Source organism: Haliotis cracherodii, unplaced genomic scaffold (assembly GCF_022045235.1).
Source record: "Haliotis cracherodii isolate W230 unplaced genomic scaffold, xgHalCrac1.p SCAF_1, whole genome shotgun sequence".
Taxonomy (NCBI): Eukaryota; Metazoa; Mollusca; class Gastropoda; order Lepetellida; family Haliotidae; genus Haliotis; species Haliotis cracherodii.
This window is the reverse complement of record NW_027266264.1, coordinates 57,626,754-57,698,842: the sequence shown is the minus strand read 5'-3', so window position 1 is coordinate 57,698,842 and position 72,089 is coordinate 57,626,754. Positions and strand designations below refer to the sequence as shown.

Genomic DNA, 72,089 nt, shown 5'->3' with positions numbered 1-72,089 from the left:
AGTTCCTGCCCTACCCGTAGCATCTGCCATTCACACAATTTGCATAAAACGTAAGTGTTTGTTTGTTTCCTGACGCTGTAATCGTGTAACTAAAATAAAGAGGCCAAGTGTCTAACGTGAACAAATTTGTTTGCTTCCAGAGAGAATAGAGTCTGATCAGATGCATGATCTAATGATAGACGAGTTTGTCGCCTCCGTGTTCACAGATTCTGTCACAAAAGTATCCCGAGAACATGGCTTCATTTCTGAGAGCTTACAAGATGAGGTGTTTGCTGATCACACCTTTGAAATCACGCGGGATTTCAGTCACCTCGAGGGTAAATGCAACTCAAGACATATATCGGATGATACTGATGATGGTATTGGAGAAGAGCAGCGCGCCGTCCGTCAGAAAATAAGTCAGATCCTGGACATGGGGATCATACAAGCTGGTCTATCTAGAAACGATGTCGATACAGATGAAGACACAGATTCCGAGCCAGATTCCGAGTCGGGAATATCAATGACAGGATCGTCCACGGCTAAATTATCAAATGCGACAGGTATAGGTAGCCTTCGTGCAAAATATGCAAATCGAGTTTCCTGTCAGAAGATCAGTGTCATCTCCAGTTTGAGTCTGTCCAACAACGAGAGGCCATCGATGGAAGAGAGGAAACTACGACGTCACGTGTCTTGGAACGATGGGGGTGACCCTGACACTCAAGGTCAGTCAGTCATAGACATCATACAAGAGGACGCCCAAACATGGTGTTTTGATTTGATAAAGCCCTCCCCAATCCCGCGTCTGTCGTCTGCCGAGATTTCAACACATTTCCTTGACAACATGATGTGACGTCATGTGACGTTGACTTATACTGGATCATTGAATCATGAACTGAAGCATTGGTAGTTCATCAAGTGGTATATGACAGGGAGTGAGTACTTATCAAAATGGACGTGTCGATATTCTTCTTGTTGTAATGGTCAGCGTAGACATGTCCTTTCCAGATGTATTTATATATACCGTTTAGTTAGTGATCATCACGCAAGCTTGTCTAACCCACTCCCCGTAACACCGAGATACTGAAAACAATCTTTAAAAAATGATTGTCCTTTAAAAATCAATATTGTGTTGTACCTTTTCAGTGAAATGACTTAATATCTATGGCCCTCTTCACCCATAATACTAGGTGGCTGATTCGTGTGAGTGAGTGAATTGATGAGTGGGTTTGAGTTCACGTCAAGCACCTTGGGATAAAACGTTGAAGTGATGAAGATCCTAGGCATTTACCCCTTTGGTGAACTCAACTGGTGTGGTGCTGACAAACCTTGAAGCCTTATCAGGGAGATTCGAACCTAAGACGGGATAGGTTTCTGGTACTCCAAAGGGACGTGTCTGTAAATCGAATTGTTTAGTTCGTGTTGTTGTTGGTTTTTGTTTGTTGTTTAACGCCGCCTTCAGCAATAATTCAGCTTCTTGTTTATGACGGCGGTCTCTAAATAATAGACCAGACTTTCAAGGGACTGACAGCATGAACATCGGTCTAAGCAACCATGTCAAAGAGCCTGACCATCTGTATCTTGAAATACGTTTTTTAAAGTAATATACACAGGGTATTATTCTGAGAGGAATGCACTTCAGACATTTTCCCGAGGCAAGGGTATTAACTGACGATAAAAGTCCAGTTTTCACCCTTGCCGAAATTTGCTGGAATTCCGGAGTTACAATTTGGCTAGTCTAACGAGTCTATGCATAGTCCAATCAAAATCGCGTAACGAACTAGAAATCCGGTTCGCAAACAACATGGGATTTCAAAGTATAGATTTCGATCGACTGCAGGGTTTGCAAAACATGTTTACCGTCAACTGGGCGTCGAGAGATATTTTGCAAATCTTTTCATGTTTCTAATCAAGGTGCTCAAGTGATCTGATGCACTTCGCGAGATAGGACCTGCTTTATTACAATATAGATCTTGATTATCTGTCAGATCGTCTTGACTGGACGCCGCCATTTTGTTTGAAGCAAACGCAAGTGATATGAGATATGGAATCTAATTGGTCAGTGGGATGGACATAGAAGGGACATAACTCGAAATAGCCATGGCAGTGGTGGCGCTACGATCGAGTCTGGAAATTGCAGCCCAGTTCGGCAAGGGTGCAAACTGGACTTTTATAGTCAGTTAACGCCCTTGCCTCTGGAAGATGACTTCAGATGAGAGGCACTATATTTTCAATTTCTTAAGTGAGGACATCAAAACATATATTCTAAAGGGTAAACGGCAAGGGGTGATGTGTGCTAGAAGGTGCAAGAAGTTAATTGTTTGTTTGTTGTTTAACGCCGCACTCATCGATATTCAAGCTATTCGTATAAGGTGGCGGTCTGTAAATAATCGAGTCTGAACCAGACAATCCAGTGATTGACATCATGATCCACTCAATTGGGATACGATGACATGTATCAACCAAGTCAACGAGCCAGACCACCCGATCCTATTTGTCCCCTCTTACGACAAGCAAAGCAAGCAGGTGAGGTGTGGGGGCTTTAACGTCGCGACCAAGATTATTGCACTTATATAGCGATGTGTATGCACATGTGTGCGTGTGGCTGCTTGTACGAGTTCGGACTGATGCCGATTAAGAGTGCTACCCACTGAGATACCATGCTGCAGTTTAACAAGTAGGAGTAAATAGTTTAAATTAAGGTTGACGTGAATTAGCAGTTAGCTCGCTTCGTGCCCTTAACTCCATTTCAATAATCAGATTATAGTGTTAATTCATAGATTGTCGTGTTGTGCTATCACATATGAATGTACATGTACTCTCTCCCAAAAAAAGAAACGCACGGGTAGATTTTTAGTAAACTGATTGGGCCTAATTTAATATCATAGATACAAATATTGAATTTTGGACCAGGATAGTCACATGTTGTCGTTGTACAAGGGCATTGAAAACTGTTGATTGTCATGTCACATAAGGCCACACGGTTGCGCTGAACTCAGTATCTCATGTGAGCACCCCGAGCAACAATCACGGCTCTGCATCTCCTCGGCACTGACACTATAAGTGTACGAATTCTGTCCTGTGGAATTCTGCGCCATTCTGCTTGTAACGCGTTGGCTAGTTGTGGGTGTGTCTGCGGCGTGTTCTGACGTTGACGTACACGTCGATCGAGTTGATCCCAGAGGTGTTCGATTGGGTTGAGATACCCAGAACCACAGCCAAGTCACATCTCGTGGTGTAGGATATAACCCCCACACCATGACACTAACACAACCGTAGTTGTCGAATTCACGTACACAATGTACTCATTCAATGCGCTCATTTCGACGACGATAAACACGTTGTCTTCCATCTTGACGGTAAAGAAGTCGTATTTCATCGCTAAAACACACTCGTCTCGAGTTTCTCAAAATCCAAGGGTGTAAAGTATGGCACCAAAGCAAGCGTCGCTGTGGATGGATCTGTTGCTAAACAGGGAGGTAACTGGTCTTCTGGGTCGGATTCCGGCCTCTCGAAGATAGCTCCTGACGTTCTTGTCCGATATCCTCCTCAAACCAGGGATGCGTCTCCGTCGCTTTGACATTGCGATGACGTTGGTGGAACAGTCGAATGTAGCGATCCTGTGCAGGGGTGGTAACTCTTGGTCGGCCGGTTCTACAGTGGAATTGAACTGTGTGTATCGATCACAAAGGAGGCAAATGGTGCTGTGATGGACGTTGGAGTGGCGTGCAACAGGAGACTGCAATTCCCCTTTTTGGATAGGTCGATCCTATGGCGATGTTCCGATCGGCAGCGCTGAGTCTCGGCCTTTTCGAACTTGAAAAATGTTGACAATTAAATCATGACAAATTATTTTTCTATGCTTGCCTTTTTATAGCCACTACAATAAGTTACGAATGCCATAATTTACAAGTGCATTTTGCGTTACTGTTTTCCTCCATGACATTTTTTTAACAAGTATGAAAACAATGCCGTTTAAGACATTGCAAATCGACAATGGCTGCGTTTTGACGCACCGTTTGTCGAATATCAGGCCACCACCATTTTCCAAAAACATATATCCAATTGATATACCGGTTTTTGGTGTAGTCAGGTCCAATGTACAAGATACTACCTGTGCGTTCCTCTCTTTTTTTTGAAGAATTTATATGAATAAAAATATAGTGTAAATGGTGTTGTGTTTTGTACAGTCAATTGCATTAAAGTACAAGTATCATGTAAAATAGTAACAGATGTTTCTTTCAGCACTATATAGCCAGTATGATGTACAATACAATGGCCGAGGAAAAAAGTGTAAAGTTAGCCTGACGCGTATTTTGTCACACCCCAAACGGATTTTAAAGGCTCTAACGAGGGGGCGTGGCTTAATTAGCACGGCCGGCTGGGCTTGCAAACTGATTGGCTATTCCCACGATCGTCGCACAAGTTGCTGGGAGACCTGTGTTGTACATATGATACTGGTATGGATTCCATGAATGTCACGAGTGTGGATAGTGGGTGCGTGTCAAGTAATCTTGTTTTAAAGTGAATTGTATAAGTTTAACATCGTTAGATATTTTCCCTTTCAATTTTAGGGGCGCGGGTTCCAAACACATCCTATATATATATATATATATATATATATATATATATATATATATATATCGATTGATGTTTGTAGACAATTAGTGATAATTAACCAGAACGGTATTTTTCTCACCTACTATCACTCGTCTCCCAACAACATGTAACTGCGGCAGATTTTTGCATAATGTATGCCAGCAGTCAGTCAGTGTAATGTAACACGTTAGCAAGTGACACGGATTTACAGAGTCAATGACATGTCGCTTCATCTTTGTTGTGCTATTTCAAGACTACAACAGGATCTTATGATTTGGAGAAAATATACTAAATAAACAAATCACTTCTAATCCATGTTTTCAAGATGGGGATGATCATGATTATTTTCGTCACAGGTTGGGGTTCATTTGTACGTCTTAGGAAATCATCAATTCATCTTCCGAGAAACGTTCACATTCCTTGATATCTCGAACACTACTGCCACTGTCAGAGTTGGCCCGATCGGCAAGTTGTGATCAGGATACTATGGAATACTGTAAGGGACATTCTCGCGAAATCTCCCGTTCTCGCATTCTCGTGTTTTGGGCGCATTTAGCTCGTTTCCATAGGTCGAGATCGCGAGAATGTCCCTTACAGAATTACATAGGATACCGCAAAAAGGAACGAAGGAACGAACGATCGATGCTTCATCATTTTATACACAGATCAGCGAATAACTTAAACAGAAAAGTCCGAAACGCGTATACCGTATTCGACGTAATAAGCTCCCCGCTCTAATAAGCGCCCTGCCCTAATTAGCGCCCACGGCGATATTTGCTAATAAATTGGCAAGTGAACAATCCCAAATAAGCACCCCTTCCGAATGATCAATGTACGCAAGACTTATTATTCGTGTATAATACGCACTCGTGTGTTATATGCACCCTTAACTATGGGCAATTAAATTCTGGGAAAATATATCTGTCGTATATAAACAGTCAGACCGTCAGCATAAACCACGAAATTTATCTTTCAACTCTGTTTTGTCCACCAAAATAATATTCTAATAAGAGCCCCCTATTTGTAATTTTGAGAGGCCGTGGGCGCTTATTACATCGAATACGGTAATAAAGTTTAACGCAATTGAAGAAATAGTATGTTTCGTCACATTGCTTTCGCACCGAACAGTGAACTCAATTTGTGATGTAAATGGCCTGGGATGTTGGAAGAAAGAGGAGTATTTTCCAATCTTTTAATTCCACTCATACTTATACCTGCTAGCGTGCAAAAGAAAGGTCCCTTCAACTTCTACACAGCAGTGTTTGACTGTATTTATTAATTAAGGAGAATGCCTTGTAACATTTTTCACTGTATTTGTCTGACATTGTTTGACACTTACGACTCAAAAGCACTTGCAAATCCCTCCCTCCCCACCGCACTTGGGCTCAGTTTGCAGGTGTTGCACAGGTCGAACTGCATGGTTTCTTCTGTAGTGTCCCATAAGGAGTCCTGCACGAACAGCCGCCCGACACAGGTCATTGTCGTCTCTGTCCACAATGACGCCCATGATATGACGAGGGTCGCCTTCACAGTGAGTGAGTTGGGTTTAACGCCGCTTTTAACAATTATATTATTTCTCGGTGTGTCAGCCGATGTAGGGGGAAAGCCCGAAGTTATGCAGGTCTCAGACGTTTACCACTTTGGTGAAACCCACGAGCACGGTATGGTGAGAAACCTAGAAATATCATCGGGGCAAACCAGGATTCGAACCCACAATTATAGGTTTCCGACATGCCCAAGGGACGCAACTCTGCACAGCGAACTGCGGCGCCTCAGACGAATGGGCCACCCGTGCCCCCTGGTCGCCTTCACAAGCGGGATGTTATATTACCACCGGGTTTGCCATGAAGTTCAACTCATTTCAATAAATTGTGTAAATTGTTTACTTATATGAGTTACTTTGGTCATCCTAAGAACAACATAGATCCAAATTAAAACGAGGAACTTAAATTAACTACTTCATTCCAGTCAATCTGTCCAAAATCCAGTCTCATTTTTCAGGCAATATGTACACTATCAGGCATCATCATTGTTGTTCTTACTTTGCCTGGCTTCACCCAATTATCTGTGTGCTACTTGTTATCCAATACCTGTTGTTAATGTCAACACAGCACTTTAGTTTCTGTGACAAATAAACGGCGTGGCAACCTAAAACCTCTCTGCAAATAAAAACTTAATTAGAAAGTCTTAACCTCGAATATGTTCTACTATCAATATTATTTCACTATACGTGCAGTCCCCAATGTGTATCATCACATCACCCCTTGGGCAGATGACTAGTGCATTTGTGGAAGAAAATATTGATGTACGCCGCATCAGCAATTTTGCATCTTTTTCCGGCGATGGTCACGGCTGAGGAAGGACCTCGATTGTATATATTTGATCATCATTTTCGAGGATCTTTCTCTGATGCGTTTACTAATGTTTGTGTTGTTGTTTGTTTGTTGTTTAACGCCGCACTCAACAACGACGGCGGTCTGTAAAAAATCGAGTCTGGACCAGACAATCCGGTGATTGACATCATGAGCATCGTTTCCACGCAACTGGGATCGATGCCATGCATCAACCAAGTCAGCGAGCCTGACCACCCGATCCCGTTAGTCGCCTCTTACGACAAGCATGGGGTTGCTGAAGACCTATTTTACCTTAGGATCTTCACGGGTCCGTTTACTAATGACCAAAGTTGGCATGGGTGACTAAATGAGTGAGTAAGTGACTTTGGTTTAACGCCACTTTTAACAGTATTCCAGCTTAATTCGGGGGAAAAGCTCGAAGTGATGCTGGTCTCAGACGTTTACCACTTTGGTTAACCCAGAGACGTATATAGAATATATATATATTCTATATACGTCTCTGGTTTAACCAAAGTGGTATATATTCTATATACGTCTCTGGTTTAACCAAAGTGGTAAACGTCTGAGACCAGCATCACTTCGAGCTTTTGTATATACGTCCGTGGTTAAACCAAGGTTTCTGGCGTGCCCAAGGGACACAACTCTGCACAGAGAATTGTCCTGGGTGACTAAGTCTTCAAGATGAGCGTGAAGACTTGCGGCTCTTAACAATAAACGGATCCAGTCGTCGTGGTTTTTTATTCAAAGTTTTGGAATGTCTGCGTCACTGGTTTTTCACCAAAGAGGTAAGAGTATCACACAACCATTCTGGTGCTTTCGCCCACATTACGCTCACATTACCCTAAGCTTAACTCACTCACTACAATAATAAGTATTTTGGAACTATCAAGAAGCCAACAAAATAGTTTTATAAATATTATGTTTATATAATCCATAAAATAGATTTTCTGTATCAATCAATTCATGTTTTATGACGAATATTGTGACGGAAGAACATCCTGTTCAAAGCATCATGTGTGAGGCAAAAATACATAGAGGATATTTCATGTGACCAGTGAAATATTCTCATGAAACGTGAAATATCCTATTTATTCTACACTTTTTGTGGAGTTTTTGACTGGAAAATTAAATTATTTCATTACAAATGTAAAGCCTTGAAACTCAAATTCTCCCAACCTGACAGTATAAAAGTATAACGAAAGTATAAAAACATTATATCAGGGTCACGAAAATTCTTTGTCATACATTTCGATATGATTACAGTAAACTACGGTTATAACGAACACGCTTATAACGAACTGACGGATATAACGAACTACTTTTTTGGTCCCGACTATTTGCTGTAGTTATGCTGTATATATGCTTATAACGAACTACGGTTAAAAAGAACTAAATAATTAGTCCCTCTGAGTTCGTTATAACCGTACTTTATTGTATATACAAAATCAAGTTTACAAAAATATTCTTTAATACTAGGAGACCGCTGAGAGAAGCGAAAGAATACAAGTAACAAAAATGGCGCTTTGCGAAACGAACAGTCTCGATTGACGAGTTAAATGAGAGAGTTACTGTTTATAACGAAACATTTTCTAAAGAAGAATAAACGGCTAGAAGTAATATTAACTCACTAAATGACCAGCTGTCATTATTTTGCCTTGTCAATATGGAACTAATGTAAAAATAACGTCAACAATTGTGTACGGGTAAATCACTGACGACAAAGGGAGACAATTAAAGGGGAAGTAACTCTTGTATGACAATAGTTCCGTCAAAGTGTTATGTTCACTGCAGTGAAATATCAAATGTTATGTTCACTGAAATGAAAATATCACTTTTCTCAACTTCAGAAAACTCAGTCTGAAGTATAAATAAACTGATGCATCTCTATACCCAGTGATATTAATGATTGTTGTTTACTCAGCAATATTCCAGCTATATGACGGCGGTCTGTGATAATCGAGTCCGGACCAGCCAATCCAGTGACTGACAGCCTGAACATCGGTCTAAGCAAGTGGGATACGATGACATGCATCAATCTTGTCAGAGAGGCTGACCACCTGATCCCGTTAGTCGCCTCTTACGACAAGCATTGGTTGCTGAAGATCTATTCTAACCCGGATCTTCACGGGGTTCAGAGAAACCTGAGAATGATGTATTTATCTGCACACCGGTTTATAAATCGATATTGATCAACATTTTAGCCATACGATATCAATTCACTTATAAGTCTGATCACGTATATTAGCATTGTTAATATATATAATTGACATCAAAACAAAACAGAAAACAAAACGTTTTGGTATGACTTTGTTGGTAAGGTAACGCAGTTATACACGAACTTGTGTTCGGGATACAAATAATAAGGCGTTTCTTGTTGTCTCCGATGCCGTAATCAACAATATTCCAACAATATCCAGCGGCCTGTAAATAATCGAGTCCGGACAAGTAAAGCCAATGGTCGATATTATGGGCAACATTAAACGCCGTCGGTACACGATGACACGCAGTCAACCAGATCACTTAGTCTTACCTGTATCCAGTTTAGCCACGACATACTGAAATCTACCTGAAAGTTATAAAGTGATTGGGATTGCAACGGGGGTGAGAAGTATCATTTTAGCCCCGTCCGCAACTCCACAATTAGCTGTCAACAGCTGTACGTTACATGCCGTTAGGCAACTGGCATAACTGGCCATATTTGCACTGCTAAACAAGGCGACCACCTCCATGGCTTGGTGAATAGAGCGTCAGTCCGCAGAGCGGAAGCTCAGTGGTTTGATCCCCAGCCTCGTCAGACCAAAATGCGCTAAATGCTGCTGCTTGTTGTTATCCTGCCTGGCGCTCGTCATTAAGGGGATAGTATGGCTGCGTTGGGTTTGGGTGACTAGTACAAGTACACGCATGTGCGCTCGACGCTATATAAATGCAGTAATCTTGAAGGCGACGTTAAACCCCACTTGACCTCTCCTCAACTGTTGAAAAAAAGGGGTCTGTCCAAAACCAGAATCTAATAGAATTTGGGCTCGTTCATATGAGCAATTCAAAAAGGAAGTTGTTCGGTTTATACAGGTGTCGGTATATTCAGTGGGTGATATTAGAAACTTTGAAACATATGATAATAGAAGCCCATTTGTATGGCCTTTTTTCCATGAGGAATATCATGCTCAAAGTGCATTATTACCCCTGTCAAAGGATCATTGTGCACTCGACAATCATTCTCAGCTCCCAAGGGACTAAACAACCCAAGCTGCCTGTGAGGCACTAGAAGAATAACAACCACATTGTCATCTCATCATACCGGGTACCCATTCACTGCTTCACATATCCAGACTTAATATTAATTGCGTTCGTGCTGGTGGTGGTGTTTGAGGTCATGTCCTGTCTCTGAGCCTTCTTGTGCACACAGTACAGTTTGTCAATCAACAGTTTGAGGATCCTCGACTTACAGACGAAGCACACGAAGATGTAGAAACCCTGAAGGCCGTTGAGGACGATCTGGAAATACCACAGAACGTTGACGTGGGCGAAGGCAGCAACGAAACAGAAGATCCAGGAGAAACCCATGATGAAAGACAGACGGACGTATATGCCCAGACGCATCTTCTCGTTCTTACAACTTTTGGAGTGCGAAGAGATTTCGGAGGCCGTCCTCTCGATGCTGATCAGCGTCAAAATGAAACAGGTTACATTGATAGCTAGGGTCAGAGCCATGGGGAGACCGAACACATAGAGAGAAGCCTTGGGATTGGCTATCCAGCACGGGTGATCAGATCCATAGCCAATGCTTATTCCCCACACATGGAAGTGATCGATCACAACACACGTGACAACCAGAATGACGGGGATTCCCCAACCAACGCATGCATACAGACAACACAGTTTGTTGTGACTCTGAATTCCAGATACAGGTGACATGCTTCTCAACGACCGAGCTAGATCTATAGACAACAAGCTCATCCATAGGAACGAAGACAGCCACATCATGTGGGCAAGGGAGGCAACTGCTACACACATCTGCCCAGTCGGTACTTTGGTTATGAGTTTGAGTCCCTGGGCAAGAAGGAGAGATGCTGACAAAGACATTACAACTTTACCGGGAACATTTCTGAGTTGAGGGAGCAAGCTGTAAACCAACAGTACCCCGACAAGAGAGGCAACGGACACTGATGACGTCACAATGGTCAGAACAACCTGGACGTTGTCGTAGTCAAAGAAAATGACCTGGTCAGTGTGACTCCTTGAGAAGTGGGAGCAGATGACAGCGCCATGTCTCGTGAGACTGAAGTTCCCCGCTGGAATCACGACTCCACTGGGAATATAACGCAGAGAGCCATTGAGGAGGCTGAACTCAGATGTATGAATGGACAACGTCCCGTTAGGACAGTGCAGGGACTGGTTGCCAAAGTCAGGAACACAGACAATGATGTCCGTCACATTGGGTACTGCTCCACTGTCCTCATAACGCATCTCAAACCCAATGTTATCTAACCTGAAGTATGTTCGATTTAACCTGGCGTAGAAAGAGCCCTGGACTGTGATCAGCTCGACATCTTGGAACATTTTTGGAACATGTTCGACAGGACAAATCTCTGTCGAGTTGCTAACATATTCATAATATTCAGAAATAGTGTGTGTCACAGATGAATTGGTTTTTTTTAAATCATTCAAGTAGAAATCAAACACTGTGACGTTATGGTGGTTAAGTTTTATGGAAATCTCTCTGAAAAGATATCCAGTTGAATTAATGAGGGTACTTACTGGAGCATTAGATTTGACAGTGGCTTGATAAATGTATGTAGCGAGTCTGTTCACACTGATATCATTTGTGACAACATCTGAATATACTCTAGATCTCATCAAATATGTAAGTTTCATGCTAAAGTTACGACCAGTTGGGTTTGTGCCACTTAGAAACTGTTCCAAATAACTCTTCAGTTTCTTCCTCACAAACGTCTTCATTAACGTCTTCTTCCCTCGTATACTGAGGGTGATGGAAAAGCTGTGAGCACCGTGAGGGTAGAGTTGTCCAGTTCCGTTCACCACCTGCTTGTCCTTGAGGAGGCAGGTCCCGTTGGCGGGCCGCATGTCCATCCCGTCACACAGGAGGGCCACACACTTGTGGGAGTAGATGTTGAACACCTCATCTTCCCGAAGACATAGCCTGGTCTCAGACCTCAACACTCGGCCACTGATGTCCAAACTCATCTCATTCTCCCCAAAATTAAACAGCATGCTGAAACTGTAGACGAAGGCTGTATTGGGATATGGTGTTGCCCCAGGAAAAGGAGTGAATCCAATACTCACAATACCCGGAAGGATCTCTCCCCATCTCCAGATGCACCTAAGGGGGACATAGTGTACAGTTGGGCCTCTGACTGCATGGGCACAGTGGGGGTTTCTGTAAAACCCATCCTGTGGGTCTTTCACGGGGTATAAGTACAACGAGCACAGAAGTTTGGAAAACTTGTTGAGAAACACGTAATTAGCTGTTTGTGACGGTTTCATCAGGGATGGTAGGGATGGGTACTCCGTGGAAGGTTCAAGATGGCCTGACAGACACGATCTTGGCTTGTCTTCAGAATTCTGCTGGAAGACTAGAGAACACGCACCTTGACTTATGTATTCCCGGACTTTTTCAAAAGACAACGTTGATATGTTGACATTTTGACATGCTGCTGTTGTATTCCAGAAGCGGACATGTCGTCGCTGTAAACCATGGCATTCAGCGCAGTGGTAGTTTGAAAACGTTATGGTTGGATTTTCTATCAGTGTGACAGGTATTTGACTGATAAAAGAGTCATTCATTTTACAGCTGATGTTTCCTTTAGCGGTTGTATGTGGGCACTGTGAGACAAGCCAATATTGAGTTTCCTTGCCGCCTGTTTTGACAGAGAGGCACTCCTTCATTATCAACATCTTCTTTTGGCGCAGTACAGCTGCCTCACTCCCAAGATGTTCCACCAGTGTGTTGACGTTAAGGGTGTTGTTAACCACTATACCGGAAATGTTGGAACCAAGGCAAGTCTCAAAGTAATCAAAGCAGCAGTCACCGTAGAGGAGGCAGCTGCTGTCACAGGAACATGGGGACTTGGCGTATGTGTTGTGGGTGTAGTTTGGATTAATCCTGGCCGGAGTAGAGCCACACTGGCCTGAGTTGTAGCATGACTCGTACTCGCACTGGGGAACGTTGGCAAAGCCTGCCATTGTGATTCTGGCTGTTCCAGTGACTTCCCCTATGTCAGCGCTCGCTGGAAAAGCAACATAACGTTCAATCAAACCATGAAAACAACATCCACATGTGCGAGGACACAAATTTTAATAAATCTGTGGGGTAGAAAACTATTTTGACAAGCACTGGGGACATATACTCAAGCAAGAGTACTTGGGGTGTCTTCTGCCCTGGAATTCCCTAGGTTAGGAAGGTTAAAGTTTATACGACAGTCATGGGGTATCGAGCCCAAAACAGCCAACTGTTTTACCACTGTGACAAATCGACACATTCAAGCCAGAACCCAATAGTGTTTAGACTGTAGAAACTCGAATGTAAACACTACACGAGACCATTTCTCCAACAGACGATGGTATGGTGTAATGTTTTCACAAGAGTCTAGATGCACTCTGGATGCATCCTAACGAACACCCTGTTGCAACAGGACTGATTTAGAGATGGGTCTGTAATGATATTGAGCTGGATCACAATGACTGCCAGAACGCCACTGTATATTGTCCATGAAAGGGTCACTGGACAATACTACCGAGACAATATAATCTCTCCAATAATTGTGTCGTTTGCGAGCCATGCTGGTTCACGTTTTGTCTTTGTCGATCGTGCACTTATCGTAACTGATTACCCCAGTCAGCAAAACATACAAAGGCTGCCATGAGTCTTGTACTTTTCCCCCTAGAGCACATCTGTGGCATGACGATAGACGTGTACGCCGACGTCAAGGGCCACGGCCACGTTAGCAAAACTCCCTCAAACTGTCATTGGGAGATTGATATTCAGACCTTGCCACCCCACATCAACGAATGTTTCACCAATCGTTGGGGCATGAACAAACGTTCCTTTTGGACACCCTTGTCGTCTTTCTTGATTGTTTGCACCCTTACAATTCACAGCTACAGTGTTAAGTTGATTATCATGTTGATAAACTTAATCCTTCCTTTTTCTTGTCCATTCATTACCATTGCTCGAATTGTATTTCTGTAATTGTCTGTTATTTTGATTATCTCATACTTTGAAGAGTATACTTATCTTAAATTGTAAACTTTCCGAAAATCGAACAGATGTAGAACATATTGTTATATTGTTGAACTGACTTCTCGTCACATTTGGCTAACCAGTGACAGAGGTACTCTTTTGACCGCAAGTATGCACGATAAGAAACTTTTACTGCAATCACGAGGTCCATGTGCTGTCCCGGAATTCCCAGTGTGTAATAAGCTCTAACCACAAACGGTGGCACGGATGGCCCAGATGTCTAAGACACCACAATTAGCTTGCAGAGTTTCGTTCCTTGTGCATGTCAAAAACCTATGATTGTTGGTTCAAATCCCGGTTTGCCGCGATCATGTTTCCAGATTTATTAGGACCATACCCGTGCTCATGGGTTTCACCAAAGGGGTAAACGTCTGAGACATGCGTCACTTCGGGTTTTTCTCCCGTGATATAAGTGGAATGCTGTAAATGAGGAGGAGTTAAACTCACTCACTTACCACAAGCACGGGGTACTTGGGACCAACTCTAGAAGATTATCCCCAAGAATCCCACGGGTAAAAAAGCTCTTATGATAAGCATGGTGTAGTAGGTGCCTGCTCTACCTTTGAACCCGCTTGGGAAGACAATCATTGGGTACTGAGAGAGATATTTCACCACAGTAACTGGGGTTAGTTTTGCTCTGGAATTATATCAGTGTAAATACATTGTCAGAGTGTGTGTAAGATTTTCAAAATGTCATATCTGACATTGAATGGTGGGTAAAATGATAAAAGCGGAATTATTAGTATTAGTATAAATAGTTGATGTTCTTTTGTTTCAGCATCTAATTCTTAATTTGTTTCGTTATTATGTACATCTCGTTTAACGCCGCACTATTCGCAATATTCCAAGCCGGGGTTTGTAAATAATCGAGTCCAGACCAGACGATCCAGTAATTAACATCATTAGCGTCGATCTGCGCAATTGGGATACGATGATATGCAACAACCAAGTCTGTGAGTCTGCCCACCCGATCCTGTTAGTCACCTCTTACGGTAGTGAGTTTGAGCATCTTAAGCATTATACAAATGTATATTGTTATAAAAGTTGACTTACCTGGTTTACCGTGATATCCAAGATATGCAATGATGAGGTGAAACAGAACAGTTCTCATGGCTGCGTGTCTATCTGTATTCTGTGGATGGCTACTGGTGTGATGTCATGAAGAATATTAGCAAGGCTGGGAAAGCGTCAGTTTAGATAAACCATGAGTGTGTTCAAAACAACTGATTCTTTTATCAACCAAACGGAAGACAATGATTTTCACAATTCGCTCCTAATGAGAATACGCCATCCTGATTTAAGTCAACATTAACCTCCATCATTGTGTTGACACAAACAGATCCTGCATTACATGGAGTTCCTTTGTCAATATGATAAGGATAAAACGGGAATTATTGTTAATGGTTTTCTAAATTAATGACAGGTGCCATGTGTCATGCAAAATAACAGCCGCGGGCGTTCCTGGCCACCAAATGCCATAGTAACGTGTGTATCGTTCTTGTTGGTGAAACTCCACAGGCCAAAAATTCTTTTTTGCTGAATGATGTGTCGAAGGATCACAATATTGTAGTGTTCACATATGTCTTGCGCATGAACCTTGAATGTTTGGTCTAGACGTACCTGGTGCATTTCATCATGTTTAGAAAGAATGGAATATGAGTTACATTGGGACTAACATTGATACGAGGCGGGGTGTTTGGTGGGTGGGAGGGGGCGTTAAGATGTTTTCTAAGATTGGTGGGTAATATTATGGTGTGGGTTGGATCAGTTACTGGTTAGTGGTTTCAAATTTTTAAAGCGTTTCCTCGCCACATTGACGACGGGTTTGTTTTGTGATTAAGTAAAGTTTGCAATTAGCGCTGTATGTAAGACCACCTCATTCAAAGCATATTTAAAAAATTAAATTTGCAGAATATTTGTTCACTTTTTATCTCTGACTAAACTTGCAACAATCGCCAGTAAATAAGGCAACGGTGTAAATCCTCCTGGGGAACCATGCAGGTAGCAGAGGTACCGTAAGTCCCCTTGGTCCCTGGTATGGTGTACTTACCTTTGTTGCTGGCGATCTATAGCCCCATTGTTATATCGTGTCGTTGCCTAATAATTTAGATATTTTTAATGTTCTACAACTAGTTTTAAGTTACTCTGAAACATTGGTAGTTATTATACTGTCCTTCGTGATCAGTTTGTATAAATGTTGTATAACTTTTACTGCAATCACGAGGTCCATGTGCTGTCCCGGAATTCCCAGTGTGTAATAAGCTCTAACCACAAGCGGTGGCACGGATGGCCCAGATGTCTAAGACGTGTTCACGTCACACGATGGCTGCCCCATTTCAATGTTGCCCGACGTGACATAAAAGTAAACTCACTCACTCACTCACTCACGTTGCATGACTAGATCTACCTTTTATTAACGCATATACTTCAGCCCATCGGTGTATATGTATGCGACATTACAGGCTTCTTGTTATAAGGTTAGCCAAAACGACCGTCATTGAGCGTATGATAACGAGTTGAAAGCCACTCGGAACAGTATCATTTCATGGCGAGCAGCTGAAAGGTGTCATTGCTGACGTCATGTGGATACTGTTAGTTTCTCGACGCGTTTCTCTCTATAGCTTATATCGACTCTGCTTTTTTCTACCTTGAGTGACTTGTGAGGTGTGCGGGATTGTATGAGCTGAATGGGCACGTGGATACCACGTGGTCGAAGGTCGAGGGGTGTTCAAGAGCGTTCAGCTCGTAAAACATATTATATCCGCGGTGATAATATTCCCACGGCGGTGTAAATAGTTTTCACCGCGGTGGAAATAATTTTCGGTATTTTCATTTTAGTTTTTGACATTTTCGTTTTTGTTTTTTGACATTTTCGTTTCACTTTTCAGCGATTCAATATCTTCTTTACACATGATTTATCACATATTTGTAAGACAAATCGTGTTAATTTGCAAAAGGTAACAATAAAAGTAAGTGAAATATCAAAATATGGAAAAACAGATGCCATGTCCCTTATGGGCCACCGTACATATATGAGGGGAGGTTTACCAAGTAACCAAGCCTTACCAGAATCCAATTAGGCGTCTCCTACTAGAAGCAATAAAGTGCTGAGGGTCAAGTCTAACCAGGGCCCAGTGGATTCCGATGTATGATTTTAGTCCCGTCGACAACTCCACCATAAAAAATAAGTATAGGTATAAGTTGAACCTGTCAGTATTTCAATATGTAAACGATGGATCCATCCTACAAGTGAGTGAGTGAGTTTGGTTTTACGCCGCTTTTAGCAATATTCCATCAATATCACGGCGGGGGACACCATAAATTGGGCTTCACACATTGTACCCATGTCGGGAATCGAACCCGGGTCTTCGGCGTGACGAGCGAATGCTTTAACCACTAGTCTACCCGACCGCCCCCTCATCCTACAAAGGAAATAGAATGTTATGCTAGTACAGAACGGTACTATGATTTTTCATAATTCTTTAATACTAATTACGTGTTGTTAATGGTGGTTGAAGTCATGCCCCTCGTCTGAGCCTTCTTGTGCACACTGTACAGCTTGTCAATCAACAGTTGGAGGATCCTCGACTTCCAGACGAAACACACGAAGATGTAGAAACACTGAAGGCCGTTGAGGACGATCTGGAAATACCACAGAACGTTGACGTTGGCGAAGGCAGCGACGAAACAGAAGATCCAGGAGAAACCCATGATGAAAGACGTATATGCCCAGACGCGTCTTCTTGTTCTTACAACTTTTGGAGTGCGAAGAGATTTCGGACGCCGTCCCCTTGATGCTGATCAGGGTCAAAATGAAACAGGTTACATTAATAGCCAGGGTCAGAACCAGGGGAAGGCCGAACACGTGGAGAGAAGCCTTGGGATTGGCTATCCAGCACACGTGATCAGATCCATAGCCAATGCTTATTCCCCACACATGGAAGTGATCGATCACAACACACGTGACAACCAGAATGACGGAGATTCCCCAACCAACGCATGCGTACAAGCAAAACACTTGTGGGAGTAGATGTTGAACACCTCATCTTCCCGAAGACATAGCCTGGTCTCAGGCCTCAACACTCGGCCACTGATGTCCAAACTCATCTCATTCGCCCCAAAGTTAAACAGCATGCTGAAACTGTAGACAGCCTAGCCAGGGACATTGCTGGCCTTTGGTGGATTTAGGTTTTGCACAATGTTATTGGTATGTCCACCCAGAGAATCTCCTTGGGGAGGGAATGTTGCATATATTTCCCCCATCAGGGTTTCTTCCCACCTCCAAATGCACCTGAGGGGTGTCTTGTGTATTACATGGCCAACGACTTTGTTGGCACAGTGGGGATTTCTGTAGAGCCACTCCTGTGGGTCTTTCACGGGTAAAAGTACAACGAGCACAGAGTTTGGGAAAAGCTGTCGAGAAACATGCGTTTAGGTGTTTGTGGCACGGATGGTAGGAATGGGTACTCCGCAGGAGGTTCAAGATGGCCTGACATATACGATCTTGGCTTGTCTTCTGAATTTAGCTGGAGGACCAGAGGACACGCGCCTTCATTTATGTGTTCCCGGACTTTTTCAAATGACAACGTTGATGTGTTGACATTTTGACATATTGCTTTTGTATACCAGAAGCGGAAATGTCGTCGCTGTAAACCATGGCATTCAGCACAGTGGTAGTTTGGAAGCGTTATGGGTGGATTTTTGGCACAGTACAGCTGCCTCACTCCCAAGATGTTCCACCAGTGTGTTGACGTTAAGGGTGTTGTTAACCACTATACCGGAAATGTTGGAACCAAGGCAAGTCTCAAAGTAATCAAAGCAGCAGTCACCGTAGAGGAGGCAGATGCTGTCACAGGAACATGGGGACATGGCGGATGTGTTGCGGGTGTAGTTTGTGGTACTGGGGACCTACTCTGTCCTAGAATCCGCACAAGCATGATGTCCTCGGGACCTACTTGTACTAGAATCCTCACAAGCATGTGGTACTTGGGACCTACTCTGTCCAAGAATCCTCACAAGCATGCGGTTCTGGTTACCTACTCTGTCCTATAATCCTCACAAGCATGATGTCCTCGGGACCTACTATGTCCCAGAATCCTCACAAGCATGATGTCCTCGGGACCTACTATGTCCCAGAATCCTCACAAGTATGATGTCCTCGGGACCTACTGTGTCCCAGAATCCTCACAAGCATGATGTCCTCGGGACCTACTATGTCCCAGAATCCTCACAAGCATGATGTCCTCGGGACCTACTATGTCCCAGAATCATCACAAGCATGATGTCCTCGGGACCTACTATGTCCCAGAATCCTCACAAGCACGATGTCCTCAGGACCTACTATGTCCCAGAATCCTCACAAGCATGATGTCCTCGGGACCTACTATGTCCCAGAATCCTCACAAGCATGATGTCCTCGGGACCTACTATGTCCCAGATTCCTCACAAGCACGATGTCCTCAGGACCTACTTGTACTAGAATCATCACAAGCATGATGTCCTCGGGACCTACTTGTACTAGAATCCTCACAAGCATGCGGTTCTGGTTACCTATTCTGTCCTAGAATCATCACAAACATGATGTACTGGGGACCTACTCTGTTCAAGAATACTCACAAGCATGCTGTTCTGATTACCTACCCTGTACTAGAATCCTCACAAACATTATGTCCTCGGGATCTACCCTGTCTTTTCACATCTGGCTGAGAGTATCTCAAGTTATCCAAAGGTGTTGGATGACTGCACGTGGAAACGTACAACCATTGTAAACAAAGGATAAAAAAAATCAAATAAAAATACATGTTGTTTTTCACGTTTTATATTTTTGCAATGAAAGTTAACCACTTGACGACACATGTATTTGTGTTTACTCGGGACCCAAGCATCCCAAGCATCCCAGCAAGGGACCGCCTCCGTGGTCTAGTGGTAGAGCGTCCGCCCGGAGAGCGGAAGGTCCGGGGTTCGATCCCCGGCCGCGTCATACCAAAAGACGTTAAAAGATGGTACTTGTTGTTACCCTGTCTGGCGCTCGGCATTAAGGGGCTAAAACAAGGACTGGTCGGCTGGGAGTCAGTATACTGTGTCTTAGAGGGGTATTCATGTTAAACTGAGGCATGGTATCTCAGTGAGCTAGCACTATAAATCGGCATCAGTCCAAACTAGTACAAGCAGCCACACAAACACACACGCGTACATGCACGTCGCTATATAAGCGCAATAATCTTGGACGCGACGTTAAACCCCATTTCACCTCACCTCACCTCACACAGCAAGGCGAAAATGTTTTACAAGCATGGGGTACTGTATGGGGACGGTTTTACTGGAATCCCTACTGGTAATGAACTGTCACTTCAAGCCCTGATAATTTGGGCTGATTCAGTTCAGTGTATGTAACTTTTCCGATAAGTCATAAAAGGTCAGAACATTTTACCATAACATTGAAGCATTCTTGATTCTGATTGGTTAAAAATAGGCATCATTTTCCGCCTTTTTCCTATTAATACCTCTTGTGTATTATTTTGTTTTTTGTTTTTGTTTAACGCCACACTCAGCAATATTCCAGCTATATGTCGGCGGTCTGTAAATAATCGAGTCTGAACCAGACAATTCGGTGACTGACATCATGAGCATGGGATAAGATGACATGCATCAACCAAATCAGCGAGTCTGACCACCCGATCCCGTTAATCAATCGCCTATTATGACAGACATAGTCACCTCTTACGGCAAGCATGGGATGCTGAAGACATATTCTAACCCGGATCTTCACGGGTCCTCTTCTATATTAATTAGGCCCTTTAACACAAATTCCGTCTGTATGAAACATGGATCTATCGACGGTCTACGCGTCGATGGCTGTGCCAGTATCCTCAGTAAATGATTGGGTAAATGTTGAACCTAACTACAGATAGGGATTGTCCTCTGGGTAATTTGTGAAGAGCACTGACATCGTGAACAACTGGTTTGTTTAACAGCCAAGGACAGCGAGAAGTAACGAAAGTTAGTCAAGTTCAGTCTTTCCGAAGTTCGGGGTGGAGAGACAGTCATGCGTAGTTTGTATAACTGTTGGGGAGATATTTACACGAACTGCCACATATGTGCAACTTCACAAAGCCTTAACTCCTGCTGTTTAATAAGTGAGTGAGTGAGTATGGTTTTATGTCGCTTTTAGAAATATTCCAACAATATCACGGCGGGGGACACCAGCAATGGGCTTTACACGTTGTACCCATGTCGGGAATCGAACCCGGGACTGACGAGCTAACGTTTTAACCACTAGGCTACCCGACCGCCTCCTGTTTAATAAAATTTGTTGTAGAAATAAATTAGTTTAGCATTTTGTCACCATTTCGACAGCCACCTGCGACCCTTGCAAAGAGAGATGTCCAGTTGATATCAAAGAAATACTTGTCGCGGAGATTTCCAATAAATGACATTTTGCGTCGTCTTCCAATAAATAACTAGACTGAGTAAAATATTTCAATGGGTGTGTGTGTGTGTGGGGGGGGGGGGGCCTACAGGGATAGTTTTAGTGTGAGGCCTTGTGCTTTTAGCCTCTAAATTTGAAAAAGGCGCACATTTTCAAATACAATAGGGCATTTGAACATTGTGCTGTATGGGCAAGTGTGGGTGTACCTCTGGTATACTTGAAATTTTCACATAAAGGGCCCATGTGAGAAAATTCCTATAAAGTGAACACTGAACCTACTGTGATATTTGATATCGTTCCACTGTAGAGACCGCTTGTTTATACATTTGAAACTTCGCGCTAAAGCGCTCGGTTCCAAATGATAATATAAAAGTTAGCAACTTAATAACTTGCCCAGTTTACCATGATATCCAAGACATGCAATGGTGAGATGAAGCAGAACGACCCTGATGGCTGCGTGTCTATCTGTGTTGTGTCGGACTTGGATTCCTAGTGTCTGACGGTTGTAGCAGATGTAGCACGGGCGTATGTGATGCAATTGATTCTTATATCGACCAGATGGCAGTCGAGTTCTCCAATCGGACATAACAGGAATTTAGTTAAAGATTTTCTAAATTGCCAGGTGCCCTGGATAGAAAACAGCCGCGACCGCCTCCGTGGAGCGTGTGCCAGTAGAGCGGAAGGACGGTGGCTCGATCCCCGGCTGCGTCATACCAAAAGACGTTCAACGATTGTACTTGTGGTAGCCCTGTTTGTCATTATGGGAATAAAATACGAATTCAGTTTACAGTGTTAGAGGCGTATCCATGTTAAACTGTGGCATGTACCTCGCTATAAAAGTCCGGACCAACAGCCATACACATGCACATTATTTTGAAGGCAAGGTTAGGTGAGGTGAAATTGGTTTCAACGTCGCGTCCAAGATTATTGCACTTATATGGCGACGTGCATGCACGTGTATGTGTGTTTTTGAAAGTAACATTCAACCCCTTTCACCTGACCTCACCTGGTGACCAGAATAACGTGTTCCTCTGTGTGTAACTTTGCTTAAGTAGTAAATCTAGTGCCACAAAATATTAGTTTGATTTGATTTTCATCCATTTTTTTTGGTTAATTTGAAGCATTGGGAATTTGCTTCTGAAAACAACCCATAACTTCATCTACTGTTCAAAGCATGTTGCATTACCTGGTCCACAGATGATTCACAAGAAGCTTGAATGTTTGACAGGACTAGGCGTACGCCGTGTACCTCATGATGCCTTATTCTTTATCAGTTGGTTTACAAAGATTTGGTCTAACATTTTAGCAATATTCCAGCAATATCATTGCAAGGGTGTTGTCAGAGTCGGAACTGAAAAATATAAAGAAACCTATAGAAATGAACGTGCAGTAGGAACAAATGGGCAACAGAATGAGTGTGGGGAGAGTTTTAAGGTGGAATGAGGGTGCTTTCTGAGGATGCCTATTCGTGATGTTTCAATCTTTTTGCTTTTGTACCTGACCAGGGTTTGTAGATTACCTGATTGTGTGTCAAACAATAGCGTCGAGTATGGCCGGTTTACCTGGTTGTATTAACATTGGTGCAGCCGAACTGTGGACAATAGTGCCCAAGGTAGCGTTGTACTCACACTTGACTGAAACCCATTTATATTTGCTATTATGATTGCACTGTTTACCAATCCACCGACCCAAAATTTTACAAATGAGGTAAAACTCAGATAAACAAGTGGTTCATATTTCGAGCAACGTCCCAAGATATGGCATCAGGGAACCAAGTCACCCAGTCTCGTGTCTGACCCGTTAATCACCACTTACAAGCAGAAACCATCAGATACCATCAGACTAGGAAGGTGTGGATCATTGCTCATGACATCACTCACTGTATTGTCTGGCCCAGACTCCATTGGTTACACATCATATTGCTGGTATATTGATGTACGTGAGGACAGAAAACAAACAAACTATGTAAGACAAAATAACAAAAGCAATTGAATGTTTTCACTTTGTTCTTTATCATGTTATATACAAGAATATTGTAATTTAAGTCAAACCTTAGATAACAAATGTCACATTTTGATTACAAGAAACTGGTAGAAAAAAATCATATCTCCAGATTGGATGTGTACTCCTTGAAGCAAAGTACCACAAACTTTTCTCTTGCAAATATGAAATACAATTTACAAACCCATTAGTGACTCAGAATTAATAACTCTAAGATGAATTGAGGAATATATTTATATCACATCATTTAGTTTTGCTATTATTACTAATTAATTGTATTGTCATGTCACAGCTGAAAATGTGAACCACATTTTCACACAAGCTCATGCTTATCATCCTTGAACATCCAGTGCACATCTCCATTCTTTCATTGTAAGTGGTGATGTGGCCATCTCAATAAGTCTTATCAGTAACTTCCCATAGAATTTCTCTCACATATCTGGGCAATTTGACTGGTTTGACAATTCCTGCATTGTGTCAATTGAATTTGATTAAAATGAATCTGAGGCCGTAAATGGAACCAAGGTATCTATCTTAGAATGGAGACATAGTATCCTGGATCATTGAGGATGATTATTATATACAGGTAATTAACACCTGATGTAAATGATAACTGTTTGGTTTGGTATTCATGTTGCCATGTTCTGAATTAAAAGGAACTGCCTAACATAAAACAAGGTCTGGCATAAGATGTTTTCAAGAGAAGGTAACCTAAAACACATTTCATTGTCTCGCCTACATGAAAAATGAACCTGATTTGTATGACCTGTCTTGAGCTTAAACAAATAATAAAACAAAAATAACAAGCAAAACGAAGATTTGAAACACATTTAGACTTGTGCGTTGATCAATGATGTAGCTGTTCACCATTAATACCATGTAAGCAATAACAGCTGACAATCTCAGACATCACCTACAGCTGAGTTGTTTCTAACCATCACTTGTACGTCACAGTAAAATCACTTCTCCATCAAAGTATCACGAAGATGTATCATTCCCTGTCACCTCAGGAGATGACATAGCCAAAGGCACCATCCTAATTACTCTGTTGTATAAGTGTCCGCTGGAGGAGTCTTTCCATACCGTAAATTTACGAGAGATACAAGTGATTATTAACCTCGACGTACCTCATAACATCTTGTCTAGGTTCAGTGCTGGCCCCTACATAAAGATTAACAGGAGTGCGTTCTAAACTCATCAAAAACTCCATAAATGTTTTACAGCAAACATGGACAGGTGAATACATTGCCTGAAGGCAATAACATGACATGCCACATTTCATATTTCACGTCGGTTTGCCAGTGATAGACTGAATCCTTGCACTTCGTTCAAACAAATGTGAACTGGCTATGCAATGCTCACAACAAATGCCTTTTTGCTTTTTAAGTTTTCAATAAAGAAATCCCGACTATCATTTTCATATCAAAACAAAATATAGTGAGTCACAAATATTCTCTGATATCAAAGGCAATATGAAACCCTGAAATGGTGTATGGGTTACGCAATAGATGCCTCTATTGTATGAACAGATCGCCAGAATTGTTTCCACTTCTCAAACATGATATCAAATATTAACACACAAGCACTATTTGTTACAACAGGACAATCATTCTGAATCTCTTCAGATATTGCGTAACTTTGAGTTACATCTTTCAGTGATGAGCTGATACAGTGATGATGTTGCTATCTTGCAGCACCACCACCTCCCTGCTGCTGCTGCCGTCCCCGCTGCAGGCCCTGCAATACACAACACTCCTCATTTCATATTCCCTCTGACAACGAAGAATCAAAGCTGCAACAGTTTGCTAATATATTGCATCCATCATGTTCATAACATTACAAGCTGAGTATTGATTGAACTCCAGGTGTTTGCAAATACTCGCAAAAAACAGAAGTAGGAATTTCCTCAAAACTAAAAAGAATTTCATGTAACACAAAATGTCCAGTCCACAATAATTGCTTCCAGAACTTGACCTTAATCAATACAACTTCTATGGATCCAACAATTACCCAAATCTCAGGACTGTATATATAAAAAAACTGCTACAGCAACTTGCAATGAACATACAACTATGCCTTAGAAATTGACAATGATATAACATGATTGACAATTTTCACAACAATGGGAATGTCGACCTTTTGACTAATCTTGAACAAAGCCTTTTAAGAGTAGGGTCCAAAACTGGAGGAGGCATATTAAGTTTAATCATCTATAAAACATCTTTTCTAGTTAATGACCTTGAGTCTTGAATGAGGGGCAAGACTTCTCAGGGCCATTTGAGAGAGGTCCATAATATCTGATGTCAATAATCTTTGAGTAAACATCTGAAACATCTCTGATGGCGATTCCAAGATAACCTAAGAGTCAACAAGCCTGTGAGGTCTTCTGCTGTGTTGAAATGTATGGATGGTCACATGGCCAATAGCGCTCTAAATACTACACCCTCATGTTGACTGGTCGCAGTCAATTGACTGCTGATCCTCAGTTGGATTTTAACCATGTGACTAAAAATCAGTGATGTTTATCATGAGCTCTCTCTGCACTTTTTGTCATTACTGTAAGTAATATCCTCGACTGACAGAATGGCTTGGTTTCACATACGTATTAGCCCACATGCAGCTATCTTTGTTCATTAATCATTGCAACTTTTGTGATTCTATTTCCAATGACAAGGACCATAGTGGCAAAGCTGAAGAGTGAGTGAGTGAGTGAGTTCGGTTTAACACTGCTTTTAACAGTATTCCAGTTATATCGCGGCGTGTCAGCTTAATGTGGGAGGAAAGCCCGAAGTGATGCAGGTCTCAGACGTTTACCACTTCGGTGAAACCCACGAGCACGGGTATGGTGCTGACAAACCTAGAAACATAATCGGGGCGAACCGGGATTCGAACCCACAATCATAGGTTTCTGGCGTTCCCAAGGGACGCAACTCTGCACAGTGAATCACGTTCTGAGATTAACTGTGACTAAAAAGTGAAATACAAATCTGTAAAACCAGTAATTAGCTGGGCATGGCTGGGCATGGCTGGGCATGGACTTGCATAACTTTACAGAAGCATATATACCTAATGTTTTGTCATATTTGGCAAAATGTCCACAAAAATCCAATGAAGTTCTGTGTATTTAGGCATGATGTTATTAAACACAATAATGTTCTTGTTCAGGTTAGAATCTCATTTGATGTGTTTCGAGATGGACTTGAGCACAAAAACACATCATGTCTGATGCTTGAAAACATGATGATGTGTTTTCATTTGTGGGTCAGTACAATACACAAATAATTACTCTTGATGAGGTCAATATGCCAAAACAGGGACCTTGTTTTCCCACACGGACCTCGTCAAAGAGCTATCATTTGGTTTGTTATACCAAATTTCACTATAAAATCTATGAAGCATTTTTACTGTCATCTATACGTTCCAAAATCTGTGAACCATGAAATGTTACCACCAGACACTGTCTTGTTTTCTAGTAGACGAGAGCGAATATTCATCACATGAAAGGTCATTACTGATCATGTGCCGAGTCAATATAAAAGGGTCAGTGTCAGTCAAATGATCTGGGGATCTACATTGACATGTATTGCTATGTCACATGGTATAGATTAACCAATGGAATTGCAAGATCCTAATGGAGATATAACAATGCACATTATTGTTTGCTGAAGCTCAGTTATCCAAGAGAATATTCCTTCTGAGTACCTGATAATATCCTGTGTGATATCCACTCATGTACCACGATATCAACATGCTACTAAGTGCCTCGTCATCGCTCACAACATCTTCAGACATCAGTGGGGGAGGAGGCGGCGGTGGAGGCATCGGGGGCACTCTCTAAAAAAGAAACCCCCCAAACAGATGTTAGTCATCATACACACGAGTGCCATGTTTTAGAGGACAAAGTTTACCCAAACAGTTAGCTTGCAAAACACAAAATTCTCCATTGCCAATTCCTGGGTTTGTATAACTATGTTTCCCTATCACCCATAAAAACACCGGACCTGTGTCTATGTCATTCAAGTAATGACATGAGTCATGTGTAACTTATCAAATGAGCCCAATTTCTTGCTTGAATTGTTTTAGAACAATCCTCAGGCCTGATACCGAAGCAATATGAAGAGTAGATAGATGCAAGGCTGTGGCATATATAGAAAATGAAATACTGCCATGAGTGTGTTGAATCTAAGTGTACATTGTTTGGAGCACTAGCTGGTTTGCCTGACACTAGAACCAGCCCCTGGCTTGACTCCTTAGGCAACAATTGTGACTACACTGCTGAGAGTCTGTATGCAGTGTTCCAGATAATGTTTCAACCATATGAGTACTGCACTGGTCATTATCAGAACTGATGAGTACCAGACAATTCTTTTCAAACCAATAAATACTGTACAGTCGTGCCTCGTTTATACGGACACTTGCGTCATTTCACAATTCGTCCGTATAAACGAATTTCCGTATAACTGAAACCAGCTTCTTACTGGAAGAGTTACTTGCTGACAGGTGTTTTTCCTTAAAGATACAAATTTCCCTTTTTTTTACCGTGCTGTCACTGCGTGTCGCTTACGTTTTACTGGTTGACAGGCCATACTTCCACAACTTTGACCACAAACGCCATGTTTATCGAAGGGGATTACATGTATGTACAATAAACAAGTTCGTCTCAAACGTAACTCAGTGTCACTTGGTTAATTGACTTCTCACGAATCAAAGGATTACCACGAGAGGAAGTGTATTGTCCGGATAAGTGAGACAATTTTGTGTGCATTTCAGTGTTTTGTGTATGAAAATGACCGTCCGGTTCCGGAAACTGAATTCCGGATATACGGGTAAATTTATATAGTAATTATTTCGTTTCGAATGAAAATCGTCCGAGAACCGAGGTTTCCGGATATGTGAAGTCCGTATAAGCGGGGCACGACTGTACTGCTAGTTAGTTGAATTGATGAGTACTGGCGTGATAAAATAGTTATACATTGCAGTTTTAGCTATACCTTCCACCTGTCCTGCCCACCAGTATATCAGTTATCTGGTCGTGTGACTATTTGTTGACTATCCCTACTTAAATCTGTTGGCCAAGGGTTGGAAGAAATTCGTCAACACACTTTCCATGGCCACTATTCAAAGAACTTGAGTTGAACATTTGGATTTTGGTACCAAACTAGCGGAAACATAACTGAGATGAGAGAATTTGCGAGTGTGTAATTATTAGCCAATCACAATGCAGGATTGGGAGGAACTGCATTTTCTGCTGACACAAAATGATGATTTACCGTATAAGCAGGCGGATATGCCTGATGTGGTAAACAGAAGTTTAACAATGTTTGGAGAAAGACAATTAATTATGAGAGCGTATAGTATTGTATGCCCACGTACTCGATATGGTTATAATTTGCAATGCCTGTTTTTCACTAGTTTTCATCCATACAATACACCTATACGGCATCTACCTGGAGCACTGTGTATGTATTCACATGTGATGGAGGAAACTAATGTATGTCAACCCGTGAAATATTGAGAAAATCAAATTAACTTTGTATTGTTCACTATTTTCCTATTTAACTTGTCATTACTGCTGGAATTGTAAACTTACCGGTCCTCCTGCGTGAGCAGCGTGGTTTGATGGAAACCTGAATGGAGGCTGTGAAAGGGAAGACAAAATATGTTATCATTTGATGGTCTGTTGTTTAATGCAGCACTCAGAAATATTCCAGTGGCCTGTTATCAATCCAGTGACCCAAGTCAATGGCGTACGTTGACACACAATCAACCAATGGTACTTACAACCAGCAGAGATTGCTGCGAACTTATTATAACCAGGAATCTCCATGCAGTAGTTGTACATAATCAAGTCCGGTCCAGATAAACCAGTGGTCAATGCTATGAGCAACGATCCTTGCGATCAGGGTACATTAACATGCTCTCAACCAAGTCACTGAGCCTGACCACCCATTCCATTAAACCAGGCACAGAAATGAGCTTTCAGTATGCACAAATGTATAGGATGGACACAGAAAAAATGGAATAGTGCATCTTTCAGGATGCACAGTAACATTCATTGTACCAAATGGTTGACAAGAAATATAAAGTTCCTGTAATCGAGGTAATTATCAAATCTTACTGTACAGAACGCTTCCTCATTTTGTTACTTTACAAAACCCCCATATTTCCTGAAAGGACCCTTGAAATTAATAAGTGTGTGTGTGTGTGTGGGGTGTGGGGTGGGGGTGTGGGGGGGTGTGGGGGGGGGGGGGTGGGGGTCCACTGGACCTCAAGTTGTGTAAGTCAAGGTAAAACCCTTGTAAGACATTATTATACTACTAGATTATATTGTGAATAACAAAGTTTCAGATTATGCAGTAGTGAGTGAGCTGGGTTTAAAGCCGCTTTGAAAAGTATTCCAGTTATATCGCGGCATGTCAGCTTAATGTGGGAGGAAAGCCCAAAGTGATGCAGGTCTCGGATGTTTACCACTTTGGTGAAACCCACAAGCAGGGGTATGGTGCTGACAAACCTAGAAACATAATTGGGGCGAATCAGGATTTGAACCCACAATCATAGGTTTTGACTTGCCTTAGGGAAGTTTGTCTAGCAAATTGCAGCACCTTAGACGGCTGGGCCACCTGTGCCCTCAGATAAATCAGGAAACAAAAGTAACAACCTGAGACTTACATATGGCATTCCTTGAAAGAATGGGTGAGATTCAAATGATGCTCTGGAAGGGTGGTCAGGGGCCGCCCCACTGGACTTGCCCCGCCCACCCATTCTTTGGGGGGCAGCATTCTGCATTGTGACATCATTGCTGTCAGTCTAGGGACAAACACACAGCATTACAGACCAAGCCTACAAACAGTTTACACACTGACAGCATACACAGGCACAACTATTCAAGTAGCTTTTCACATTCATAAAGTCCTTTGACTACTGTCAACTCCAGAAGGTTTGACAAATACCAGCTATGACAGACTATTATTCTTGAAGTAGACTTAGTGAGTTCATGTAACTATTGAGTGTGCATTGATAATAGCAGGGGTACAGCAATTGTTACACTGACTATTGTACCATTGAAATAGTGAAAGGTGTCCAATTACCAAACTTGCCCTCACACAGTGACATATTTGAATATTTCCTGGCTGTGTTCATCATTATTTTATGGACCCTCACACATGACATTTAAATTCAGCATATACCCATGATGACAGTGTGTCTAAAGCCAAAGCAGAGATCACTGAGTGCAAAGCATGGTACTCTGGACTTCGAGGCTAAATTTGAGTTAACAAGTGCTAGAGCTTTGCCTTCTGAACAGCTGCTTTTTTAAAAACTCGTTCACATATTCTTGTCTCTGGCAACTATCAAGGTTTCTAAAAGCAAAGCAGCCCTACCACCCCCACCACACTTACTCTAACTCAGAAGTATTGGAGTTCCTCCCCCACCCACAAAAGCAGAAAGTCCAAATGTGAAGCATTGGAGCCCGCAAAAATGCTTTGACCCTTGACAAAGAAGCAACGGAACCCTCGTCCTTCTAAGTGGTTTTGATCTATCATAACTTACCTCACTGAGTGACACATTGGTGTGTGGTTTAGAAGTTGGTCGCGGTGGAAGGAGGCGATCCAGTGGCTGGTTTTCTTCGTTCTGATATTCTGTGTATCTGACAGTGCAGGTGCTCTCAGCCTCATCAATACCAATGATCTCTGCATCATAGAGCAAGCCATCTTCGGTGAACACAGCTCGGCAGGAATCTCCGATCTTCCACTGTTGAGAAGATATCTTGAAATCACAGTTTGCCACTTTCACACTAAATGAACTAGGACACCCATCATTCAATATGACTGTACATTAAATGAAGCTAACATGACAATAACTTATGCATGCAATATGGCAAGGAAAGTTCCCCTAATGTATATAAAAAGATGCCTGATAACTGAATGTACATAATGTCAAACAAACATATCAGCATCTTCCCGAGGCAAGGGAGTTAACTGACTGTAAAAGTCCAGTTTCCACCCTTGCCGAACTAGGCTGGAATTCCTGGTCTCGATCGTGGCGTCACCATTGGTTATTACGAGTCATATCCTTTATAAGCCTCTCCTATGGACCAATCAGATTCCAGCTCTCGTATAACTTGCATTTGTATCAAACAAAATGGCGGTGCCCAGTCAAGATGATCTGATGGATAATCAACATCTACATTGTGATAAAACAGGTCTTACCTCGCGAAGTGCATCAAATCATGTGAACACCTTGATTAAAAATGTGAAAAGACTTGGAAAATATCTGCTGACAACGAGTTGGCGGTGCTTTGCAAATCATGCAATCGACCGAAATCTGCACGCCAGTTTACTAACCTGGTTTCGATTTCTGTTTGCGATTTTGATTGGACTATGCATGGACTCGTTAGTCGAGCCAAAATGTAACTCCATAATACCAGCCTAGTTCGGCAAGGGTGGAAACTGGACTTTTATAGTCAGTTAACTCCCTTGCCTCGGGAAGACGACATATCAGTGGCTCCACACCACCACCTTAACAGGCTGTTAGTCCTAAGAAAATTACTGACTACTTAAGTTCTTGGGTTAGATAAACCAGTAGTCCAGAATTATCTGTGAACTTGTTGAGTTTTAAGTCATTTATCTTCTTCTTTCTTAATTACGCATTTTTTATCTGTTTTCCTAAACCATGCTTACATCTGGACTCAAAGGCTTGAGATCATGTATTTATGAAACTAGTAGTTATGATAATGACATTTCCCCACCTTTTGCTGTTGCTTTTTCTTCTTTGGTCGATGCTTCTTCTTTTTCTTCTTTGCTGCACCCTCTTGTGTTTGTGTCACCGACTCAGCAACCATTTCCCCATTCTCATTGGTGCCTCCTTCTCTTTCTGCTAATCGAGCCTACTTGGACAAAAAGAAAAGAAAAGAGAGAAATGGCGTTGATTTCAGTCATCATTCATCGCATAAAGTAATTACAACATTTACAAAATTTAGTTTTTTTGAATGGATCATAAATTATAAGATGCTGTTTCCATTGTTACACAATACATACCTTCATAATGGAGGCTGCATTATCGTATGCCTTAATGAGGGCAGTGTCATCCCAAATGTCACTTTCATCACTCTGAAAAGACATCAAAACAGGTTTCAAACTTTACATCATCACTCATTCACCAAGCTGCAAAGGTGCTACAAATATGTCTACGCTATTCTGTTAAGTGCACTTGAGGCCGGTGCAAAATCAGCGTAAGATTTTTGTATGAAGATGATGTAGCCTATAAGATTTTGTGGTCTCTGCCCTAAGAATCATCAAGGGGGTGCCTATCCCTAATTTGTTGAGTATGGTTGATTTGCAAGGGGTGCCCAACCCTAAGGATCGCGAAGGGGCATTCAATCAAAAAGGGGTAGCTAACCCAAATGATTGTAAAGGGGTGCTTGATAGGAAACAGTGTTAGAAATTGGCACTAGTCCTATAGTCCTTGCCAAACTGCCCAATAGTAAAGGTATCCTAAGGACTAGTAGAAATTAGCCATTTTCAAAGGTTTTGCTATAAGTACATTATAAGTACTAGTGGACTGAAACTGGCTTTAGTTTCTACCACTGGGAAAGGGGATCCAAGGGACAGGATAGAGTTGGTGGTAATTAACCTTTAAGATCGAGAGGCAACAAAGAAGTGAAGTGAGAGCCACAGGAGCAGCCTGAGTCAATTAGCGCTATAAGCTGCGCCTGGTAAACAGCAATGTTGCCTCAATAACTTATGACAGCACGGACAATGGCCAATAGCGTATCATTGATGAGACATGCGGTTTACACTAACTTCCTCCGAAAGACTGCAGTGACACCTTTTCAAATTACGGTCGTTGTTATTTCCGTGATAATCCATTTCAAGACTTCCCGGCAAAGACGACGTAACATCTACAGAACTGGCGATCGTACTGTATACGTTCTCTTGTGACGATTCGAAACGCACGCACGTTTTTTTCAGTGCCTTGCGATAATGGACATGATTTGGAACTATGCATTAAAAAACACGGTGCACTTTCAAATGACGATGAAAAATGCAGGGTGGTACATTTAAATATTGAACTGAGTTACACGTTTTAGATTTTATTAATCATTGCACACCTCTTTTCCACGTTGAAATACAACATAGCCACTCTCCGCAGCTGCCATGTTGCTCTCCATTTCTGGGGTTGCAAGCTCGAATGCGATTGGGCGATTCTCTATCTGAAGCCAATCAAATACGTGGTCACATAAATCTATGATAGAAGTATTGATTGGCTGTTACTGGGACTATTCGCCAACCAACGAAAACCTTATGGAAACTATGCGACATCAAACCAACATGGCGTATAGGTTGTCTTGAGAATATAGTAACTTTACATAATATTGAAATTTAGCCTTGTTTTAAATTATCAGCCATGTATCTTTGGGGACGCGATCAAGGTGGAGGTAGGTCCGGAGGGAGACCACCGACAAATAACCCTGGACCTGGCAATTCTAATCAGGCCAGCATTTTGAATCAAATGTCTGCACAAGAGAAGATGATAGCAGAAAAGAAGCGTCAGATTCAAGAAAAATTGGCTAAAGCACAAATGAAACAATCTGAAAAATCCGATACCGATCCTGGCGTTCAAATCAAACCAACAATGCCGTTGTGAGTGTGTTTTCTGTGTTCAATAGGTATTTTATCTTCTTAGGCCAATATTATTAAAATATGTTGACATCTGTTTACAAACATCTGTAGTGACATAGTTCAGGTTTGTAAACACATGTATTATTACTCTATTAATGAAATAATATCATTTACCTACATATACATTGTATACGAACAGTACAACTTCAGTAAAAATATAAGACCTACAGCAGTAGTTGAGGTTAAGGTTTGTAAACAAATGTATTATTACTCTATAAATGAAATACCGTATTCGACATAATAAGCGCCCCGCTCTAATAAGCGCCCAAGGTGATATTTGCTTATATATTGGCTAGTGAACAGTCTCATTTGGCACCCCTTCCGATTGATCAATGTACATGAGACTTATTTATTCACGTTTAATACGCACTTGTGTGCTACATGCACCCTTAATTATGGGCAATTACATTCTGGAAAAATATATCTGTCGTATATAAACATTTCAGGCTGTCAGCATAAACAATGAAATTTATCTTTCAACTCCAAAGTAATATTCTAATAAGAGCCCCCTATTACTAATTTTAAGAGCGCCCTGGGCGCTTATTACGTCGAATACGGTTATAACATTTACCTACATATACATTGTATACAAAAAGTACAACTTCAGTAAAAATAAAAGACCTGCAGCAATACAGTGTATTCAATCCTTACAGTGACATAGTTAAGGTTTGTAAACACATGTATTATTACTCTATAAGTGAAATAATAACGTTAACCTATATATACATTGTATACGAACAGTACAATCTCATTAAATCAGATCTTAGTTCTCGCTATCGCTAAACAAGATCTGAGGACATCCCATTACGGGTCACGTCAGAACGACCTTTCATCCAACCAATCAGAGTGTCGCTTACCAGATCATGAAAGTGATCTAATCATGCAACCACAATATATTTAACACAGGGTATTCTGAACTACAGTTATGGGTTTTATGATTATATCCATATTATCTAGGCCATCTAGAAGCCATTCCAGCATGTTCCTCTTATCAGTTTTAAACTTTTTTTACAGAGAATACGTCAAAATATGTTTCGAAGCGTAGTCGCCAGTTTGAAACTAGTGTCGTAAAGCTCGAGAAAGCTGCCATCTCATTGGCCAATGTCGATTTCTTGTCAGTCATTTCATTGGTCGGTCAAAATTCACGAAAGGTCGTTCTGACGTGACCCGTAATGGGATGTCCTAAGATCTGATTTTAATGAGTTTGACGAACAGTACCACTTCAGTAAAAATAAAAGACCTACAGACTTACAGTGTATGCAATCCTTACAGTGATCATGATTCTATTCTCATGGGGATTCAGGGTAAGCAATCTCTAGCAATCTATGCTTGTTGGCAGTTGATAGGCAGTCAGGCTCACCAACTTTGTTGATCGCGTGTCATTGTATCTCAATTGGATTGAATGATGCCCAAAATGTCAATCACTTACACTGGATTGTTCACACAAACGACTGACTGCCACTGGATGTTGCTGAACGAGGTGTTAAATTTGATAAACAACAAACAAACAATCCTGGTAATTTACTAGCAGTTGCTATTAATTATGAACTATAAGCATACAGAGTAGTTGACTAGAAACCCCACTGTGGTGTAGTCATACTGTCAATGCTACAGCAATGACCAACATTAACTGAGTGTGAACAACACAAATTCTAATAATGCTCTAATAATGCTGTACCTTATTGTGGCCTTAGGTTTGGAAGGCGCCCGGGTGTAGGATTAAAGGGTAAGCCAGCAAGGGCTGTTCCTGTCTTGAAATCAGGGGTAATTCCAAAGAAAACAGTTGCAAGTGAACCAAGTGAAACCAGCACTTATTTTGCTGAGCTGACAAGATTGCAGCAAACACCAAGTAAGTATTTCATTTAACTTAAAACAAATTTATTACCATTTATGAAATTAATGTTATCATGTTTACAGAAATGTTACTGTGTACATCATGTCCATGGTATATGTATGCAGTGTTTGAAATTAAGCATGAAACTCGAGGGGCCCTGGTCATTATGTCTTTATGTTAAAAGTTCAAGATTTTTTGTTTACCGCCAGAAACCTTTAATTGTAGGGTCGAATCCCTGTTCACCCCATATGTGTTTCTTGGTTTGTCACCACCATACCTGTACTCGTGGGTTTTCTCAAAGTGGTATGCGTCTAGGGCCTGCATCAGACTTTCCTCCCACTTTCTAATTTTGAGAGCGCCCTGAGCGCTTATTAAGTCGAATACGGTAACTGGAACACTATTCAAAGTGGTGTTAAACCCAACTCAGTCACTCACTTGACAAGAAATATAAAGGTCCTGTAAATAAAGTAATTAACAAATGTTACAGTACACTACCCTACACCATTTTATTACTTTTTGACAACCCTCATATATCTTGTAAGGACCTTGAAATTAGTGATTGGGGGTCCCCTGGACCCCTTCGTTTGTAGGTCAAGGTAATACCCAGGCTTTAACGTAACTGACAGTAGTGTAATACAACGTTCATTTGTTCCCTCACTTCTTTGATCTAATGTTTCATGTTTTTTAAATGTGTAGGAGTAACTCAAAATTTTCCGACAGTGGCAAATACCGCAGTTCCAGGAAAAAAGGTGCAGAGTGCCGCACTCCTAGAGGCCGTCAGGGCTCGGGCCAGATTTGGTAACATCACTGGAGAAAGTGAACCACCTCAACCTTCCCCACTGCCCCGTCCACAGCCAGAAGCGCATTACAGACGTGAACGATCACGATCACGATCCAGGTCAAGGTCAAGGTCACGGTCAAGATCAAGATCTAGATCTGGATCTGGATCAAGGTCATACAGCCATTCCTCCAGTAGTCGTAGCAGGAGTCGAAGCCGAAGTAGAGGGAGGAAAAGAAGCCACAGTAGTAGAAGCAGTAGTAGAAGTAGAAGCAGGAGTTCTTCCCGAAGCTCTAGTTATTCTCGTAGCAGGAGCCGGAGCCCAAGTCGTCACAGTCGAAGCAGGAGTCGTGATCGGTATCAGCGTAGCCGTGACAGAGATCATGGAGGATATCGAGGTCAGGGCAGCAGAGACTATGGCAGGCAGATCAGCAACAAACAGGATAGATACCAAGAAGCGTATGATCCTTCTGCACCCACCGAAGATAGTCCAGGTTCGATATACTTTGAAATATTTGTATAAATGATAGTGGTGGGATGATACAGTGATGCATCAGTGGATCACAATTTTTTACTTCTCGATACAAATGTCAATCACAGTCGCTCACTAAGTAAAAAACATCAATTCTGACCATAAATGTTTGCTTTTATTACTGTTCCACTAAACACTATTGAGTAGATTAAGTTAATAGTGAAAACATAAATATTTTGTTTGTTGTGCAATACTTGACACTGCCAACTGTAAATTGTCAGTGTGCCAGGTATTTGGCCATCCTGTCTATAAAAAAGATGGCTTACACACCACAGATAAGAGCACATGCAAGTATCGTGATACATATCAGATTGTGAGTAAGGTATTGTGATACGTATCGGATCTCACAGTGTGTCGTCCCCGCCCTAATAAATGAATACCGGTACTTGCAGGTACCAGCTTGCATTTAAAGCTTAAAATAACCACAAACAAACATTTGTCATTGTTATGAGTTTTGAATCTACAATTCTATCTCATTATTTTTGCAGCTGTGACATGATTGCTGGTTCTCATGTAAAACATCTATACCACTCAAATAAAGTTAAGGGTCACCTGATTCTCTCATGTTAGTAGAGTTACTCTATCATGGCACGACAGATTAACAATAGTAGTATGAAAGAATTGAGTGGTTCATAACTTCTTTTGAGTAGTATATGTCACTCAACAAATGTTTAGGATTTTGTAGGCTGTTTGATGTGCTGGTAATGATGTGGTTTTCTTGAACATGTTGAAGAAGGCAGAGTTTATTGAAACATAGTGCTATTTGGATTTATGTTTGTTTTTCAGTTAAACATGAAAAATTAGCTTTTGGAGATCCAGGAAGAAACTCGCCAGTGATGCCAGTAGCCTTGTGAGTAGAGACATGTAGCGTTTACTTTATTTTACAATGAAAACAGTGTTGTACCAGTTGTACATTTATGAGAGTAATTTCGTATAATTCCTCTCTGGAGGGACTCATTGCATTTAATTTCTTGCATTTTATCGTTGTGACGGACCTATATTGATAGATATTATGATTAATGAAAAGATTCAAGAAGAAAAACCAACTTAGCGACTTTATTTGTGATGATATAGAAGACATTCTATCACAAATTATCATAATTACATTAAGTAATACGTTACCACTGTTATACCGAGGCTGTTGTCTCCCACAACTGCTGCTATAGCGAAATCTACCACAGAGATCTAATTACCTCATGCAGCACGTGCTGCCATGTGACACCTTTCACTCTTGTCTCTTAGCTTGCTCTAGCAAGATGTACAAAAAGACTGCTGCAGCGTTCCTGTTTCTACGACCATTTGGTGATATTTATTACTGTTTATTGTCTCTAATAAACTGTGCTTTTATGGGGCGTTTGCTATAAGTACGCTTGGAAAAAAATTTCCCGCCAAAAGGAAATTTTTTACCGCCCTTTTTTTCTATATACTTTCGGGGTGTCTCGTATGCTCGTTGCGTCTTATGTTCCCTTGTTCTAGTATGTCCTGGCGGTTTTGCGGTGCAGGGTTCCTTGCGGGGACACCCGGTGCGCCCAGTGCGAGGGTCTGGGGCCTGCAGCGTTAGAGTGCTACAGGCTGTATGTGCAGTCTGTTTCCACCCCTGTGGTGGCCGGCTCGTCCGGTCGGGGCCCCCTTGCGGGTACCACCTCCACGGCGGTGGTGGATCCCTCGGCGGCCCTTAGGCTGTCCGGGGATTCCTGGGTCTCCCTCATCATGGAGAAAGGGTTTATTCCCGGTACATGACCTTGCCTTTCCCGAGGCTGGTCCTACCGCGGAGGCCCATGTTGAGCGGTTGGGTGTCCATGCCCCACCGGCTGCTACAGTAACGCAGGCTACCTTGCAGCATCTGGACACCCTCGCTCGGCACTCCATGCTTGCCATGTCTCATGGTGATACTTACTTGGCTGCAGCGGCCAGTCTGGTCAAAAGTTCTCCCACGGACGGAGACCTGTCGTTTATAACTGGAGTACGTTGCCTGGGCTTCGGCCTTTATTTCCGGCACGTACCATTTTATGAGGCGCCAGTTGTATCTTGCCGCCTCGGGGTGGGACGCTGCCAACCAGGAAGTGCTCCTTTTTACGCAGCCTTGGTCTGCGCGGACCCTTTTCAATAACAAGATCCCTGGGGTTCTGAAAGAACAACAGGCTGCCTCGTCTGCCGATGCCTCTCGGCATACACTTGATCTTGTTGGGTCCCTGCATAGGCGCCTAGGTGCTGCCCCTAAGCGGACTGCAGGTCTAAGGGGTCGGGTCCTTCTTCCTCCGGAAAGAAGCCCAGCCCTGAGGGCTCCGGTAAGGGCTCTCAGCAGCCCTTTTGTGGGAAGAAGGGGAACTGGAGGAAGCCCAAGCCGTCTAAGGACGGCAAGGGCCCCTCCAGGTGACTCTCACTGGTGATGCTCCCTGGCTGTTCACCCGGTTAACCACCCCCATAGTGGGGTTCGTCCACAGGAGGGGTGTCAGGTACTTTGCGTACCTGGATGACTCGCTAGTAGCCAATCGGATGACAGACGTGCTGTCTCATCCGCTCGATTTCGCACTTCGGCTCTTGGAGCAATTGTGGTGGATTGTCAATCTCCCCAGTAGCGAGTTAACCCCCTCACAGAACTTGAAGTTCATCGGAGGTCGGTTCGACACAGTGACCCATCGCCTCTTTGTCCCCCCAGACTGGTGGCACAAGATTCAGGTGATGATTGCAAAAGTTTTAGCGGTGCAACAGACTGTTAGGGCTACTTGTGTCAGCCCAGGACTGCACCGACCGGGGTCGTCTCCAACTCCGCCCGCTGCAACTGTTTCTAATCCAGTTGTTAGCACAGGAGGAGAACAGTGCGACCGTCGCCCTGCGGGATCGGCTCCAACCGCATCTGGAGTGGTAGACGGTCCCTTGCAACGTCTTATCAGGAGCCTATGCGGCCCTTCCGGGCCACGTTGAACCTGTATACAGACGTCTCTCAAGTGGGCTTGGGCATCCATCTAGAGGGGAGGAGAGCTCAGGGCTGTGGTGCGTAGACGAACTAGGTCTTCACATCAATTGCCTCGAGTTCAAGGCAGTGATCAACGCAGTCAATCACTGGAAGCGTCTTCTTGTCGACGCCCAGCTCATGCTGGCGACTGACAACACGACGGTAGTGTCTTATGTGAACAAACTGAGGGGAACCCACAGTCACTCGCTACTCGATCTCACGTTCGAGTTTTACGCTCTGGTTGACAGTATCCCGTGTCAGGTACGTGCCCGTCACATCCCCGGTGTTCGAGTTTTACGCTCTGGTGGACAGTGTCCCGTGTGTCACATCCCCGGTGTGCGGAACGTACTGACCGACGCTCTGTCGAGACCTCGGGGCCAGAGCCCCACGGAGTGGATGCTCAACCCAGTGGTGTTTCAGTGGCTGTGCGAACTTCTGGGTCGTCAACAATCAACTCCCATTGTTTGTATCACCAGTCACCAGTCTCCTCTCCTTTGCCACGGCGGCACTTGTGTCTGAGATTCATGTACTCGATGTCACTAAAGTACGATTCGATAGGGGCGACGAAGGAGCGGTCCGCCTGGGCCTGCTCATGGGCTTTGACAAAATGTAATTATTATAACTGTTTCGTCGCGATATGGCTGAAATACTGCCGATGTGACGATAAATTTCACTCACTCACTCACTCACTCACTCACTCACTCACTCACTCACTCATGGGCTTTGTCGCTAAGAATCAGAAATTTGGTCAAACGGAGAGAGAATTCAGTGTAAGATCACTGAAAGAAATCTTACATCCTGCTGATACTGAGGACAGATCCTGTGTAACCCTAATCGGACTGCTGACATAACTCGCAACTCGATTGCGTTATGGCTTCGTTCTGTCATCAATCTGGCGTACCGGTCTCGGAGGTTACCGGTTGCAGGGTCAAACCCGCACGAGATCAGGGCGCTAGCGGCAACATTTGCCCTACACTCTGATATCTCTGTTCTCAGGTTTTGGGGGTTGTTATTGGGGGTTGTTACTGGCGTTCTGACCCGGTATTTGCCAATCATTACCTCAGAAAGGTTTCTGATGAAGACGTGGAGGGTGTGCACCGTCTTGGGCCGCTGATCGTGGCACAAGCGGTTATCTGAGGGGTGTGCCCAGTGCAATTCCGAACTCCTCAGGCTTCAGACCTTGCACGGTGGTCAATCGGGGTCTTCTCCAATGTTCCCACTGCTGTGGGTACAGGAGTGGAGGTCCCGCAAACCAGCACACTCACACCATAGGTGAGGACGGCTTTTATGTATTTAATTGTCTGTCATGTATCCCAACCTTGTGATGCATGCTTACAAATACTGGAATTAGGTCACGCGCCTAAGGCTTGCTCTGGGATATATGGTCCGAATGAAATTAATTTCCCTCTTTTTGACTGTTAAACCTGATCTAAGATTTAGCTCACGCGGATACTGTTTTCTCATCCGCTGCGGCGATGAAATACCTGTCCAGTAGGGCCGTTTGGAGTCTCCAATCGTTTGGCAAAGACGATTGAGCCTTACGGTATGCGCTTGACAGTGCTTTGGTATTCCTATAGGGTAACGCCGAGCTAGGAGCATGCGCATCGAGTGCTTCCGCCTTGTTGTTTACTTCCGCTGGTCGGAAGGAACACGAGCAGTCAGGTTCGGGTTGTAGGTGCTCCCAACCGCCTACTGTGGTAGTCAGCCTCGGTATAACAGTGGTAATATATTACTTAATGTAATTTGTAGAATTTTCCTATTCGGAATATTCTATAAGTAATACGTTACCACTGGGCTGATGCCCGCCTGTCCGTCCCCCGAGCACTTGCTCTCACTAGAGACAAGAGTGAAGGGTGTCACATGGCAGCTAGCTGGCTACGCACGTGCTGCATGAGGTAATTGAGATCTCTGTGGTAGATTTCACTCTAGCAGCAGTTGTGGGAGACAACAGCCTCGGTATAACAGTGGTAACATATTACTTATAGAATATTCCGAGGGAAAATTCTACAAAACTTATATCATTCTGAATGTTCTATAATCTACTTGTGTCATTTGTCTATGGAAAGTAACTGTGCTTGTGTGGATTTGGAGACAGAATAGGTCCACAGTCTAATATTCTTATTGTAGATGGATAGTGTGGTGGTGATGTGTGCCATTAGCCAGTTTCTTGTCTGGTCCAGACTAGGTCGTCCCCTGATAAAGGTGGAAAATGTCTGACGTACAACCATATTCTCTCACTCACTCACTCACTCACTCACTCACTCACTCACTCACTCACTCACTCACTCACTCCGTGTTTCAGCTCAGTTGGTCATGGCACTGCTAACATGCAGCACAGACCAGCACCAATGAGCCTGCAAGCACCTGCCCGCCCAGACATAGGGCAGTATGGGACACCCATCGAGCCGGTGTTGAAAAAGGAGAAGCTATCAGATGTTTTTGACCTGCAACCTGCATCTCAAGCTACAGGTAGATGTGTGGATCAGTATTTAACAGTGCTCCAGAAAATTTGAAATTAAGTAACTGACCAAGTCGCAAATACAGCTAACAAGGTCCCGTCTGTCATCATGTTTTGGATAAAAAGAAAATAAATTGGAATCTCTTATTCATATTGTTGATCTGTTTGAAAAATAATATGTAGGAGAACTTAAAGTAATTGGTAAAGATGGTAAAGTGAACGACTACAAGAATTAATTCATGTCAGTGTGAGCCATACTGAAAAAGATGGACAGCGCTGTTTGCATTGTGTCGCAAGTGATACAAACTGGCAAAGTGCTGGCTCTTTATTAGCTACAACACACCAAGTATTGTGAGAGGGGGCTAGAGTACTGATAAGGGTCTTCTAGTCTTACCACCAGACAACCCCATCACACGTGAGGCCTGTGACAGGCTGGCAGTGCAGATTGTTGAGGGTGGTCCAGAACTGGAGGAGGTCTTCAGAGAGCAATACAGAAGTCAGCATGCCAAATACTAGTAAGTATTTAGGAGGGGCATAGTGAGTCCTAAGGGTCTGTCAGGAGAGCAGAAGATTGGTCATTCAGTCCGTGTTCTTGTACTGGTCGGCTTGGAGTCAGTATACTGTGTCTGAATGTAGAATCCATGTTAAATGGTATCTCAGTGACATGGCACTACAAAATCAGCATTAGTCCAGACTAGTACCATCACATGCACACAGCATCACTTTATAAGTGCAATAATCTTGAATGCTGTTAAACCACATTTCACACCACATCACCTTGATTGTGTTTTGTCGAGTAATCTTTGTGTTTTATGCTTGGGTGTGCAAAATTAATGTCTGCAAGATTGCAAAACGATTGACCAGCTGTCAACAGTTTAGAAATTCCTGATTCACCTCAGTTTAATCCTTTGTCAGATCCTTACCTTCGCTTGTAGGTTTCTCCTAAGTTGCTCATGTTGATGACAAACATAGTGGGTATTTTCTCTCCCTTGAAGCTGACACACCATTTGGATTAAATGCTCCTCAATGGCTCACAAGTTGATTAACTTGGAGGTTTGATAAATAGCTGGATTCTTATGTATGTAGAAACATGTAGCAAAATTAAATTGCTATCCAGCTTTTGTTTTGATCATGTTGATCTTTGTACGCGACTCCTTATGAGATGTCTTCAGATCTTTGTTCAGCGGTATCGAGAACTAAGGTCTGATTTTAATGAGATTGTGAATTTATGGGAAAAATTATGGTGAGATCCTTGTGTTTAATATCATAATTACTTAAACATGTTAAATGGATTATTTAAAGAAAATTAAAAATTTTGTTGCAGCTTTTTATATGACACCTCATGTGAAGCATACAAGTATTTTCATCAGAAAATCCGGGAAGTGTCCCGACTATCCACAGACACAGGCAACGCAGCAGACACGGAAGGAGACAGAGGTGGGTTGCATGTGTCCACAGATGGATCTCAAATACAGTGCATACAGTGCATACAGTGATAATATCATAGAAATATGGAACTCTTTTGTGACATGTTGCCCCCCACATCAAGCTGACATGCTGTGATATACCTGGAATACTGTTAAAGCCGCATTAAACCGAGTTCAGTCACTCATGCACCCACGTTCACTCAGATCATCAAGAACATGTTGTTCATGTACTGTGGTTTTGTTGAATACCCCAAATACCTTGACATTTATCCTGTAGACACTCCCATGCGGGACAGGTCCCCAGCACAGCATGCTTAATGACAATTGATTCATCAATCTCTTCATCTATGGCAGGCTGCCTAATTGTAGTACATGATTCACTCACTCAAATAATGGCAGTTGGATTCAAAGATAATGTAGATGGATGTTAAAGCTTTTTGGCCTATTTTTGTTGACTCATGTCAAACTAACTTGACATAGCTCAGTCAGAGTATAAAGAAGATGTATATCCACAGAACTATCTTCCTTATGCATTATACCAACTTCTTCTTAGAAGTTAGATATATACTGTCTGACTCTCTAGGATGGGGCCCTCCTTTGAAATGTTTTGGTCAAGACTAGTCAAGGTCAGCATTCTGTTTTTTCGTATAACATGGTTCTATAACTTCTATCATTGTCAGTTTTGGAGGCATGGTTAACTATACAGGCATGGGACTTTATATTTATGTTTCTTGGGATATCCTACCACAAATAAAACTGTTGCATTTACATCAAAGGTCAAGGTCACTTTTGAGGAACTTTTCAACAATAGTTGCAATCATATACTGGCACAAATATTATTAACATCAGAGGATATCCTACAATGTTTTATTCCACATGAACCTGTGGAATTCCTTTGGCACATGCAGTGAGAAGGTCAAGGTCATCAACATGGTTATAACATTGTCAGTTTTTGAGGCATGGTTAACTCTCTACAGTCATTAACCTTTGTATTTGCATGTGTCTTTATGAATCCTACCATATCTAAAGTTGGTACTACTGGTATGTCTGTAAAAGGTTATGGTCTCCTTTGAGGTTATTGTAAAAAATGAATGATATTTCATGTGTGAAGTGAAATATCATGTTTCTCTCATCAAGGGAAATTACTTTTTAAGTCGCAAATACAAGGGATGGTGAACCGTCCCTGTGTGTTAGGTGCAGAGAATTTACTTTTCAAGGCTACGCCACTCATGAAAATATCTCCTTTCCCCCTCTCACTCGATGAAAGATATGTGATATTTCACAAGACACATGAAATAGCCCATTTATTATGCACTTTTTGTGCAGTTTTCTACCGGAAAATTAAATTATTACATTACAAATGTAAAACTTTGAAATGTTAATTCTCCCTACCTAACACACAGTAGTCTCTTGTTTGCAAAATCTTAAAAAATATAAACAAAAGTATCAAAAAATATTTAGGGCCATGAAAATTCTTTATCATACATTTCAATATGATAAAATATAAAAAATCAACTTTAGAACAAATATTCTTGAAAAAGTAGGAAAGTAGGAGACCATTGCTGGAGTGAGTGAGTGAGTTGGGTTTAACGCCGCTTTTAACAGTATCCCAGTTATGTCACGGCGTGTCAGCTTAATGTGGGAGGAAAGCCCGAAGTGATGTAGGTCTCAGACGTTTACCACTTCAGTGAAACCCACAAGCATGGGTATGGTGCTGACAAACCTAGAAACATAATCGGGGGGGAACCGGTAAGCGAAAGAAAACACGCTGGTCAAGAAACAAAACATTTTCGAGTGAATTACAAATGGCAAGAAGTGATATTGACTCCATCAATAACCATCTGTCATTACTTTCAGCGAAGAAACTAACACGTTTGAACCACTAGTCCTTATAATGATAACATACAGCAAAACCCTTAAAAAGGGCACATTTCTACTAGTCCTTATGATACCTTAACTACTGGGCAGTTTGGCAAGGACTACAGGACTAGTGCCAGTTTCTAACAGTGACTTTGCCTTGTCAATGTGGAACTAACGTAAAAAGGATGTCAACAGGCTTGACACCAATGTTAGAAGGAGATAATTTGAGGGGAGGTAACTCTTGCATGACAATTGTTCTGTCAAAGTGTTATGTTCACTGTAGGTTACCCACTTACTCAATCACTAAGTAACATCATGATTCTGTTCACAGAGGGGACAGAGGACAGGAAGCAAGTAAGGAGGAAGAAGCGTAGTCGATGGGGTGATGATGCTGGTGCTGCTGTACCGCCAACCTTGCCTGTACCAGGTCTTGCTAATCCTGTTCTGGGTGCCCCGGGGGTGGTAAATCCTCAGCTAGGGGCACCAGGGTTAGTTACTCCCCAGCTCGGTGTTGGAGGCCTTATAAATACAGTTGTCCCTCCCATGCAAGGTATACATGTCTTGATGGATCAGTGGCCTTAGATAGATAGGAATTACAACGTACAATACATCAATCATGTAACAAATATTTGTGTTGCTTCAAATGTACAGGAACAGCTCGGCCATTGAACCCTGAACTATAGGTCTATTAATATCCCATTAAACTAGGCAGTGTGGTTTCCAGTGAAATACATGTCAATTTTCCAAAATAACAAATCATTGCTTTGGCATCATGTTATATATATATATTGGTTACTAACAGTTGTCCAGCAAGCAGGGTTCTTGATATACTGACCCAAGACTAACAGGGTTGAACTGTAGTTAGGAAATTAATTGATATTAGTTGTCCATGAACCTACAAAGGATGTTGTCGGAAATGTAACCAAAGAACACTATTAGTGGAGTTAATTATGGCCATTGAATACACTGTGGGTGTGCGCTAATGTCTCCTCTGACCTGCTCCCAGCCATGCCGGCCAGACATGTGATGCCCACCATACAGGACTTTGCCCGCAAGATGGTCGGCAGTGACGACATCTCCCCTGAGCAGCTCAAACAGATCCGGGAGCAGCAGGAGGTGAATACTGTAACAACACTGAACATACTGTAACAACACTAAACAACACTGAACATACTGTAACAACACTGAACATACTGTAACAACACTGAACAACACTGAACATACTGTAACAACACTGAACATACCGTAACAACACAGAACAACCCTGAACGACACTGAACAACACTGAACATACTGTAACAACACTGAACATACTGTAACAACACTGAACATACTGTAACAACACTGAACATACTGTAACAACACTGAACAACACTGAACATACTGTAACAACAGAACAACCCTGAACGACACTGAACAACACTGAACATACTGTAACAACACTGAACATACTGTAACAACACTGAACATACTGTAACAACACTGAACATACTGTAACAACACAGAACAACACTGAACAACACAGAAACACCCTGAACAACACAGAACAACACAGAACAACACTGAACAACACAGAACAACACTGAACATACTGTAACAACACTGAACATACTGTAACAACACAGAACAACAATGAACACCACAGACATGATAGGGGGTACAAGCTTGACTCTTGCGAGTTTCCAGCGACCTGCCCATCACTGAATCACAGGTTTTAAAGTAACCATAGACAAATGACCTGGTTTGAAATATGCCTCTGTTCACACAGCAGTGAATAGTAATGTGAACACAAAACCTAGCAGCTGCAGCACTGCATGAACAGGACAAAAATGCTACCTATGCTTACATTTTTTATCAGTTTTATGCGGTTGCAACTGAAGTACAACTGAAGCATGATTGCTCTGTATTACAGCTAAGGAGTCCTAATGACTCCAGATTTAAGAGGCTAGGGCAAACCCTGAGACAGAGTTGACTGTTGAGTTGTTTCACTGATAATGGGTTAACTTGAATCGCTTGTTGTCAGTTGAACAAGATGTATGAGCTGATCCTGGCACAGAAGAAGGCAAAGGAGGCTGCGCTGATGGCTGATCTGCCGGGGATGAAGGTGAAGCCCAAGTACGAGTACGACTCGGACGAGGATGTGGAGGGGGGTACATGGGAACACAAGAACAGGAAACTTGAGATGGAGGCCACCAAGGGTAAGTTCAGCAGGGGAAACACCTACCTGGTACCCATGCAACTGATGGAACTACCATTCAATATTCTGTCTGAGCTGGACTTTCTTCTGACCCTGCTTCAACACATGTATTGTTTCTCTCTGAAAGTAGGAGCCAAACAATTATGTTTTTTCCAACTCATTATTTTCAGGAAATTCATCATTTCTGGCAAACCCTGAGGTTTTTGTTTTTTTCCCAGTGACCTGTGAAGATCTGGGTTGAGAACAGGTCTTCAGCAACCCATGCTTGCCGTAAAAGGCAACTATGCTTGTCGTAACAGACGACTAGTGGGATTGGGTGGTCAGACTCGCTGACTTTGTTGATGCATGTCATCGTATCCCAATTGCATAGATCGATGCTCATGATGTTAATCATTGGATTATCTGGCCCAGACTCGGTTATTTACAGACCACCATCATATAGCTGGAATACTGCCGAGTGCAGTGTTAAACAACAAACAAACAAAAAGATTTTCCAGTAATTTCTAATTTTAATAAATAATCCCAGGTTCCCCAGAATATGTAATAGTTGTCCCTGATATGTGAAGTGGGAATACTTATGGTTGCTTCATCAAGTGTTCAGGTGGGAAAGTACACTCTGTCTTTCATCTTTGACCGACAGAAGTTTATTTGCGTAAAATCTCAAGCATTGTGATCTGGCTATTACACTATTGGATAGGCAGTTTTCAATTATGTTTGACGATATCATCTCACAGACAGTTAATATGATGTAACCACTCATTATTGAGCAAAGCTGAGATAAATTGGCATTGTTTACCAGAATGGGCAGAACAGCTGACAGATGTAAACAGAGGGAAGCATTTCATTGGAGACTTCCTGCCTCCCCAGGAACTGGAGAAATTCATGGAGACTTTCAAGGTATCACTTGCATTATTAACCAAACCGAGTATAAATGTTCTCCTGATATAACATTTGATGTTTTCAAGGAAAAGGGCATTAACCAATATTTTTAGAAAGCCTTTGTTATTGTATTTGAACTTCCATAAGGGTCAGTGAATAATTGTCAAAATGCAGTAGCATGTCTTGTTCCCAAGAACAAGTAAGTGTCATAGCTATTTTCATCCTCATGAATACTGTAGGAGTCCCAAGCTGAATGTATGCTGTACAATGTGGACCTGTGTTGTAGGCGCTGAAGGAAGGCCGAGAGCCTGACTACTCTGAATACAAGGAGTTCAAGTTGACGTGCGAGAACATCGGCTATCAGATGCTGCAGAAACTGGGCTGGAAGGAGGGGGAGGGTCTCGGTAACGAGAACCAGGGCATCACTACTCCTGTGGGAAAGTAGGTCACTTTGTCACCCCAAGCAGACCTTACAGTAAAAGTTGCAGAATAGACTATTGAGACCTACTCTTTGGGCTGTTGTTGAAGATTGAGGAAGGGAGATTATTCATTGAAATATAAAAGTTGTCTCCCTTGTCCGACAAAGACCATTGCTGGTTTTTATCTATTGTTTTTTTTTTATCATATACTCTGTCATGGGAATTTTGCATATTCACACTTACACATAAAACGTCCATTTCTGTAGACTTGTGTTTGAACCAAATAGAAGTTTCAGACATACTTTTCTTTGAGATATGAGATCATTTTCTTCAGCAAGAGTGAGATTTAGGCAGCTAACGTGTGAAGCCCATGCTTGATGTCCTCTATCATGATGTGACTATATGTTGGTCAAGCAAGGCAAAAAAAAACAACTCTTGGTCACTGTTTATCCCCTAAATGTCTTATTTTTTGTTTGCCAGTATGTTAGCTGATTAACATGAAGCTAACATTAATAAGGCCTCTTGATGTATGCTGTGATGTTGTATTGTATAGAGGCCAAACTGCCGTGGAAGGGAGAGGTCTGGGCATTGAGAGGCCAGCCGAGCTCGGCAGAGATGACGATGAGTTTGATGCATATAGGAAGAGAATGATGCTGGCATACAGATTTAGGCCGAATCCACTGGTGAATATATCTTCATTTTTCAGATTTTCTAAATATAACATTTGAAAAAATAAATCATTTAAGTTGAATAGTGACAGCAACATGTTTGCTGGTGGCGCTATGCTACTTCTGCCATTATGGCAGGTATCTCTGTTGGTTTCTGTTCTATTTATAGAGTATCGTAATATCACAAACTGATTAATTCAAGTATCTTGTGTACCTAAGAATCGATGATATTGTTGTTTTCTGTGAATTGTTACTTGACATATCTGGAGCAGTTTATCAGTAGAGATGTCTTGATAGTATGTGGATTTGGTAGGAATGTAAGTGTATTAGTGGATTAGTAATCTTCGTTTGGTCATTGCTCAATGGGTGTCCTGGAAACAAATACTGTGATGAAATCACGTTAACGCCTGTGAGTTAAGCCACCTAAGATAATTAGCAGTTCCTGAAATGAGACTATGTAAAGTTTTATTGGAATTTGATCTCCACCGGTGATTTTTCTTATGCCTACAACACAAAGACTGTTGATGTTAGAATTATATTTGCATGGACTTCTACAAATGGCCCTGGGAATTCTTTTGTCACAGGGCGGTCGGGTAGCCTAGTGGTTAAAGTGTTCGCTCGTCATGCCGAAGACCCGGGTTCGATTCCCGACATGGGTACAATGTGTGAAGCCCATTTCTGGTGTCCCCCGCCGTGATATTGCTGGAATATTGCTAAAAGCGGCGTAAAGCCATTCTCACTCACTCACTCCTTTGTCACATGTCATGGTATGGTTAAAGGTCAAATGTATGAAGATTGACAATCTTGCTAAAACATTTGTGGTTACACTTGCCCAAAACGTATTACCGTATTTGACGTAATAAGCGTGCAGGACGCTTTCAAAATTAGAAATAGGGGGCTCCTATTAGAATATTATTTTGGTGAAAAAAACAAAGTTGAAAGATACATTTTGTGGTTTATGCTGAAATGTTTATATACGACAGATATATTTTTCCAGAATTTAATTTCCCATAATTAAGGGTGCATATTACACACGAGTGCATATTATACACGAATAAGTAAGTCTTGTGTACATTGATCATTTGGAAGGGGAGCTAATTGGGATTTTCAATAGCCAACATATAAGAAATACGCCGTGGGCGCTTATTAGAGCAGGGCGCTTAATACGTTGAATATTGTAATGCATGTATCATAAAACTTGAGATATGCCTTTTCTACAATGTGATCCTGCTTTTGGTCAAAATAAGTGAATTGTCCAGTGTCATGTTTTGAAAGACATGGTTATATCATTCTGAGGCAGTTACCTCAACATGCATGAAACTTTATTTTTGCTTGTATTTTTTACAAATCCTACCGCATGAAATGTTGTTGCTATGTCTATCAAAGGTCACTGTCATCTCTGACGTTACTGAGAAATGTGGCTGTATCAGTTATTGTCAGGTATTGCTGCACTCTTACTTGTACAATCCTAAGACTTTGTAAGTGTGTCCAAGACGTTGTCCTGATTAAGGTCTGGAAGTAATGTTTTGGGTCTGGAAGTAAACAGGATATTATATGAGTGCTCATGTCATACTATGTTTACGACACAAGTGTGTAAAGACCAGAGTTTAGGCACGAGTGTTGTGAACATAGTAAGACATGAACACGAATATCATGTTCTATTTATTAACGAAGAAGATGTCTACATACAGAGACAAATTTTAGTGTCTATGAGGACAGCGAGTCACAATGACGAATGACGTCAACAATCTTCAAGTATGACTTCGTTTCTAGTGTGACGTCATTCTGACCTCACGTCACGATAAGATTCGAATGACGTCAACAATGCCATCCGGATGCCAGAAACAATACACTGTTGTCTCGTGACATGAAATGACCCTAGGGCACATATGATGTTTGTTATCCCTGTTTGCCCTCGTAGGTAATAGATTATGGTAATTATAGACTTTCGAAGGTTGGAAGAGATGTAAGTGACAGGGCTCTTTCACTTTTTGCAAGTACTTGCAAACACCTCAAGTTGCGATATATTTTTAGAAACTCTACAGACTGTGACAGGAAAAGCTGATCTAATGCTTTGTGTTATATTTTGCAGAATAACCCCAGGCGTCCATACTACTAATACTTCACAGTGGAGGGAGAGGATAACAACAATGAAGGGCTACGGAGGCATTGATGACAGTAGTTCAACATTATACGAATGTATTCCAGGTCAATGATAAGAAAACATTTCTTCTTGATGAGTGGTTGGCTTTCATTAACCCTGGCTTGTGTGGCTGAGTAGCAACCTGCAGCTCCAAGATGATGTACAGCTTCACTTGTGATGCTGGTATTATGGCACCCTTCAGCTTCAAGATGGTGTACAGCTTCACTTGTGATGCTGGTATTATGGGTACCTTCAGCTTCAAGATGGTGTACAGCTTCACTTGTGATGCTGGTATTATGAGTACCTTCAGCTTCAAGATGGTGTACAGCTTCACTTGTGATGGTGGTATTATGGGTACCTTCAGCTTCAAGATGATGTACAGCTCCACTTGTGATGCTGGTATTATTGGTACCTTGAGCTGTAAGATCGTGTACAGCTTCACTTGTGATGCTGGTATCTCGGGTACCTTTTGATGCAAGATGGTGTACAGCTTCACTTGTGATGCTTGTATCTCGGCTACCTTGTAATTCAAGATCGTGTACAGCTTCACTTGTGATGCTGGTATCTCGGGTACCTTGTAATGCAAGATCATGTACAGCTTCACTTGTGATGCTAGTACCACGGGTACCTTGTAATGCAAGATGGTGTACAGCCTCACTTGTGATGATGGTATCTCGGGTACCTAGTGATGCAAGATGATGTACAGCCTCACTTTTGATGCTGGTATCTCTGGTACCTAGTGATGCAAGATGATGTACAGCTTCACTTGTGATGCTGGTATCTCGGGTACCTTGTAATGCAAGATGGTGTACAGCTTCACTTGTGATGCTGGTATCTCGGGTACCTAGTGATGCAAGATGATGTACAGCTTCACTTGTGATTCTGGTATCTCGGGTACCTAGTGATGCAAGATGGTGAACAGCCTCACTTGTTATCATACACAAAATAAGAAGGTGTAAGATTTACCATGCAACAATCATTTGTGGCAATTATTGATTCACTGTTGTTTCAGATCTGTAATTTCATTATCTGATGACTATCTTACAAAACCTTGGTGTAAATAAGTTCACAGATGCTGCGGTCACTGTGAAACTGCTTGTTGTATAATGGTCAATACATGAGTATTACATTTCAATGTTTTAATCAGGTTTTCATATCATTTGTGTTATTTCTGTAAATACTTTTTTATACTAAGTTTGATTTGTTATGTTATTTTTACCCAATAGTGCTCACAGAAAACAATCTCTACAAGTCCTACCAGGGAAAGGTACCAGGAATCAATTTATTGACTAAATTCAATACGATGTGATTGTAGTCTTTTTTCAATGTTCTTAGATGGAAACTTCATATTGTTCATATTTGTCTGTAAAATGTGTTGCTTGATGCCAAAGCTGTGTACCTGATCACTGTCATACTGACAGTATTCATAGTTTTGTTCATTACATGTAAATACATTCAAGAAGTAAAATCATCATGAGGGTATTAGTTTTTATCCATTTGGTTCTTTAATCGTGCACACTTGATCGCTTTTAAGTTGTGACACATCTATGCACTTCTGAGATCAACAGTACAAATATCACTTGAGGTATTATCTCTTTGAGGTATAATTCTTATGACGCTATTTCCAGTGATTAAAATGACAATAATCAGCTTCAGTGTTATTGTTTGTCAAACTTTAGTTATGACAGTGATCTCAGTGCATATGGACCATGTGGTTTAAGGAATAGAGCATCTGCTTGGAGAGTGGAAGATCGGGAATTCGATCCTTGGTCGTATCATACCACAAGACATTAAAAGTTGGCATTTGATGTTGCACTGCCTGGCGCTCTGCATTAATGGGTTCAAACAAGGACTTGTTGCCTTGGAGTCAGTATGCTTTGTCTGAGACGGTATCAGGCCCATTCCCCTCTGCCCATGAGTGGGGTATACAAGTTGAACTACCGCATGGTATTGCAGCACTATTAAAGCGACATTAGTCTGGACTACTACCAGCACACACACACACACACACACACACACACACACACACACACACACACACACACAGTGTCTCTAATCGTTACCACACACACATCGCTACGTAAGTGCAATAATATTAAACAAGACATTAAGCCCATTTCAGCTGAGTGGTATGAGTGTTGTGGACTTGTGCAGGGTTGTGTGGCTGCCAGGATCTCCAATAACATGGCACAATGCCTTTGGGTCCTCGGTCTGTCATCGTTACTACAAGTTGTCAGTTCTCCATAGTGGAAACATCATCCTTGTCACAAAATTTTACAGATTCCCAAATAAGTCTAAGACAAATGAAAAACTGAACAGAGTGGCACTAAGCCCACTTACAGAGTGATCCAGGACACACCAGGTGAAAGGTGTTTCAAGGATTCTAAGGAAAAACAATCAGCTGACGTCACAGACAATCATTCCATCGGCAGTGAACGCAGCTGGTAGGGGAGCGTTGCTTTCGGGTGTACTGCAAAAGCAGGTTTTTTGGTGACAGGAAGGGTTTGGGGCACATATAAGCTTTCGGGACAGGTACACACGGACAGATTTGTGTAGTGACTTGTAATTGCCGTAACATATGATTTGAATATGTGTCTGGAGTATAATGTCAAGTTGAAAAAGAAATTGCCATCAATTTGGTTTGCGGGTGCAGGGTTTGGCCGTTTTCTGTGCATTCAAGTCCCCCGTCAGTGAGACAACTCTAAAATCATCTTCAATTACAATCATTTTATGTGAAAACAAGTTATCATTAGTATTTGCTTTGCTTGGAAAACGATTCAACAAGTCGCAGACGGAGGTATCTGGTGTGACTGCGTTGGTGCTTTCAGTAAATACGTTTTAAGGAAGATAGTTGGTCTATGGTTTGCTAATTTTGTTTCATCTACCAGGCGATCGCTTCACAGTTTCAGAATGTTTATGACAGTATTCAGTTGGGTGTATGATGGCCCTCTTCTAATACGCCTCGTTCAATTAAAGATGTGCATATTACCCTAAACACGCATGTGGTCTTCCAAAGCTTCTCTGCGTTGTTTGCTGTATTTTCTCCTGTATTTCGTTTGCAATCTGTCCTAAAGTCAAGATGGAGTGCATCTTGATGCGTTATAGAGTGGCCATATATGTGACAGAGGTGGGACAATAAGGAGAGACACTTGCAAAATAAATGCAGGGATCAACAACGGTCTGGAAAACAGTAGTGATGTCTCTAAGCAAAAATCTGTGACGTCAACAATGGAGCCACGTCATTGTTTATTGTGTCCCCATAATCAATGTCGTCATAGACAAAATACATCAACAATCAGCTGACGTCAGAGACAATCTTTCTGTCGGCAGTGAACTCGGCTGGCGAGCGTTTTGCTCTCGGCTGTACTGCAAAAGCAAGTACCGGGGAGACAGGAAGGGTTTTGGGCACAGGTAAGTCAGCAATTGCATTCTTTGATGTGAAACGATTTGCGTCCAGTATTCCAACAAAGCCTATACTTTATCCACTGACAAAATTATGTATGTACACTTCAGACAACTGAGTGAATTTGGTGGTTGTATGTTTCTGTGTCTTCATATTGAGTATGAATTGATACAAAGCCGATGTTCAAGTGGAAACTGTTGTTGGCAGCGTCGACATAAGGATAGTAAACGAACGGGCTTGTTATAAAACTTAAGTTCCATTATGCCTGAAAAGCGACTGGATTAAAGGTACAAATGGGCGGATTTGTGTAGTGCCTGTTAATTGCCGTCACATATGACGTGAATGTGTGTGTCTGGAGGAGACTGTGTAGTTGAAAAAGAAAGTACCATCTATTTGGGTTGCAGGTACGGGGATTCGCCAGATCGTTTTCTGTACATTCAAGTCCCAGTCAGTGAGACAATTGAAATCATTCTGTTATCATCTACAATTACAATCATTTTGTGTGAAACCAAGTTATTATTAGTATGTCCTTTGCTTGGAGAACGATTCCACAAGTCGCAGACGGAGGTATCTGGTGTGACTGCGTTGGTACTTCCAGTATATACGTTTTAAGGAAGATAGTTGGTCTATGGTTTGCTATTTTCGCTTCATCTACCAGGCGATCGCTTCACAGTTTCAGAATGTTTATGACAGTATTCAGTTGGGTGTATGATGGCCCTCTTCTAATACGCCTCGTTCAATTAAAGATGTGCATATTACCCTAAACACGCAGGTGGTCTTCCAAAGCATGGATTCCGTTGCTAGGGATTGATCTGCGTTGTTTGCTGTAGTTTTCCTGTATTTCGTTTGCAATCTGTCCTAAAGTCAAGATGGAGTGCATCTTGATGCGTTATAGAGTGGCCATATATGTGACAGAGGTGGGACAATAAGGAGAGACACTTGCAAAATAAATGCAGGGATCAACAACGGCCTGGAAAACAGTAGTGATGTCTCCAAGCAAAAATCCGTGACGTCAACAATGGAGCCACGTCATTGTTTATTGTGTCCCCATAATCAATGTCGTCATAGACAAAATACATCAACAATCAGCAGACGTCAGAGACAATCTTTCTGTCGGCAGAGAACTCGGCTGGCGAGCGTTTTGCTCTCGGCTGTACTTACAAAACAAGTTTCGGGGAGACAGGAAGAGTTTTGGGCACAGGTAAGTCAGCAATTGCATTCCTTGATGTGAAAAGATTTGCGTCCAGTATTCCAACAAGGCCTATACGTTATCCACTGACAAAATTATGTGTGTACACTTCAGACAACTGAGTGGATTTGGTGATTGTATGTTGCCGTGTCTTCATATTCAGTATGAACTGCCACAAAGCCGATGTTCAAGTGGAAACTGTTGTTGGCAGCGTCGACATAAGGATAGTAAACGAACGGGCTTGTTATAAAACTTAAGTTCCATTATGCCTGAAAAGCGACTGGATTAAAGGTACAAATGGGCGGATTTGTGTAGTGTCTGTTAATTGCCGTCACATATGACGTGAATGTGTGTGTCTGGAGGTGACTGTGTAGTTGAAAAAGAAAGTACCATCTATTTGGGTTGCAGGTACGGGGATTCGCCAGATCGTTTTCTGTACATTCAAGTCCCAGTCAGTGAGACAATTGAAATCATTCTGTTATCATCTACAATTACAATCATTTTGTGTGAAACCAAGTTATTATTAGTATGTCCTTTGCTTGGAGAACGATTCCACAAGTCGCAGACGGAGGTATCTGGTGTGACTGCGTTGGTGCTTCCAGTAAATACGTTTTAAGGAAGTTAGTTGGTCTATGCTTTGTGCTTTACGCTTCATCTACCAGGCGATCGCTTCACAGTTTCAGAATGTTTATGACAGTATTCAGTTGGGTGTATGATGGCCCTCTTCTAATACGCCTCGTTCAATTAAAGATGTGCATATTACCCTAAACACGCAGGTGGTCTTCCAAAGCATGGATACCGTTGCTAGGGATTGATCTGCGTTGTTTGCTGTAGTTTTCCTGTATTTCGTTTGCAATCTGTCCTAAAGTCAAGATGGAGTGCATCTTGATGCGTTATAGAGTGGCCATATATGTGACAGAGGTGGGACAATAAGGAGAGACACTTGCAAAATAAATGCAGGGATCAACAACGGCCTGGAAAACAGTAGTGATGTCTCTAAGCAAAAATCCGTGACGTCAACAATGGAGCCACGTCATTGTTTATTGTGTCCCCATAATCAATGTCGTCTTAGACAAAATACATCAACAATCAGCTGACGTCAGAGACAATCTTTCTGTCGGCAGTGAACTCGGCTGGCGAGCGTTTTGCTCTCGGCTGTATTTACAAAACAAGTTTCGGGGAGACAGGAAGAGTTTTGGGCACAGGTAAGTCAGCAATTGCATTCCTTGATGTGAAACGATTTGCGTCCAGTATTCCAACAAGGCCTATACGTTATCCACTGACAAAATTATGTGTGTACACCTCAGACAACTGAGTGGATTTGGTGATTGTATGTTGCCGTGTCTTCATATTCAGTATGAACTGCCACAAAGCCGATGTTCAAGTGGAAACTGTTGTTGGCAGCGTCGACATAAGGATAGTAAACGAACGGGCTTGTTATAAAACTTAAGTTCCATTATGCCTGAAAAGCGACTGGATTAAAGGTACAAATGGGCGGATTTGTGTAGTGCCTGTTAATTGCCGTCACATATGACGTGAATGTGTGTGTCTGGAGGAGACTGTGTAGTTGAAAAAGAAAGTACCATCTATTTGGGTTGCAGGTACGGGGATTCGCCAGATCGTTTTCTGTACATTCAAGTCCCAGTCAGTGAGACAATTGAAATCATTCTGTTATCATCTACAATTACAATCATTTTGTGTGAAACCAAGTTATTATTAGTATGTCCTTTGCTTGGAGAACGATTCCACAAGTCGCAGACGGAGGTATCTGGTGTGACTGCGTTGGTACTTCCAGTAAATACGTTTTAAGGAAGATAGTTGGTCTATGGTTTGCTATTTTCGCTTCATCTACCAGGCGATCGCTTCACAGTTTCAGAATGTTTATGACAGTATTCAGTTGGGTGTATGATGGCCCTCTTCTAATACGCCTCGTTCAATTAAAGATGTGCATATTACCCTAAACACGCAGGTGGTCTTCCAAAGCATGGATTCCGTTGCTAGGGATTGATCTGCGTTGTTTGCTGTAGTTTTCCTGTATTTCGTTTGCAATCTGTCCTAAATCAAGATGGAGTGCATCTTGATGCGTTATAGAGTGGCCATATATGTGACAGAGGTGGGACAATAAGGAGAGACACTTGCAAAATAAATGCAGGGATCAACAACGGCCTGGAAAAAGTAGTGATGTCTCCAAGCAAAAATCCGTGACGTCAACAATGGAGCCACGTCATTGTTTATTGTGTCCCCATAATCAATGTCGTCATAGACAAAATACATCAACAATCAGCAGACGTCAGAGACAATCTTTCTGTCGGCAGTGAACTCGGCTGGCGAGCGTTTTGCTCTCGGCTGTACTTACAAAACAAGTTTCGGGGAGACAGGAAGAGTTTTGGGCACAGGTAAGTCAGCAATTGCATTCCTTGATGTGAAAAGATTTGCGTCTAGTATTCCAACAAGGCCTATACGTTATCCACTGACAAAATTATGTGTGTACACTTCAGACAACTGAGTGGATTTGGTGATTGTATGTTTCTGTGTCTTCATATTCAGTATGAACTGCCACAAAGCCGATGTTCAAGTGGAAACTGTTGTTGGCAGCGTCGACATAAGGATAGTAAACGAACGGGCTTGTTATAAAACTTAAGTTCCATTATGCCCGAAAAGCGACTGGATTAAAGGTACAAATGGGCGGATTTGTGTAGTGCCTGTTAATTGCCGTCACATATGACGTGAATGTGTGTGTCTGGAGGAGACTGTGTAGTTGAAAAAGAAAGTACCATCTATTTGGGTTGCAGGTACGGGGATTCGCCAGATCGTTTACTGTACATTCAAGTCCCAGTCAGTGAGACAATTGAAATCATTTTGTTATCATCTACAATTACAATCATTTTGTGTGAAACCAAGTTATTATTAGTATGTCCTTTGCTTGGAGAACGATTCCACAAGTCGCAGACGGAGGTATCTGGTGTGACTGCGTTGGTGCTTCCAGTAAATACGTTTTAAGGAAGTTAGTTGGTCTATGCTTTGTGCTTTTGCTTCATCTACCAGGCGATCGCTTCACAGTTTCAGAATGTTTATGACAGTATTCAGTTGGGTGTATGATGGCCCTCTTCTAATACGCCTCGTTCAATTAAAGATGTGCATATTACCCTAAACACGCAGGTGGTCTTCCAAAGCATGGATTCCGTTGCTAGGGATTGATCTGCGTTGTTTGCTGTAGTTTTCCTGTATTTCGTTTGCAATCTGTCCTAAATCAAGATGGAGTGCATCTTGATGCGTTATAGAGTGGCCATATATGTGACAGAGGTGGGACAATAAGGAGAGACACTTGCAAAATAAATGCAGGGATCAACAACGGCCTGGAAAAAGTAGTGATGTCTCCAAGCAAAAATCCGTGACGTCAACAATGGAGCCACGTCATTGTTTATTGTGTCCCCATAATCAATGTCGTCATAGACAAAATACATCAACAATCAGCAGACGTCAGAGACAATCTTTCTGTCGGCAGTGAACTCGGCTGGCGAGCGTTTTGCTCTCGGCTGTACTTACAAAACAAGTTTCGGGGAGACAGGAAGAGTTTTGGGCACAGGTAAGTCAGCAATTGCATTCCTTGATGTGAAAAGATTTGCGTCTAGTATTCCAACAAGGCCTATACGTTATCCACTGACAAAATTATGTGTGTACACTTCAGACAACTGAGTGGATTTGGTGATTGTATGTTTCTGTGTCTTCATATTCAGTATGAACTGCCACAAAGCCGATGTTCAAGTGGAAACTGTTGTTGGCAGCGTCGACATAAGGATAGTAAACGAACGGGCTTGTTATAAAACTTAAGTTCCATTATGCCCGAAAAGCGACTGGATTAAAGGTACAAATGGGCGGATTTGTGTAGTGCCTGTTAATTGCCGTCACATATGACGTGAATGTGTGTGTCTGGAGGAGACTGTGTAGTTGAAAAAGAAAGTACCATCTATTTGGGTTGCAGGTACGGGGATTCGCCAGATCGTTTACTGTACATTCAAGTCCCAGTCAGTGAGACAATTGAAATCATTTTGTTATCATCTACAATTACAATCATTTTGTGTGAAACCAAGTTATTATTAGTATGTCCTTTGCTTGGAGAACGATTCCACAAGTCGCAGACGGAGGTATCTGGTGTGACTGCGTTGGTGCTTCCAGTAAATACGTTTTAAGGAAGTTAGTTGGTCTATGCTTTGTGCTTTTGCTTCATCTACCAGGCGATCGCTTCACAGTTTCAGAATGTTTATGACAGTATTCAGTTGGGTGTATGATGGCCCTCTTCTAATACGCCTCGTTCAATTAAAGATGTGCATATTACCCTAAACACGCAGGTGGTCTTCCAAAGCATGGATTCCGTTGCTAGGGATTGATCTGCGTTGTTTGCTGTAGTTTTCCTGTATTTCGTTTGCAATCTGTCCTAAGGTCAAGATGGAGTGCATCTTGATGCGTTATAGAGTGGCCATATATGTGACAGAGGTGGGACAATAAGGAGAGACACTTGCAAAATAAATGCAGGGATCAACAACGGTCTGGAAAACAGTAGTGATGTCTCCAAGCAAAAATCTGTGACGTCAACAATGGAGCCACGTTATTGTTTATTGTGTCCCCATAATCAATGTCGTCATAGACAAAATACATCAACAATCAGCTGACGTCAGAGACAATCTTTCTGTCGGCAGTGAACTCGGCTGGCGAGCGTTTTGCTCTCGGCTGTACTGCAAAAGCAAGTATCGGGGAGACAGGAAGGGTTTTGGGCACAGCTAAGTCAGCAACTGCATTCCTTGATGTGAAACGATTTGCGTCTAGTATTCCAACAAGGCCTATACGTTATCCACTGACAAAATTATGTGTGTACACTTCAGACAACTGAGTGGATTTGGTGATTGTATGTTGCCGTGTCTTCATATTCAGTATGAACTGCCACAAAGCCGATGTTCAAGTGGAAACTGTTGTTGGCAGCGTCGACATAAGGATAGTAAACGAACGGGCTTGTTATAAAACTTAAGTTCCATTATGCCTGAAAAGCGACTGGATTAAAGGTACAAATGGGCGGATTTGTGTAGTGCCTGTTAATTGCCGTCACATATGACGTGAATGTGTGTGTCTGGAGGAGACTGTGTAGTTGAAAAAGAAAGTACCATCTATTTGGGTTGCAGGTACGGGGATTCGCCAGATCGTTTTCTGTACATTCAAGTCCCAGTCAGTGAGACAATTGAAATCATTCTGTTATCATCTACAATTACAATCATTTTGTGTGAAACCAAGTTATTATTAGTATGTCCTTTGCTTGGAGAACGATTCCACAAGTCGCAGACGGAGGTATCTGGTGTGACTGCGTTGGTACTTCCAGTAAATACGTTTTAAGGAAGATAGTTGGTCTATGGTTTGCTATTTTCGCTTCATCTACCAGGCGATCGCTTCACAGTTTCAGAATGTTTATGACAGTATTCAGTTGGGTGTATGATGGCCCTCTTCTAATACGCCTCGTTCAATTAAAGATGTGCATATTACCCTAAACACGCAGGTGGTCTTCCAAAGCATGGATTCCGTTGCTAGGGATTGATCTGCGTTGTTTGCTGTAGTTTTCCTGTATTTCGTTTGCAATCTGTCCTAAGGTCAAGATGGAGTGCATCTTGATGCGTTATAGAGTGGCCATATATGTGACAGAGGTGGGACAATAAGGAGAGACACTTGCAAAATAAATGCAGGGATCAACAACGGTCTGGAAAACAGTAGTGATGTCTCCAAGCAAAAATCCGTGACGTCAACAATGGAGCCACGTTATTGTTTATTGTGTCCCCATAATCAATGTCGTCATAGACAAAATACATCAACAATCAGCTGACGTCAGAGACAATCTTTCTGTCGGCAGTGAACTCGGCTGGCGAGCGTTTTGCTCTCGGCTGTACTGCAAAAGCAAGTATCGGGGAGACAGGAAGGGTTTTGGGCACAGGTAAGTCAGCAATTGCATTCCTTGATGTGAAACGATTTGCGTCCAGTATTCCAACAAGGCCTATACGTTATCCACTGACAAAATTATGTATGTACACTTCAGACAACTGAGTGAATTTGGTGATTGTATGTTGCCGTGTCTTCATATTGAGTATGAATTGATACAAAGCCGATGTTCAAGTGGAAACTGTTGTTGGCAGCGTCGACATAAGGATAGTAAACGAACGGGCTTGTTATAAAACTTAAGTTCCATTATGCCTGAAAAGCGACTGGATTAAAGGTACAAATGGGCGGATTTGTGTAGTGCCTGTTAATTGCCGTCACATATGACGTGAATGTGTGTGTCTGGAGGAGACTGTGTAGTTGAAAAAGAAAGTACCATCTATTTGGGTTGCAGGTACGGGGATTCGCCAGATCGTTTTCTGTACATTCAAGTCCCAGTCAGTGAGACAATTGAAATCATTCTGTTATCATCTACAATTACAATCATTTTGTGTGAAACCAAGTTATTATTAGTATGTCCTTTGCTTGGAGAACGATTCCACAAGTCGCAGACGGAGGTATCTGGTGTGACTGCGTTGGTACTTCCAGTAAATACGTTTTAAGGAAGATAGTTGGTCTATGGTTTGCTATTTTCGCTTCATCTACCAGGCGATCGCTTCACAGTTTCAGAATGTTTATGACAGTATTCAGTTTTGGGTGTATGATGGCCCTCTTCTAATACGCCTCGTTCAATTAAAGATGTGCATATTACCCTAAACACGCAGGTGGTCTTCCAAAGCATGGATTCCGTTGCTAGGGATTGATCTGCGTTGTTTGCTGTAGTTTTCCTGTATTTCGTTTGCAATCTGTCCTAAATCAAGATGGAGTGCATCTTGATGCGTTATAGAGTGGCCATATATGTGACAGAGGTGGGACAATAAGGAGAGACACTTGCAAAATAAATGCAGGGATCAACAACGGTCTGGAAAACAGTAGTGATGTCTCTAAGCAAAAATCTGTGACGTCAACAATGGAGCCACGTCATTGTTTATTGTGTCCCCATAATCAATGTCGTCATAGACAAAATACATCAACAATCAGCTGACGTCAGAGACAATCTTTCTGTCGGCAGTGAACTCGGCTGGCGAGCGTTTTGCTCTCGGCTGTACTTACAAAACAAGTTTCGGGGAGACAGGAAGAGTTTTGGGCACAGGTAAGTCAGCAATTGCATTCCTTGATGTGAAACGATTTGCGTCTAGTATTCCAACAAGGCCTATACGTTATCCACTGACAAAATTATGTGTGTACACTTCAGACAACTGAGTGGATTTGGTGATTGTATGTTTCTGTGTCTTCATATTCAGTATGAACTGCCACAAAGCCGATGTTCAAGTGGAAACTGTTGTTGGCAGCGTCGACATAAGGATAGTAAACGAACGGGCTTGTTATAAAACTTAAGTTCCATTATGCCTGAAAAGCGACTGGATTAAAGGTACAAATGGGCGGATTTGTGTAGTGCCTGTTAATTGCCGTCACATATGACGTGAATGTGTGTGTCTGGAGGAGACTGTGTAGTTGAAAAAGAACGTACCATCTATTTGGGTTGCAGGTACGGGGATTCGCCAGATCGTTTTCTGTACATTCAAGTCCCAGTCAGTGAGACAATTGAAATCATTCTGTTATCATCTACAATTACAATCATTTTGTGTGAAACCAAGTTATTATTAGTATGTCCTTTGCTTGGAGAACGATTCCACAAGTCGCAGACGGAGGTATCTGGTGTGACTGCGTTGGTACTTCCAGTAAATACGTTTTAAGGAAGATAGTTGGTCTATGGTTTGCTATTTTCGCTTCATCTACCAGGCGATCGCTTCACAGTTTCAGAATGTTTATGACAGTATTCAGTTTTGGGTGTATGATGGCCCTCTTCTAATACGCCTCGTTCAATTAAAGATGTGCATATTACCCTAAACACGCAGGTGGTCTTCCAAAGCATGGATTCCGTTGCTAGGGATTGATCTGCGTTGTTTGCTGTAGTTTTCCTGTATTTCGTTTGCAATCTGTCCTAAATCAAGATGGAGTGCATCTTGATGCGTTATAGAGTGGCCATATATGTGACAGAGGTGGGACAATAAGGAGAGACACTTGCAAAATAAATGCAGGGATCAACAACGGTCTGGAAAACAGTAGTGATGTCTCTAAGCAAAAATCCGTGACGTCAACAATGGAGCCACGTCATTGTTTATTGTGTCCCCATAATCAATGTCGTCATAGACAAAATACATCAACAATCAGCTGACGTCAGAGACAATCTTTCTGTCGGCAGTGAACTCGGCTGGCGAGCGTTTTGCTCTCGGCTGTACTTACAAAACAAGTTTCGGGGAGACAGGAAGAGTTTTGGGCACAGGTAAGTCAGCAATTGCATTCCTTGATGTGAAAAGATTTGCGTCTAGTATTCCAACAAGGCCTATACGTTATCCACTGACAAAATTATGTGTGTACACTTCAGACAACTGAGTGGATTTGGTGATTGTATGTTTCTGTGTCTTCATATTCAGTATGAACTGCCACAAAGCCGATGTTCAAGTGGAAACTGTTGTTGGCAGCGTCGACATAAGGATAGTAAACGAACGGGCTTGTTATAAAACTTAAGTTCCATTATGCCTGAAAAGCGACTGGATTAAAGGTACAAATGGGCGGATTTGTGTAGTGCCTGTTAATTGCCGTCACATATGACGTGAATGTGTGTGTCTGGAGGAGACTGTGTAGTTGAAAAAGAAAGTACCATCTATTTGGGTTGCAGGTACGGGGATTCGCCAGATCGTTTTCTGTACATTCAAGTCCCAGTCAGTGAGACAATTGAAATCATTCTGTTATCATCTACAATTACAATCATTTTGTGTGAAACCAAGTTATTATTAGTATGTCCTTTGCTTGGAGAACGATTCCACAAGTCGCAGACGGAGGTATCTGGTGTGACTGCGTTGGTACTTCCAGTAAATACGTTTTAAGGAAGATAGTTGGTCTATGGTTTGCTATTTTCGCTTCATCTACCAGGCGATCGCTTCACAGTTTCAGAATGTTTATGACAGTATTCAGTTGGGTGTATGATGGCCCTCTTCTAATACGCCTCGTTCAATTAAAGATGTGTATATTACCCTAAACACGCAGGTGGTCTTCCAAAGCATGGATTCCGTTGCTAGGGATTGATCTGCGTTGTTTGCTGTAGTTTTCCTGTATTTCGTTTGCAATCTGTCCTAAATCAAGATGGAGTGCATCTTGATGCGTTATAGAGTGGCCATATATGTGACAGAGGTGGGACAATAAGGAGAGACACTTGCAAAATAAATGCAGGGATCAACAACGGCCTGGAAAACAGTAGTGATGTCTCCAAGCAAAAATCCGTGACGTCAACAATGGAGCCACGTCATTGTTTATTGTGTCCCCATAATCAATGTCGTCATAGACAAAATACATCAACAATCAGCTGACGTCAGAGACAATCTTTCTGTCGGCAGTGAACTCGGCTGGCGAGCGTTTTGCTCTCGGCTGTACTGCAAAAGCAAGTACCGGGGAGACAGGAAGGGTTTGGGGCACAGGTAAGTCAGCAATTGCATTCTTTGATGTGAAACGATTTGCGTCCAGTATTCCAACAAGGCCTATACTTTATCCACTGAGAAAATTATGTATGTACACTTCAGACAACTGAGTGAATTTGGTGGTTGTATGTTTCTGTGTCTTCATATTGAGTATGAATTGATACAAAGCCGATGTTCAAGTGGAAACTGTTGTTGGCAGCGTCGACATAAGGATAGTAAACGAACGGGCTTGTTTTAAAACTTAAGTTCCATTTTTGCTTGAAAAGCGACTGGATTAAAGGTACAAATGGGCGGATTTGTGTAGTGCCTGTTAATTGCCGTAACATATGACGTGAATGTGTGCGTCTGGAGGAGACTGTGTAGTTGAAAAAGAAAGTACCATCTATTTGGGTTGCGGGTGCGGGGATTCGCCAGATCGTTTTCTGTACATTCAAGTCCCAGTCAGTGAGACAATTGAAATCATTCTGTTATCATCTACAATTACAATCATTTTGTTTGAAACCAAGTTATTATTAGTATGTCCTTTGCTTGGAGAACGATTCCACAAGTCGCAGACGGAGGTATCTGGTGTGACTGCGTTGGTGCTTCCAGTAAATACGTTATAAGGAAGATAGTTGGTCTATGGTTTGCTATTTTCGCTTCATCTACCAGGCGATCGCTTCACAGTTTCAGAATGTTTATGACAGTATTCAGTTGGGTGTATGATGGCCCTCTTCTAATACGCCTCGTTCAATTAAAGATGTGCATATTACCCTAAACACGCAGGTGGTCTTCCAAAGCATGGATTCCGTTGCTAGGGATTGATCTGCGTTGTTTGCTGTAGTTTTCCTGTATTTCGTTTGCAATCTGTCCTAAAGTCAAGATGGAGTGCATCTTGATGCGTTATAGAGTGGCCATATATGTGACAGAGGTGGGACAATAAGGAGAGACACTTGCAAAATAAATGCAGGGATCAACAACGGCCTGGAAAACAGTAGTGATGTCTCCAAGCAAAAATCCGTGACGTCAACAATGGAGCCACGTCATTGTTTATTGTGTCCCCATAATCAATGTCGTCATAGACAAAATACATCAACAATCAGCTGACGTCAGAGACAATCTTTCTGTCGGCAGTGAACTCGGCTGGCGAGCGTTTTGCTCTCGGCTGTACTGCAAAAGCAAGTACCGGGGAGACAGGAAGGGTTTTGGGCACAGGTAAGTCAGCAATTGCATTCTTTGATGTGAAACGATTTGCGTCCAGTATTCCAACAAGGCCTATACGTTATCCACTGACAAAATTATGTGTGTACACTTCAGACAACTGAGTGGATTTGGTGGTTGTATGTTGCCGTGTCTTCATATTCAGTATGAACTGCCACAAAGCCGATGTTCAAGTGGAAACTGTTGTTGGCAGCGTCGACATAAGGATAGTAAACGAACGGGCTTGTTTTAAAACTTAAGTTCCATTTTTGCTTGAAAAGCGACTGGATTAAAGGTACAAATGGGCGGATTTGTGTAGTGCCTGTTAATTGCCGTCACATATGACGTGAATGTGTGTGTCTGGAGGAGACTGTGTAGTTGAAAAAGAAAGTACCATCTATTTGGGTTGCAGGTACGGGGATTCGCCAGATCGTTTTCTGTACATTCAAGTCCCAGTCAGTGAGACAATTGAAATCATTCTGTTATCATCTACAATTACAATCATTTTGTGTGAAACCAAGTTATTATTAGTATGTCCTTTGCTTGGAGAACGATTCCACAAGTCGCAGACGGAGGTATCTGGTGTGACTGCGTTGGTACTTCCAGTAAATACGTTTTAAGGAAGATAGTTGGTCTATGGTTTGCTATTTTCGCTTCATCTACCAGGCGATCGCTTCACAGTTTCAGAATGTTTATGACAGTATTCAGTTGGGTGTATGATGGCCCTCTTCTAATACGCCTCGTTCAATTAAAGATGTGTATATTACCCTAAACACGCAGGTGGTCTTCCAAAGCATGGATTCCGTTGCTAGGGATTGATCTGCGTTGTTTGCTGTAGTTTTCCTGTATTTCGTTTGCAATCTGTCCTAAATCAAGATGGAGTGCATCTTGATGCGTTATAGAGTGGCCATATATGTGACAGAGGTGGGACAATAAGGAGAGACACTTGCAAAATAAATGCAGGGATCAACAACGGCCTGGAAAACAGTAGTGATGTCTCCAAGCAAAAATCCGTGACGTCAACAATGGAGCCACGTCATTGTTTATTGTGTCCCCATAATCAATGTCGTCATAGACAAAATACATCAACAATCAGCTGACGTCAGAGACAATCTTTCTGTCGGCAGTGAACTCGGCTGGCGAGCGTTTTGCTCTCGGCTGTACTTACAAAACAAGTTTCGGGGAGACAGGAAGAGTTTTGGGCACAGGTAAGTCAGCAATTGCATTCCTTGATGTGAAAAGATTTGCGTCTAGTATTCCAACAAGGCCTATACGTTATCCACTGACAAAATTATGTGTGTACACTTCAGACAACTGAGTGGATTTGGTGGTTGTATGTTGCCGTGTCTTCATATTGAGTATGAATTGATACAAAGCCGATGTTCAAGTGGAAACTGTTGTTGGCAGCGTCGACATAAGGATAGTAAACGAACGGGCTTGTTTTAAAACTTAAGTTCCATTTTTGCTTGAAAAGCGACTGGATTAAAGGTACAAATGGGCGGATTTGTGTAGTGCCTGTTAATTGCCGTCACATATGACGTGAATGTGTGTGTCTGGAGGAGACTGTGTAGTTGAAAAAGAAAGTACCATCTATTTGGGTTGCAGGTACGGGGATTCGCCAGATCGTTTTCTGTACATTCAAGTCCCAGTCAGTGAGACAATTGAAATCATTCTGTTATCATCTACAATTACAATCATTTTGTGTGAAACCAAGTTATTATTAGTATGTCCTTTGCTTGGAGAACGATTCCACAAGTCGCAGACGGAGGTATCTGGTGTGACTGCGTTGGTACTTCCAGTAAATACGTTTTAAGGAAGATAGTTGGTCTATGGTTTGCTATTTTCGCTTCATCTACCAGGCGATCGCTTCACAGTTTCAGAATGTTTATGACAGTATTCAGTTTTGGGTGTATGATGGCCCTCTTCTAATACGCCTCGTTCAATTAAAGATGTGCATATTACCCTAAACACGCAGGTGGTCTTCCAAAGCATGGATTCCGTTGCTAGGGATTGATCTGCGTTGTTTGCTGTAGTTTTCCTGTATTTCGTTTGCAATCTGTCCTAAATCAAGATGGAGTGCATCTTGATGCGTTATAGAGTGGCCATATATGTGACAGAGGTGGAACAATAAGGAGAGACACTTGCAAAATAAATGCAGGGATCAACAACGGCCTGGAAAACAGTAGTGATGTCTCTAAGCAAAAATCCGTGACGTCAACAATGGAGCCACGTCATTGTTTATTGTGTCCCCATAATCAATGTCGTCATAGACAAAATACATCAACAATCAGCTGACGTCAGAGACAATCTTTCTGTCGGCAGTGAACTCGGCTGGCGAGCGTTTTGCTCTCGGCTGTACTTACAAAACAAGTTTCGGGGAGACAGGAAGAGTTTTGGGCACAGGTAAGTCAGCAATTGCATTCCTTGATGTGAAAAGATTTGCGTCCAGTATTCCAACAAGGCCTATACGTTATCCACTGACAAAATTATGTGTGTACACTTCAGACAACTGAGTGGATTTGGTGATTGTATGTTTCTGTGTCTTCATATTCAGTATGAACTGCCACAAAGCCGATGTTCAAGTGGAAACTGTTGTTGGCAGCGTCGACATAAGGATAGTAAACGAACGGGCTTGTTATAAAACTTAAGTTCCATTATGCCTGAAAAGCGACTGGATTAAAGGTACAAATGGGCGGATTTGTGTAGTGCCTGTTAATTGCCGTCATATATGACGTGAATGTGTGTGTCTGGAGGAGACTGTGTAGTTGAAAAAGAAAGTACCATCTATTTGGGTTGCAGGTACGGGGATTCGCCAGATCGTTTTCTGTACATTCAAGTCCCAGTCAGTGAGACAATTGAAATCATTCTGTTATCATCTACAATTACAATCATTTTGTGTGAAACCAAGTTATTATTAGCATGTCCTTTGCTTGGAGAACGATTCCACAAGTCGCAGACGGAGGTATCTGGTGTGACTGCGTTGGTGCTTCCAGTAAATACGTTTTAAGGAAGTTAGTTGGTCTATGGTTTGCTATTTTCGCTTCGTCTACCAGGCGATCGCTTCACAGTTTCAGAATGTTTATGACAGTATTCAGTTGGGTGTATGATGGCCCTCTTCTAATACGCCTCGTTCAATTAAAGATGTGCATATTACCCTAAACACGCAGGTGGTCTTCCAAAGCATGGATTCCGTTGCTAGGGATTGATCTGCGTTGTTTGCTGTAGTTTTCCTGTATTTCGTTTGCAATCTGTCCTAAATCAAGATGGAGTGCATCTTGATGCGTTATAGAGTGGCCATATATGTGACAGAGGTGGGACAATAAGGAGAGACACTTGCAAAATAATTGCAGGGATCAACAACGGCCTGGAAAACAGTAGTGATGTCTCCAAGCAAAAATCCGTGACGTCAACAATGGAGCCACGTCATTGTTTATTGTGTCCCCATAATCAATGTCGTCATAGACAAAATACATCAACAATCAGCTGACGTCAGAGACAATCTTTCTGTCGGCAGTGAATTCGGCTGGCGAGCGTTTTGCTCTCAGCTGTACTGCAAAAGCAAGTACCGGGGAGACAGGAAGAGTTTTGGGCACAGGTAAGTCAGCAATTGCATTCTTTGATGTGAAACGATTTGCGTCCAGTATTCCAACAAGGCCTATACGTTATCCACTGACAAAATTATGTGTGTACACTTCAGACAACTGAGTGGATTTGGTGGTTGTATGTTGCCGTGTCTTCATATTCAGTATGAACTGCCACAAAGCCGATGTTCAAGTGGAAACTGTTGTTGGCAGCGTCGACATAAGGATAGTAAACGAACGGGCTTGTTATAAAACTTAAGTTCCATTATGCCTGAAAAGCGACTGGATTAAAGGTACAAATGGGCGGATTTGTGTAGTGCCTGTTAATTGCCGTCACATATGACGTGAATGTGTGTGTCTGGAGGAGACTGTGTAGTTGAAAAAGAAAGTACCATCTATTTGGGTTGCAGGTACGGGGATTCGCCAGATCGTTTTCTGTACATTCAAGTCCCAGTCAGTGAGACAATTGAAATCATTCTGTTATCATCTACAATTACAATCATTTTGTGTGAAACCAAGTTATTATTAGCATGTCCTTTGCTTGGAGAACGATTCCACAAGTCGCAGACGGAGGTATCTGGTGTGACTGCGTTGGTGCTTCCAGTAAATACGTTTTAAGGAAGTTAGTTGGTCTATGGTTTGCTATTTTCGCTTCGTCTACCAGGCGATCGCTTCACAGTTTCAGAATGTTTATGACAGTATTCAGTTGGGTGTATGATGGCCCTCTTCTAAT

At 42.1% G+C, this 72,089-nt stretch overlaps 2 protein-coding genes across 4 annotated transcripts; one reads left to right on the top strand and one right to left on the bottom strand.

Annotated features, from left to right (window-relative positions):
• Positions 1-23,629: 23,629 nt before the first annotated feature.
• On the bottom strand, positions 23,630-33,800 carry LOC139479823 (survival motor neuron protein 1-like). 2 transcript variants are annotated; one of them, XM_071262715.1, is made up of 8 exons: positions 33,732-33,800; positions 32,659-32,730; positions 32,370-32,507; positions 31,172-31,372; positions 30,293-30,430; positions 29,214-29,261; positions 27,326-27,457; positions 23,630-25,360 (listed from the first exon to the last, which is right to left on the bottom strand). In XM_071262715.1, the coding sequence occupies exons 1-8, from the start codon at positions 33,789-33,791 to the stop codon at positions 25,307-25,309; spliced, it is 843 nt and encodes a 280-aa protein (XP_071118816.1). In that variant the 5' UTR covers positions 33,792-33,800; the 3' UTR covers positions 23,630-25,306. The 2 variants fall into 2 exon arrangements, with proteins under 2 accessions (XP_071118816.1, XP_071118823.1); XM_071262722.1 differs by lacking the exon at positions 30,293-30,430.
• A 151-nt stretch (positions 33,801-33,951) lies between these two features.
• Positions 33,952-54,088, top strand: LOC139479790 (uncharacterized). 2 transcript variants are annotated; one of them, XM_071262677.1, is made up of 14 exons: positions 33,952-34,263; positions 35,997-36,151; positions 36,857-37,408; positions 38,233-38,296; positions 42,705-42,871; positions 43,249-43,375; positions 44,185-44,297; positions 46,479-46,697; positions 47,154-47,263; positions 48,171-48,345; positions 49,144-49,241; positions 49,510-49,664; positions 50,196-50,325; positions 52,403-54,088. In XM_071262677.1, exons 1-14 carry the CDS (start codon positions 34,028-34,030, stop codon positions 52,427-52,429), a joined length of 2,328 nt encoding a protein of 775 aa, XP_071118778.1. In that variant the 5' UTR covers positions 33,952-34,027; the 3' UTR covers positions 52,430-54,088. The 2 variants fall into 2 exon arrangements, with proteins under 2 accessions (XP_071118778.1, XP_071118770.1); XM_071262669.1 differs by having other exon boundaries at positions 36,833-37,408.
• The last annotated feature ends 18,001 nt before the right edge of the window (positions 54,089-72,089 follow it).

What these genes read in the sequence shown, in the direction of transcription:
- LOC139479823 (XM_071262715.1), bottom strand. Translation starts at nt 33,791, where the DNA reads ATGGAGAGCAACATGGCAGCTGCGGAGAGTGGCTATGTTGTATTTCAA. An exon ending in TATTTCAACGTGGAAAAGAG is followed by an intron (nt 32,731 to 33,731) that starts GTGTGCAATGAT and finishes ATGTCTTTTCAG; the next exon opens with AGTGATGAAAGTGACATTTG. An exon ending in ATGCAGCCTCCATTATGAAG is followed by an intron (nt 32,508 to 32,658) that starts GTATGTATTGTG and finishes TTGTCCAAGTAG; the next exon opens with GCTCGATTAGCAGAAAGAGA.
- LOC139479790 (XM_071262669.1), top strand. Translation starts at nt 34,028, where the DNA reads ATGTATCTTTGGGGACGCGATCAAGGTGGAGGTAGGTCCGGAGGGAGA. An exon ending in ATCAAACCAACAATGCCGTT is followed by an intron (nt 34,264 to 35,996) that starts GTGAGTGTGTTT and finishes TTGTGGCCTTAG; the next exon opens with GTTTGGAAGGCGCCCGGGTG. An exon ending in AGTTGTCCCTCCCATGCAAG is followed by an intron (nt 46,698 to 47,153) that starts GTATACATGTCT and finishes ACCTGCTCCCAG; the next exon opens with CCATGCCGGCCAGACATGTG.